This window comes from Neltuma alba, unplaced genomic scaffold, assembly GCF_004799145.2.
Source record: "Neltuma alba isolate B1F8T4 unplaced genomic scaffold, ASM479914v2 tig00006011_pilon, whole genome shotgun sequence".
Classification (NCBI taxonomy): Eukaryota; Viridiplantae; Streptophyta; class Magnoliopsida; order Fabales; family Fabaceae; genus Neltuma; species Neltuma alba.
The window spans coordinates 1-72089 of NW_021634316.1; the positions used below are offsets into that span (position 1 = coordinate 1).

At 32.4% G+C, this 72089-nt stretch overlaps 6 protein-coding genes and 1 pseudogene across 8 annotated transcripts in view; 3 read left to right on the forward strand and 4 right to left on the reverse strand.

The window, feature by feature from the left end:
• Positions 1-719: 719 nt before the first annotated feature.
• Positions 720-2056, reverse strand: LOC114749298 (GDSL esterase/lipase At2g42990-like; annotated as a pseudogene).
• An 8806-nt stretch (positions 2057-10862) lies between these two features.
• LOC114749297 (transcription factor AS1-like) lies at positions 10863-14280 on the reverse strand. 2 transcript variants are annotated; one of them, XM_028937792.1, is made up of 2 exons: positions 14036-14257; positions 10863-12292 (listed from the first exon to the last, which is right to left on the reverse strand). In XM_028937792.1, exon 2 carries the CDS (start codon positions 12179-12181, stop codon positions 11108-11110), a length of 1074 nt encoding a protein of 357 aa, XP_028793625.1. In that variant the 5' UTR covers positions 12182-12292; positions 14036-14257; the 3' UTR covers positions 10863-11107. The 2 variants fall into 2 exon arrangements, with proteins under 2 accessions (XP_028793625.1, XP_028793624.1); XM_028937791.1 differs by having other exon boundaries at positions 10865-12292; positions 14049-14280.
• An 11285-nt stretch (positions 14281-25565) lies between these two features.
• Positions 25566-37006, reverse strand: LOC114749299 (putative methyltransferase NSUN6). 2 transcript variants are annotated; one of them, XM_028937795.1, is made up of 12 exons: positions 36816-37006; positions 35911-36298; positions 35096-35243; positions 34790-34927; positions 33634-33696; positions 32060-32181; positions 30746-30986; positions 30011-30225; positions 28842-28942; positions 27748-27829; positions 27338-27399; positions 25566-26316 (listed from the first exon to the last, which is right to left on the reverse strand). In XM_028937795.1, exons 1-12 carry the CDS (start codon positions 36935-36937, stop codon positions 26199-26201), a joined length of 1800 nt encoding a protein of 599 aa, XP_028793628.1. In that variant the 5' UTR covers positions 36938-37006; the 3' UTR covers positions 25566-26198. The 2 variants fall into 2 exon arrangements, with proteins under 2 accessions (XP_028793628.1, XP_028793627.1); XM_028937794.1 differs by having other exon boundaries at positions 30011-30228.
• A 16783-nt stretch (positions 37007-53789) lies between these two features.
• On the forward strand, positions 53790-60387 carry LOC114749301 (aspartyl protease family protein 2). The gene is made up of 6 exons (XM_028937797.1): positions 53790-53960; positions 54442-56152; positions 58046-58111; positions 58266-58381; positions 59082-59145; positions 59747-60387. The coding sequence occupies exons 2-6, from the start codon at positions 54479-54481 to the stop codon at positions 60086-60088; spliced, it is 2262 nt and encodes a 753-aa protein (XP_028793630.1). The 5' UTR covers positions 53790-53960; positions 54442-54478; the 3' UTR covers positions 60089-60387.
• Positions 60388-60948: 561 nt separating this feature from the next.
• On the forward strand, positions 60949-63460 carry LOC114749300 (60S ribosomal protein L18a-like). The gene is made up of 4 exons (XM_028937796.1): positions 60949-61006; positions 61160-61275; positions 61870-61933; positions 62716-63460. Exons 1-4 carry the CDS (start codon positions 60992-60994, stop codon positions 63055-63057), a joined length of 537 nt encoding a protein of 178 aa, XP_028793629.1. The 5' UTR covers positions 60949-60991; the 3' UTR covers positions 63058-63460.
• A 3622-nt stretch (positions 63461-67082) lies between these two features.
• On the forward strand, positions 67083-71150 carry LOC114749303 (3-hydroxyisobutyryl-CoA hydrolase-like protein 5). The gene is made up of 16 exons (XM_028937799.1): positions 67083-67146; positions 67235-67285; positions 67412-67495; positions 67656-67724; positions 67882-67945; positions 68138-68211; positions 68322-68405; positions 68511-68595; positions 68791-68876; positions 69342-69463; positions 69570-69630; positions 69737-69835; positions 70011-70112; positions 70306-70347; positions 70633-70739; positions 70834-71150. The coding sequence occupies exons 2-16, from the start codon at positions 67253-67255 to the stop codon at positions 70871-70873; spliced, it is 1152 nt and encodes a 383-aa protein (XP_028793632.1). The 5' UTR covers positions 67083-67146; positions 67235-67252; the 3' UTR covers positions 70874-71150.
• A 789-nt stretch (positions 71151-71939) lies between these two features.
• Positions 71940-72089, reverse strand: part of LOC114749302 (protein VACUOLELESS1) — a 9114-nt gene continuing 8964 nt past the window's right edge. The window contains exon 15 of the mRNA XM_028937798.1: positions 71940-72089. This exon is cut by the window's right edge and continues 331 nt beyond it. The gene's annotated coding sequence lies outside the window, so the exon portion shown is untranslated.

The window sequence follows — 72089 nt, forward strand, 5'->3', positions numbered from 1 at the left end:
GTACTTAATTAATTGTGGTCATTGTTTTACATGGACAAAACAAAAAATAAACATTTGTTTATGAGATTAATAATATAAAACTATCATTCATTAAGAAACGTGAATCAGTTAAGTCTGTTTTATATTTAAAATTGAAGGGAGTTTAACTTTCAATTGGTTGAAAAATTAAAGAAGCATGAACTAAATTGGCAAAAATCTACTACTTCACAATAAGACTTCTATTTTTTATTATCCCTTCAGCAAAAAGACACATCCATAAGTTTTGATTAGTCCCTTTTTTTTTGGGTAAATTTAAAAGCACAGTTTATAAAATTTAGTAAAGCATTATTTATGAATTTTTAAAAAAAACTCACAAATCCAATTGATTCATCTGGGTGACGTACTTGACTTTAATTAAGATCTAAAGGCAGAAATTAATTAATAATTTTAATTAAGATTAATTTGGGAATGTTCTAATAATCTTTGAAAAAATTTAACTACCTTTCTCAAGAATTTATATGATTCAATTAGAATGTCTTCTAAACAAGAGGTCGAAACTAAAATAGGTTAGTTGAAAGGTATTTCCTCTGGCAATCTGATATGCCATTCTATTCCTAGTAAAACCCAGAAATGGAACTATAAACTGAAAATTCCATTCTCAGCCCAAGCCTTTAAGATAGACACAAAACCAAAAACTTAAGAGCAGCAAAACAGATCTAATAATTAAGAAAAGATCTTACCAAACCGAGAAGGCTGTGTGATAATTTGCAGTATGAAGTCAAATGCATTTGCATCAACAATTGAAACCCAGGAAGCTCCTTATTCAGTTTCGTCACCAACTGACCCAACTTCCCATTGAACTCCAACGCCACATTGTTGTTGTATTCCTCCACACATCCATGGTACTCCAAAATGTTGGTGGCCCTTCCAGGGGCAAGCACCCCATTGGAGGGACCCCTGTGAGGGACACCTTCCTTGCTCCAAGGTCATACAGCCCTCTAAGGAAGTTCTCTGCTAAACCTATCAGAAAATCCTCGTACTCCTCAATGTGAACTCAAGTTGTCGTTCCGGTAAAGTGTAATAGTTTTCCAGGAAATCGTTTGTTCCTATGCTCACTAGGTATATAGAGCTTCTCTTATTATCTTGTTCGCCTTGTCGGTGCCAAGATGAGACCTTAGCTTCTTCTGGTACTCCTTGTGTACTCCACTCCCACTTCTTTCCATAATGGTATCACACATCCTGTCAAATAAACGATCGATCTGGCTAATGTTTGTGTTCAAATCATGCATAGTATATTATCGGATGTTTTCTTTTTTCATGTTTGATTCTACAAATCATGCATACATATACCTCAAGTTATATCCCGCAGTGAAAAAGCTAGATCTCTCTTACAAGGAAGAACCTAAGTTGTTTATATATATATATATATAATATATGCATCTTGAGATTTTCTTGGTTCAAAGTCTCAAGATGCAAATACTTTTTCAGAAAGCTCACCTTTCTGAAATCTGGAAGGTGAATTTGATGAGATGATGAGATCACTCACAGAAAGAAAAAATATATATATTATATATATATATGTAGAGAGAGAGTAGTGTAATTTGAAGGGAAGAAGGTAATTACAGCAACATTAGAAGTGGCATTGTCATAGCCAGTACCAGCAGAAGCAAAGCAAACACCGACAGCAAAATCAGAGATATTATAGGAAGGATCTAAGTAAGCAGGAACGTAGGGTTTGAGGCCAAAGGCTTCGGAGATGAAGTCGGGAGGGATTCTGCCATTGGAGAACCTTCCAGTGGGAAAGCCACCGAAGAAGTCACGTCCATAAGGCTCGAAGTTGCTTCTCGCTATGGTGGGGATGAAGTTGTTGTTCCCAGAATCCACAGACGAGTCACCAAACACGATAATCGCTGGAACTTTCTTTCCACTACTACTGCTGCTGCTTGCTGATGAGATGAAGAAGAACAAGACTTGAATCAAACAAACTAAGAGAAGGGTACTACGGAATTTTCCCATCCCACTTGCTCTCTTAAGATTGGTTCTGATACTGAACCTTGAGCAGAGAGAGGTCGGGAGAAGCAACAGTCTTTTCCTCACAGAGTAAAAACCTTCTTTAAGTATCAACTGTTTCCTTTAAGTATTTACTTCTTTGCGTACGATTTAAAAATGGCATTGAATTAGGTATACCAGGGAACCAAAAAAAAAAAAAAGGTCAAGATATTGAATGCATATAGAGAACAAGCTGTGTATTTAGTTTGTTGTGAATAATCTATTAATAAAAATGAACAGAGACTAATGTTATTTTCAAGAAAATAAAATTAATCTGAGAAAAAATTGGCTAGAAGAAAATATGTTGTACATGATTGAAGATCAATTGCAGGTCTTTTTGACCAATAAAATTTTTAAATAGGTACTTATAACCAAATTTTTATTAATCTTTTATCTATAAAGTTAAAAATTATGTTTTACTTGTTTCCATCTTCATTATGTTTGGAAACGATATTAAAATGATAGGGGAGAACTCAAAAGAAGAAAAAATCATTGATATTGTCCGCGGATGTATTGAAATCATTATTGAAACTTGAAAGGGTTAGTAATATATGTGGTTTAAAAAAGAGAATAGAAAAGTAGGTAGGGATACCTTTGGATGAAATTAGGTGGGAGTTTAATTTGGGCATTGATGATGATCATTAATGGCAGCCTAATTAATTGCTAACTACGAATATGAGTGATTGAATAAAAGTATAAAACCATTTCAATCGTGAAAAGAAATTTCGGCAAGAGATCAAATAAATGGCTTGGCTTAGAAGTTACTCCATCGATGTTGGGAACAAGCAATTTTAATTAGTTATAATGCCTAATTTGGAAAGAAAAATAATCCACATGTTACACAGAAATTACATGGCTTCTAAATATGAAATTATAGGATCTCAATATACTACTTTCACTCTCTAATATAAGAACTAATTTGACTTTCAAATTAGTTTTAAATATAAGACCCCAATCCACTTTGTTTTTCATATTTATCCATTAGTTCTTATAATAATTGCACATGTTAAATGTATTACCAATGACACTTGATTAACAAAGATATTTTAAGAAAGATAATATCTATTTATTACAAATAACTAATTTAACTAATTTTTTAATTTACTTAAATTAGTTAACTAACTCTTATATTAAGAAGCAGAGGTAATATTAACTCTGGTCATAAGAGCTAGTTAAGAGATTAGGTTTGGTTTTAAATATAAGATTTCAATTCATTTTATCCTTTATCCGTACTACTCTTCCGGTCCTTAATATAAAACATATTTAACTAATTTGATTAGATTAAGAAAGTTAGGTAAGTTAGTTAATTATAAGAAATATAACATATTTTTTCTAAAATACCATAATCATCTTTCTTAATATCCTCCCTCTCTCTTTTACTTGATTATAATTGAGGGATAATCTATAGAGGTAATTTTAAAAAAATTGATAAATATGATAAATAGATTTTATATTTAGGACCCAAATTAACTCAACAATTAGGTCTTATATTAAGGACCATAGGAGTATTTGCCTTCAAAATTATTCCTAATAACTTAATTAATTTTTTCCATCTATTTAGATTAGTTAAGTAGATTTTACGGAAAAGCAGGTATTACTGCTCACTACATACGCATGTGTGTAAGAGAGACAGCTATGAATGGGGACACATATTGGGTCATACTGGTACAGATAGTAATATGCATCGCGACATGCCGGCAGCAACGGCATTCAATTCTTGGACCACCAAGTTACACTCTACTGTCGCATGGTTCCTTTCTCAATCATTCACTAAAAGATTTTTTTTTTATTTTAGATTATATGCACATTAAGGAATTAAACTATTAAAAATATAATAATGAAATTATATTAAATCTGGACGATCTAGGTTAAATACCCAAATAAATAAATAAAAAATTACAAGTGACTGTGTTGCTGAGAAATGAGTAAAGAGAAAATTCTAATTAAATCCATTTGAAATAGAAAAATCCTAATTTAAGCCTACATTTTTAACAAATTCTTAATTAGGTCAAGAGGCCTAATTGGAGATTTCTAAATATTGCTAAAAGACCAAAATGCTCTTCGTAATTAAAAGCCTAATTTTAGTTTTAATTCTTTTAATTGAATTTAACTAACATGTTTTTTCTTTAAATATTATCATATGAAAATTTGGCCAAAAAAATTATCATATATAAAAAAAAGAAAAATCATGATTTTGGCCAATAAAAAATAATTGAAAAGTCAAGATAAAAAATGTATAATTTCTAAATATCCATAGAATTATAAAAATATGGGAACCAATAAAAATTTTACAATTTCAAATGTCAAAGATTAACAGGATCAAAGATTTTTTTTTTTGTGCGAGAAAAAATCAAATTAAAGATTCACCTCATTCTTGAATATCTATCGAAATTAATTTTACTATTTCACAAATTACATTGAGACTCTTCAATTTTTCAATCTCTAAGATTTATTCAATATCAAGTTTTTATTATATAAAAAATAACTAAAAGCCCATAAATTCTAGAGTTGACATAACATTCACAAGTATAAAATACAACTTTGACATAAAATCTAAGAAAGACCATGTCCTCATTGGTAAATCTACTAAAATAATTAAAACTAAAATTAGGCTTACACCTACATCCAATTTTCCTTTTTGATTACAAAAAGGCATTCTGGTCTTTTAGCAACATTTAAAAACCTAATTAGAAATTTGTTAAAAGTATAAGCCTTGATTAGAATTTTATTATTTACATAGGGACAATTACTGTTCATTGTCATTTATGAGCACGTACCATTGGCGTGTGAAGAGGAAAAGCTACCAGTTTTCTCTTTGGGAAAATTACACATAGGTCCCACACAAGACAATTAATTTATAAAAAGTCCTTAAAAATTCCAAAATGATTCCTAAGTCCCCAGGAACCTATGTATAATAAATTAAAATTATGAAATTACCTATTTACTCATTACCATTAATTTTATTGCAGTAATTTATTTACAACCTCAATAATGGTTGTTGAAAACCCGAAGAGAAGTGGTTAACAACCTCGGCAGTACCCCTGACAACTCACTCTGTGGGATACCAGGAGCACTGTCGAGATTGTTAACCACTTCTCCTCGGGTTGTCAACAGCCACTGTTAAGGTTGTAAATGAATGGGGTAAATAGGTAATTTCATAATTACAATTTATTACACACAGGTTCCTGAGGACTTGGGAGTTATTTGGGATTTTGAGGGATTTTTGTGAATTAATTGTCTTGTGTGAGACCTAAATGGAATTATCCCTTTCTCTTTTCTTGATTGTCTGTAATGCCTCTTTCTTTCACAGGAAAAAAGTTCTTATTATTATCATAGTATCTCCTGTCTTAATTATGAGACTCAGTTGACTAATTTAGGAAAATTAAGAAAGTTAGTTAAGTTAGTTATTTATAATGAATAAGTGTTGTTTTTCCTAAATATCCTTACTAATTAGGTTTATTATCTAGAACTATTATTATTAGAAGGACTATCTTGGAAAAAAAAATGGATAAATATGAGAGACAAAGTAAATTGAGGTATTATATTTAGGACCAAAATAAAAGTCAAACAAGGTCTTATATTAAAGACCGGAGGTAGTACTATTTAGGTTGTTTGAAATTATAATTAAAAATACTTATAAACATATTTTATATTAGTCGTCACAAAACTTCTCTACTTATTTTTTTTCGTATTCTATAAATTATAATTAAGAAGTTACTTATAAGTCATTCAAAATGGGATCTTATACTATACTCCTCTGGTTCTATTTATAGGACAAAAAGAAAAGACATTTTTTGGTCCTATTTATAGGGTATTGAGAGAAAAATTTTGTATGGATGTACAATTTTATCCTTCATTTATTATTGTGTTGACTTTATTTACATGAAGTATAATATATATGAAATAGAGATAAAATTATAAAGTTGTTAAATTTTTAAATGAGAGTTAATGAAGTTTAAGTTTTTCTTGATCTGTGTAAAATATGTTGAAAGTGATTTATAAATAGGATAAAGGAGCATGCAACCTACCTAACTATGGGCGATAGTTTTCAATCATACCACTGTCATATAAATTAACTTTTTATTTTGTAATGAAAATGAGCTTGCCACATTAATTCTACATACGCATGTAATAACTTGGTCAACCATATGACAATTCCTTCATTTGAATCAGGCAACCCTTTTCATTTACAGCGAAATATGGGACATTAATTATTACACGCCATATAGGCGGGAAATTAACCATGTTTTTGTCCGCAGTCCTTTTCTGTTAATTTTGGATTGTGCTTGGGATTGAATGTGTGGGGGCCTCTAATGCTTAAATGCTCCATATCCAGTTTTTACTATAAACATATAAAATGAATTAATAAAGTTAGATAAAGTTAGTTATTTCTTATGAAATATTAAATTTACCTTCAACAAATGTCATTTAGAAGAATTTGATCAATTAGTTTAGGAAGTTTTATAGTTAATTAAGAATATTAACTATGGGGGAAAAAATTCCACCATGTTCTGGCTGGCGTTATGTTATTTTCTACAACAGATTGTTTGGATTTTTCATATCATGCTGAATTGCTTCAGTTTGTATTGTTTGCAATTAAGAAATAGCCAACTCTTGCTACAAAAGCATTCTGCATATTAATTACTTTATTTGTATTCATCCACCGTCAAAAAATTTAGAGTATATAACGCGCGGATGAATTAATAGTGTATGTGTGTAAATATTTAGTGTAGCAATTAAGGTTTGATATTCAAAGACGACAAAAATGATGTCGTCAATAATACTCCCTCTAGTACTATATATAAGCTTTAAATTTGGAGAGGGTCGTAATCTATTTTATAAGTTTTAATTTGGATTTGTCTTAACATTTAGAAGGTGTTTGGATTACTCCAAAAGTGCTTTTTAAAAGCACTTTTTTTTTTGCAAATTAAAATCAAATTTCTCCCACATATTTATTTCGTATATCGTAAAGGTACTTTTAAAATTATGATTTTGTTTCTACCCAAATCCCTTTAATGTGAAGAGGTTGGCTTGAGGAGATAATGGCATTGATTTTGAAGAAGACACAATGGAGGAGGAGGGAGAGAGAAGCCGAGGGAAGCCGACGATGTTTAGAGGTATTTGGATAAAATTCAACTTATGATTTTAAAAGTGATTTTGCAGCATATAAAATAAAAAGAGAAATTTTATTTTGACTTGTATGAAAATGCTTTTAAGGGGAAAACCAAATGCCGCCTTAATCAGTTGCCACATGAGCACTGTTCAACTTAGAATAACGCCATATTCACACATCACAAACAGAAGGACTGTAATCAATAACTAGCGAACAATAGGGATGGAAAAAAGAGAAAAAATATTTACAAGGCCTGATTTAAAATTGAGTGAAGCAATGTAAGGATCGTCAGATTAACTTTCCCTAAGGTATAACTAAATCCCACAATTTTCCTTTTTCCCGCCAAGTTAGACGAAGCTTTAGGTGCAGCATAAAGCCCAACACTACCTGCTTTGGGCAAGGGCAAATTTTCAGGAGATCGATAACCAAAGCCCAAAGGCCCAACCATATTTAATATGGGGGGAAGTCAACGTAAAATCACTGTTTTAGAATTAAAAAAAATGGCGTTTTGATATATACTACCTTCGATTTTAATATAAGAACTAGTTGACTAATTTGAGTAGATTAAAAAAATTAGTTAAATTAGTTATTTGTAATAAATAATATTGTCTTTTCTAAAATATCGTTACTAATCAAATATATTGGTTAGAACTATTATTATTATAAGCACTACTTTGAAAAAAATAGATAAATATGAAAAAAAAATTTATCAAAATCTTATAATTAAGAATAAAATAAAATTCAAATAAACTCTTATATTAAGTAGCGGAGGTAGTAAAAACTTGGTATCCAAGACAAATTTGTATGACTAACCGTCACAAGGGCAGTGATCATTAACATAAGGATAAGATCGTTGGCGCAACCAATATATATATATATATATATATATATAAGGATAAGAATCATAAGATCAGTAAATCAGGGGGGATATATAAAAATTGGAAAAATGAAATTTTAAGATTAGCACAGCAAATTAACTACATTTAATGACCATTAATTGTTAAAATCACAGATGAATACCGAAGTTTGAAAAATAAATGGACCAGGATGCCGTTAATGTGGTCGGCAACCTAGATCAATTGTAAATCTTGAAACTTGAAAATTAGTTGCAAATTAATCATGATTTATGAAATTTTTGTAAATTTCAAAAAATCAATTGCAAATCCTAAATTTTTTTAACTAAATGTTGCCGATCATGGAAGGGCATCTGATCCATTCATTAAAAAAAAAATTGGTCCTTAAATATTACTAGTCCGGTCCTTAATATAGGACCCAATTCTTAAATTAGTTTTGGTCCTAAATATAAGACCCTTTCTCATATTTAATCATTTTCTCTAAATTACCCTTATAGATACTCCCTCAACCATAATCAGTAAAGAGAGAAGGGTATTAAGAAAGATGATTATGGTATTTTAGGAAAAATGTGTCACTTTTTTTTATAATTAACCAACTTACCTAATTTCCTTAATCTAATCAAATTTGTTTAAATGGGTCTTATATTAAGGACCGGAGAGTATTTTCCTATTTAAATTTGGGTTGTCTGCCAGCTAATTTCTGTGTGTGTGTGTTTTTTTCAAAATAAAAAATAAAAAAGTGACAAGTTTGTAGGCATGGACTACTGGAGGAAGCTTGAGAAGGGCATATATATATACTCTTCCGATCCTTAATATAAGACCCATTTAACTAATTTGATTAGATTAAGGAAGTTAGTAAGTTAGTTAATTATGAGAAATTGATGCGTTTTTTCTAAAACACCATAATCATCTTTCTTAATACCCCATCTCCCTCTTTTACTTGATATATTGAGGGAGTATCCATAAGGGTAATTTAGAAAAAATTGATAAATATAAGAAATGGGTCTTATATTTAGGACCAAATCAACTCAATAATTGGGTCCTTATTAAGGACTGGAGGAGTATATATATATATATATATATAGGTTGCATAAGAATCCTCAAAAAAGAAGTTAAGGCAAAATTGGGAATCAAAGAAAGATGCCTGATTTGGGTGGCAAAATATCACAGCCACATAATACGTTTTTCCCTCTTTTCCTTTTGCTTTCTTTTAGTCACAACATGCGTGCAACTTAGCTCTTTCCCCCTCCTTCGTGACAACGTAGGCTGTTTGGTACACCTACGTAATCAGCTCATTTATTATGATTTGTTGGAATAAGTTATAAGCAGACTTTTCATTAATTTACAAAATATAAATAAATATATGAAAAAAAATTTTATTTTTGATTTACGTGAAACATGTATTTATAAAAACATAACTGAACTCGCAATTTTTTCCTTACAGGAAGCTTTCATACCATTCAAGTCATCTTTTTTTTAATCTTGACTGTAAATATTTTAATTTATCTGCGTTTGAGTTTCTGAGTCGTTATTCCGAGGAAAATTTCTCTCTCTCGCATCTTTTAACAGATTATTAACAAAATTCACCTCTTCCAGGTTTAGTGACACGAACTCTCTTTTTCTGCAGTCACGTACTCCTGCATTCTAGGGGGAGAGACGAAAAACAAATTTAACGGAGCATGGGATTTTTTCCTCTGAGTCTCTCATATTTACACTTAATTCCCTGTTTTTTTAATGCATTATATTCATTTATGGAGGCAAATGTTTCAGATTTATCAAAGAAAATTGATGGTCATTAAAATTCGCGCCTCTCAATATCACTTGCCGTCACTGAGTAATGCCGTATTCTAGCAGATAAGTATCTGCAAATAGAAACAGGGACCTTCTTGCTTTTACTCACTAACCTTTTTATTTGGTCTTTCACGTTCCTGAGTTAGTGCATGTACTTCTTTCAGCAACATTAGGTACATGTAGCTTTCAAGACATGGCCCCTCTACATATATCCGCACGTATATAAATCTGACATTTTCCATTCAACAACATGCAAGTGTTCAAGTCTTCAAGATAGTCCTATTTACAAATCTCTCTTTTCCTTTTCTTTCTCTTCCATATCTCTGGTTATTTTCCTCACCTTTTATGGCCTCAGAAACTGAGAATAGTGATGTGGGGTTACTGGAATTGGAGGAGCTGGAGGTCATGCAAATTGATGAAGCTCTTCTAAGAGAAGTGCTAGGAGAACAAGGGGAGGTTGGAGCCGAAGGAGAATGTCTGGTAGAATCTGTAGAGGGTGGAAACAAAATGATGGAAGAAAAGGAAGAAGTTCATAAGCAGGAAGACAGTTACTCAGAGCAGCATGAAGGCAGCAAGGGGGTGAATAGTATGATGGAGATCGTGGAGCCAGCTTCACAAAATGAATTGATGCTGAATTGGTATCCAGATGATACGATTGGGATGATGACAGATTTTGGGTTTGCCAATGGAGAACTTTGCCCTCAAATCTGTGAAGGCCTTGTGTCCTATGAGGCATATTATGGCTGCTTTTGGGAAGATCTGTAGTCTAACCTACTAGTACTAGTTAACTAGCTAGTAGGTTTGAAACTAATAGTATAATTGGCTTGTGTGAATGAATTGGGCTTATATCTTTAATTCAGCATATCAAAAGCGTTGCTATGGGCTTCCAGGACTTTGTGTGTTTTTAGTTTGGACCAAGTCAGAAAGTAGAACATGTTAAGGAAAGAGAGTTATGATACCAAGACTCAATTTCGGAGCTTTTTACTATCACTCATGATCTCTTTATTTTTTGGCAGCCTCTTTTGTCTTAAATTTTTGACTTAAAGTCATCTGAACTAATGCTAGCAGAAAAGTATGAACCAATCAACCAACAGTTCATCATACTCTTCAAGAAGACAAGTTATCCAGACAAATTGGAGTTATAACTAGTTTATATTCATAAAGATGGGTGCAAAAATTATGCCTCCTATATCAACTAATATACCACAAATTCCCCAAGTAGTATACATAAGCATATGAAAATTTCTAGGAGAATAGACGCAAGATCAAAACAAGAAGAATCAAACACTCCTTAAATTCATGCTATAAGTGGACGGAGTATTCATCTTACATTTGACTCAGCAAGCTTGGGTCCGCAACCTATCTGCTCCAGAAACTTACTAAGCCTTGAGTGCTTTGCAGCCAGTTGCTCAGCTAATTTCTTCTCCTTGGTTTCTGCATCTCTTCTCAGTTCATCTAGCTGCTCCCGGTATTCAGCTTCCATTCTATCCAAAGCAGCCATCTGTTCTTCCCGAAGAGATTTAATCTTTGCTTCAAACTCTTCCATCTTCTGCCGCATACGACATGCCTTCTCTGACTCCAACTGCAGCTCCACCCGCCTTAACCTCCATGCTGTTTCCTTCCTATGCATTGACCATGCCCGGTGCCCTTCTTCCAATTCTTTGCAGCATCCAACTAACTCAGATACAAGCATGTTATCACCAAAACATGGAATAGTTCCATGAGGTTTTACATTCCCAATAACAGCAGAAGTATTCTCTGGCATTTTCTCAGGTTGTAGCCATCGAACTGGAGGTGGAGCAGCCACAGGTGAGGGAGAGAGACTTAGCGTTACAGAAGGGGAAGGTGGCCTAATAGTTAAAGTGCTGTTAGAGTTTGAAAGCCAAGAAGGAAGCATAGCTGATGGAGGAGCAGTTGCATCAGTAAGAATTAAGGCCCCGCTTGAGGCAGCCATGAGGTAGGATGGGGAAGGGCGTTCTTTCACAAGCTTTTCTGCAAAAGTCTCCAGTATATGATCGTATTTGGTGTCGTCAATTGGGTCAACCGTTTTGTTGATCTCTTTTTTTTCTCTCTGCTGCTTCTCTTTGAATACTTCCCACCACTTACCTAATCTCTTAGCAGTGCGACCAGGGACTTCTGCAGCAATTTTCTTCCATTTGTTGCCGTAAATCTGTTGAAGGCGGATGACGAGAGATTTCTCTTCTTCAGTAAGAGACCCCTTCTTGATGCCGGGCTTGAGGTAGTTCTTCCACCTTTCTAAGCAGGATTTGGCATCCCTGTTAAGGGGTTTGTTCATGCGTTGGGACACAAGATTCCATTCCCTAGGACCATACTGTTTGACATAAGCACGTAATAAAGCATCCTCTTCAGCTGTCCAACGTTGCCTCTCCTTCATTTCCAAGCGCAAACTACTTTTCTTATCCCACTGCCCATTTCTTCAAACTCGAACTCCTCATCATGAATCTACAAAATCTGTGATAATTTCAAGGCATCGATTTTGATGGAACTGCAAGAAGAAACCAAACTATATTATGAGCAAATTTTTTTCTCCCTGATATGTCCTAAATTAGCACAAGCAAAAGGCTGTTCCTTCATAAGCCGATACATTGACATGTAAACAAATTTCAAAGTCTAAGGAATTGAAAAGACTACTTTCCTAGAATAATACCCAAATGACAAACTCAATGTAAATGGAATCAAGCTGTTAAATACGAACCTTAGACCAAATTACCGAATCTACAAAGATACAAAGGTAACATCGCAATACCCAATTTTAAGAGTTAACCTGTATATTACAGAATACAGCCCTAAATATGCCAGAAAATCATTGTTTGAACGTTCTACGAGCCCTGTGCATTATTAATCACATAAAACACCTCGCAGATACAAATCATGAATGTCAAATAGGCAGGAGCAGAAAACACATACAATCACAAATGCTCAAGGAATTTCAGCAGCCTCAAGTGTCTGTTACTATGAGAAATCCAGTACATGATAGGGCAACCCGCTTCAAGACCAAATTCGTTTTAAAAAAAAAAAAGTTTAGGATCCTGTGTACTTAAGGGGAAAAAAATTGACATTCTCATTTTAGATACAGGACACACATTGTGAGGAACTCAGACAGGACCTTAACATGATGTCTGTCTATCTCAGAAACTAACAGCCACTTTCTACCAGCAAACTGCATGGAACCTCCTTAAATTTTAGGTCTTCTGCAAATGACTACCTTAACATTTAAAAATTTGATATTGAATCTCCTAAACTTGCAAAGTTGAGCAGAAACTCCCTTAAGAAGCAAAAAATTTTGAAGTGCAATAAAAACGAGTTTTCTGACTTCACCGGAAACAAATAATGTTACTTTTTCCCTTCCTTCATAGGTAACGATTTTACACAACTACAACAACACTGGATAAAATGATGTATCAAACACAAAAATTGTTCTCTAAAATTCGAGTACCACAAGAAATCCACAATGACTATGATAAATAAGAAAATTATTCTTTTTTTTTTTTTGCCTGAATAACAAAATTATTCTGAAGGACCAAAATCAAAAGTTATTAACGTCACAATTAAATTTACGATCTGAATGATAAATTCTCGTACTGTGACTTGTAAATTCACATTCTTTACTGGTATTTAGCACTTAGAAAACGTAAATGTACAAGCATGGTACTAGAAATTTAATAGTAAAAATTAGGATAATTCCGTCATTACAATCTATTTATCCTTTTTCTTTTTTTTGGCAGGGAAGGACCTAGACGAGTAATCTCAGAAATTCATAATTTTTCATGATAAATTGTACCCAGAGATGCTCAATAAGAGATAAGCATGTACAGTAAGCCTTTCATGAATAGTGATAAATTTCAGTAACATATAATGGCAAACGCAAGAATCAGCATTACCAACTCAAATCAGACGACAGAAGGATCAAGATTTCTAGAAAATCATATCTAGAGTAAGCAAAGTATTCCCAAATCAATGACACGCAAATGCAAAGGATAAAGCTGTTGAAAATCATAAGCAGTATCCAGATCAGGAAATACATGAGACATTTTAAAGTATCACCAATACAGAAGCATTAGAAAAGACAGTGAACTTAAAAAAATAGACCTTAGAGAGAGAAACGGGGTAAGATTAAGTTAAACAAAATACGAAAGGGAGACAGGGAACTGACTGTGAGCGAAAAAACATGGCACGCAAATTAAAACGCAAAGTAAAAGAATAAAAAGAGGCGAAGCAGATGACGAACGGTATTTGCTTACGTCGCTGGGGGAATTTGCTAGCGCAAGCTAACTCGCATTGCACATAGTTTCCCTCTCTTCTTCCTCCTCTTCCCGTTCTTTCTTCTTCTTCCTCCTCCACCTCCTCCACACTCACAATTGCTATCGGAATCACTATGCGATCAAACAATGCATTTCCCAGTAAAAATGAGGAAATTCGAGCCCCGAAATGGAAGGCTTTATTGTGGAAATTGCCAAGAGCTTCAGAGATAAGAGTGGCAGAGAGTTGCAGAGTAAGAGGAGAGAGAAAGAGTGAATGCCAAAAACGCGACGTCCTTCCCTGCGCGCGAGCATGTTACATTTTTTTCCCGCAAAACAATATAATTATTAAAAGTTTTTTGAAATGAAAACGGTGCTTATAAATCATGAATCCAAATAAACCCTAAAATATTTCACAAAAGCCATTTTTAAGCTGGAGGTTAGAACCTTGTAATGATTAAATTGTTTAAATGAATGCAGAATAATTTTTTTATTTTTTTCTCATCCTTTTTCTTGCCAATTTTATCATTCTCATTCGTCTCCACGAGTTATCTATGAATTAATTAAGGATTTATCCTCTCTTGGTTTAAAAAAAAAAAAGATTTATCCTCCAACTGACCTGCCAAAAAAAAACTGAGCTCTCTCAATTAATCATTAATTTGAAAAAATTAATTATGAAATCATGATTTTAATTTTATTGAGATAATTGGCAAAAAAAAGTCTTGAGATTAAAAAACAATTTATTTCTTTTTTAAAAATAAATAAATTTGTAATTCCCATTCAAAATTGTTAGATTATAATATGATGGTTTATGTATTTTTCAGTTAAATTTGACAGCCACAGAAAAATTATAAATATTTTTTATTGATTTGAATATGTGAATTTTTTTTTTCAAAGTTCATATCTACATGTTATGCTTAAATCATATATGACTTTAATTAATTTTCACCTTACAAATATATTTACAAATTATTTTTTGATAAATTCATCACCTTAAGAAATGGATGGGAAATTTCTTAAAAAGAAACTCAAAAAACCTAAATTCTTATTTGGATTACTAAATTTGTCAAACATTTAATCAGGTCACATGACCCAGAAAAAAATGTTTAAATTTTATGAAATGAATTAAAAGCTAAGAGAAAATTCTAAATTAACATGTTTTATTTCATAATTAACACATTTTAATTCTAAATTAACAATTTTTTTATCTATAATACAAGTGTAATAAATCTTTGAATAAAACTTATCACAATACAACATTAAAAATTAACATATTTAATTTCATATTTCACTTCTAAATTCACAATTTCTTGTCTCTATAACATACTTATAATATAAACCTTTGAATAAAACTTGATTATAATACAACATTGAAAATTACCATTTCATTTCAAAATTGAACATATTTTAATTCTAAATTAACAAATTATTTTCACCACACTTATAATAAGTATTTGAATAAAACTTTATTACAATACAATCTTGATAATTAACATGTTTTATTTCATAATTAACACATTTTAGTTTTAAATTAGCAAAAGGATGAAGATTTAATACAAAAATTAACTGTTACCTCCTTAATTGATTTTTTAACTTTGTAATGATGGACATCAACTTACCTCATTCAGAGCTCTTATACAATACGGAATGATAACAAAAAAATTCCTATTTCTTTATATTTCTAATAAAGAAGCATTAGAATCATTTCATTAAACTTTAAAATCACTTTTTAGATCATGTGATATAATTAGAGTTTTGAAAAATTCAGTAATCTAAATAAGAATGTTGGTTATTTCAGTATCTTTTTAAGAGATTTTTTTGAATATGAATTATAATTTTGAAATTCTATTTATGTTTTTAATAAATAAAATTAAGTCAACGGAGAAGTTTGGAATTTGAACATGATATTGACATGTTTATGGACAAGTTAATTTCATTGTACCAAATTAAAAAAATAGAAGACACTTTCCTCCATTCTTTCCACCAAAGTTTTTCATTTGGAAATTCAAAAGGTATGTATTTTGTTTTGGTCATTTGCAAGGTGATTATTGAATGGGTGTTTGGATTGTTTAATAATTATTTTTTAAAAATATTTTTTTTATAATCCGAAACAAATTTTTTTATATATTTATTTTTTATATTATAAGAACATTTTTAAAAGGGAAAATTCTAAAAAAGGTCTTTGGAATATAGGAAATTCTATATTGAGTTCTGGAATTTCGAAAATGACAGAAAGGGTCAGTGACCTAATCTGTCATTTGTGAAATTAAGACGAATTGACAATTTTGCCCCTGGCTAAGCAAAAGTGAGCAGTTATTCTCTAAACAAATCTAGGTAACGCTTATACCGTTCTAATGATTACAAGATTAGTTGTAGTTAATAATAAGGTACCTAACTATAAAAAAGTGAGTAGTTATTCTCTACACGAATCTAGGTAATACTTACATTGTTTTAGTGATTACAAAATTAGTTGTAGTTAATAACAAGACACCTGACTATGAAAAAGTGAGTAGTTATTCGCTACACGAATCTAGTTAACGCCTAAACCCTTATAGTGATTCCTTAAATCATTGTAGTGAATGAATATAAATGAGGGCAATATTATCAATTCCTCTTGATTTTACAAATGACAAATTGGGTCACTGACCCTTTCTGTCATTTTCGAAATTTCATGATCAAATTTAGAATTTTCTATATTCTAAGGACCTTTTTTGAAATTTTCCCTTTTTAAAATTATAGGTTTGTTTTTATCCAAATTTATTTCATATCACGAGGCTGTCTTATTCAGCAGACCATAGCGAAATCGGAACCGTAAAATTGATTTTTGCTCTGCTCAAATGATTTCAACTATCCTATAAACAAGTGACACCTGGCGACAGTAATAAAATGTACCGTACAGCTTCATACGATCAGATTCCCTCACCTATGTGAATTGTACAATACTCTTTCCTCTATTCATTCATGTAAGAATAGAAAAAGGTTATTACATGTCGTGCCTCCATTTTTTTTAACATATATTAATATATTTTTCTAATTTTCTGTTATTAAAAAATGTTGCATCTATTTCACAGAACTTAGAAGTAATAAACTATTCTATTTTGATTTTCTTTATTTTTTTAAAAAATTGAATTTCCTCATTTTGATTTACTTATAAATATTTTTTTTAGGCACATGTATCTTCTTATTAGAAATAATCATATTCAAGACATTATCGAGCACTAAATATAAATACCCTTATTAGATAGAATTTGAATCTTAATTTATCACGTTGTAAGAAGCTAATTTATTCTGCTAAACCTAATATTTATTAATTTCATGATGACACGTTAATTCTCATTCCTCAGCCCCAGCCCATAAACTATAGGCATAATGGTTTTTTGGGCATATTAAGGGAGAGCCCAACCCAAGAGTGGCCGGACAGAGATTTCATCCGAGAGATCCGAATGGTTGAGATTTAAAGTCAGTCTAATGGATGTTTCAGATATGGCCTTTTTGAACACACAGCTTCTCGCATTTTGAATTTCATCAACTAAATATGTTAATATTTTTTCGGTTCTTAATATAGGACTCAATTATTAAGTAATTATTATTGAACCTGCAAAATATATGTTTTAAATATGTGAATAATCTGTTGGCAAAAAAAAAAGTGAAATTATCTTAAATCCAATGTTTAGCAACCTCATCTCAACTCTGGCAACAACAAAAAAAAAGGAAAAAAACCTCATTTCTCAACTTAATTGTTTTTATATTGAAAAATAAACAACAAAACTCTAAATACCACGCCATAAAATTCAAACTTCCAATTTTATACAATAAGTTTGATTCCTTTAATTTAATCTTGTCATCATTAATCTCTTTCTTGAATTTTGATTTGAAAAAAACAGGGGAAAGGCATTGAATGTTTTTTGGGATAAAAATTGGGATTTGAGAAAGAAAAGCTTGTGGTGCCAACAATGAACAACTACATTGAACATTTTATTAATTATTTGTATCTTCCAAACTTGGAACATGAAACATTGCTTTTTCTATCTCTTTTGATGCACAAACACATGAACATAGAATAAAGAAGCTTTTTTTTTATATAATAAAGAAGCTTTTTTTCCCTCCTCACTTTTCAAATCACTTTAATTGAATGTTTCAGGTTTTAAATACTCCTCCGATTCTTAATATAAGACTCATTTAACCAATTAGATTAGATTAAGGAAGTTAGATAAGTTAGTTAATTATAAAAAATGTGACACGCTTTTCCTAAAATACCATAATCATCTTTCTTAATACCTTATCTTCCTCTTCTACTTAATTATAGTTGAGAGAGTATTCATAGGGATAATTTAGAGAAAATTGATAAATATGATAAATGGGTCTTATATTTAAGACTAAAACCAACTTAACTATTAGATCTTATATTAAAGACCGGAGGAGTGTATATATAAGAGTTATTTAAGCGATTTGGGTAGATAAAAAAATTAGATAGCATACATACGTGGCTTGATTTCTCTAAAATACAAATAATCAGTGGTGGATTAATTATTTTGTCAGGCTCCTTCTGAATATGATTGTCAATAAGAAGAAAAGAGAACAATATAATATAAAACATGCACATTTTTTAACTAACAAAGTTCAAACAAGATATTTAGAAACATATATTTTTTACTCATCAAAAAAAAAAAAAGAAACATATATTTTTTTCTAGGGTAAAGGGTCAAATTTACGCTTGTAACATCGAAAAGGAGCACCAAACGTCATAATAAAATCTTAAATACAAAAATACACATGAACATTGCAAAATGGGACAAAAATGCCATTTCCGTTAATTTTTTCAAACGTCCGTTACCTTTTTCCTTGCGGGTCTCATTTTTCAAATGCATTCTCTCCTTTATTACTCCTCCCTTCCTCTCTCTTTCTTCTCTCTCTCTCCCTCTCACCGAGTCGACAACTCGACATTACATGCTCAGCCAATATATGAAACCAGAAGCTCATCTTTGGAATGAAGTCGCCGAGAATAAATTAACCAATCTTAGTCATTAACAGTAAAATGATCATAGCCATCTATTTTAATTAGGGACTTTAGGGATTTTTGCTTCCCTCTGATCCAGACACACAACCATGGGCCTCAGGTGATTGACATTTGTATTTGTAATGTCAACATAACTGGCTTTCTTCATTAAGTTGTATACAAACATAGCATGAATTTTCTCATTACTTTCTTATCACATCTTCTTTCTCTAAGGCTCTATCATTCTAAATTGAACTGGATCCTTTTTTGGTTTCTATTTCTTGGTAAGAAAATCCAAATGAGTGGGATTACTTGCAGCATTCACCCCTCGTCCTCTGCTATTCTGTTCAGTTCCTTCTTCCTCTCTGCTATTCTCGTTAAACTCGGTATATACTGTGACTAAATAAGGTTACTAATTCCTGTGTAAATCATGCCATATTTTGGTTTTGCTGGAGTGCCTGTGGAATATTTCATGAGGTATTGTCGTTGGCTAATGATTAGATTCACTTAACAAGTCTGGAACAACCTTTTCCTTCAGTGCTAGAAGTTCATAAAGTGATTGAATGAATGGCTACCGAATAACATGGGCTTAACATGGCTACCTTGTATGCTTTGACATGATTATTGCTTCGTGAGGCTTGTTTGTTTAACAGTTGGAAATTTTTGATGAGCCAACTGCCTTACCTTGGCCATCGATGGATGGAGGGAGAGAGGAGAGAGGAGAGAAAGAGAAAGGAAGGGAGGAGTAATAAAAGACAGTGCATGCATGGGACTCCAACCTGAAATAAGTAGGGCCCAAAAGAGAAAAAAAAGTAACGGAAGTTTAGTAGAATCAACGAAAATAATATTTTTGCCCTATTTTGAAATGTCCGTGTGTATTTTTACGCGCAAAGGATCCAGCCTGAAATAAGTAGGGTCCACAAGAAAAAAAGTAACAGAAGTTTGGGAGAATTAACAGAAGTAACATTTTTGTTCTTTTTTAAAATGTCCCTGTGTATTTTTACACCCAGAGGACTCCAACCTGAAATAAGTAGGGCCCACAAGAGAAAAAAGTAACGGAAGTTTGGGAAAATTAATGGAAATAACATTTTTGCGTCCATGTGTATTTTTATACCCCAAGAACTCCAGCCGTGAATAAGTAGGGCCCACAAGAGAAAAAAGTAACAGAAGTTTGGGAGAACTAACAGAGATAACATTTTTGCCCTATTTTGAAATGTCCATATGTATTTTGACACCAAAAATTTTATTATAGTGTCTGGTTCTTTTTTTAATATTATAATGAGTAAATTTTTCCCTTCATCTTTTTTTCCCCTTAACTATATTGTTTTTAGAACATGTCAAATTAAAACATACTAATTTTTTAAGAAAAATAAACGCCATAATTCACCTACGTATTTTTGCCTTGTATCGATATAAAAAAGCTTAGAAAGTCGGGGGCAAAAACGTCCATAAGGCCCTCATCGTCAGCCCATTAATTGAGGAAAAAGGCATATACTACTCTTCTTTTTTCCCTCTCGCAAAAGATACAGAAAACAGAACAAAAAAGTGCGTAATACAAAAGCTAAAATGCTGGTTATAAAAGGTAAAACTCAAGTTTTTGACTAGGTCCTTTTTTGACCACACAAAAAAAGAAACCTGCATTTTGTCTTCTATAACTGTGGAATCATGTAAACTACTTAACTTATGAAAAAATTAATATCCTCATCATCCAACTTTCAACCCGCTTATAGCCCAATCTTCCAAGTTTTAATATGACTTATGACTTAACACAACTTAATATCTAAACTTTTAACTTACTTATGACTCAATCCCTAATATAACCTCTGATCATTAATATAAAAGCTATATAGCTAATTTACAAATATTAAAAAAATTAGTTAAATTAGTAATTTGTAATAAATAGATATTGTCTTTTTTAAAATATTCTTATTAATCATATGTATTTGAATTACCTCTTGATAGACTTTTTAATATATGCAATCACTATAGGGATTTCTAGAGGGCAAAATAGATAAATATTGAAGACAAAGTGAATTTGAGTCTTATACTTAGAATTAAATTAAATCTCCAATTAAGTCTTATATTAAGGGTTGGAAATAGTATTTACACATTTAATAATTTAATCTTTAATACAAAGAGTTAAAAGCCCAAGAATAGAATTCTTCCGAGTCATAATTTAAGGATTGAGTCATAAATAAGTTTGTAAAAAAATTAATTTTTCCTTGATTTATTTATTTTATTTTAGACATGAAACTAACGCGTACATATGAACACCACTGACAAAAGATAAAACAATCCAAACAGCACAGCAAAGAAAAAAAAAGGGACAAAAGGTGAACGAAAGTCTCGTGTAAGAAAGTGCATGATTGAAAACAACCAATACGTTATCCTTGCCCTTTGATATAAGAATTAGTTAATTAATTTAAGTAAATTAAAAAAGTTTGTTAAGTTAGTTATCCATAATAAATAGGTGTTATTTTTTTTAAAATATTTGTACTAATCACGTATATTAATTAGAATTATTATTTGATGAAATCTTTAACATATATAACTACTACAAGAATTACTTTAAAAAAATTGATAAATATGGAACACAAAATGAATTAAAATTTTGTATTAAGGATCAAATTAAATATCAAATTAGTTCTCATGTTATTGATCATCCGAGATAGGACGTGGATACGTTGGGCATCATAACAAGTTGCCAAAATCCTTTAAAAAAGCAACATGGAATGTTATAGCAAATTGGCAAAAGGAAACGTCCCTCCTTTGGATAGCAAAGCACGATGGCCTCACACTTCCTTATCCCTCCACCATTTACCTTTTTGTTTGTTTTTTTCTATCTTACCCACAACATACACATATATAATTTAATTAGATAGTTCCTTTTTTTTTTTCTGTCATCAGGAAAGATCGTTCTTTCTTCGTCCACGTATATATTACTTTCTTTATCATAATAAAAATGAAAGAATTGTTTTGGTTTTATAGAAATGATTAAAAAAGATATTTTAGAAAAATCAACACATATACGTGTTTTACTTATAACTTAACTAATTTTATTAATCTCTATTAATTTATTATTTGACTCCTATATTTAGATCCGGAGAGAATACCCGTGACACTAGATTTGGCTTAATCTATCTGCACAAGGTTTAAGCACCACAAACTTCTTAATAGTATAATTGCCTATTTTTTAAGATTTTATATTAATTGTTTTCATGTGAATGTAGTCTAATAATATATTTGACTCATTCAATATATCAATCTATTACGGCAAAATTTGAATTTGTTGAAGAAAGTACTTTTTTTTTTAACCTTGAAGAAAGAGTACTAATACTTTACCCTACACACACACACACACACACCATTTTGTATATCTAAAGATTCCTCCATATCTGTATATTATGAACCCTTTAAAAAAAAAAAAAAAGGAGAGGAAGAAGCACAAAAACGTGTGCCTCTCATTCTCAATATTACATCCAAGCCATCACTGAGACAAATGCCGTATCCTAGCAGATAAGTACCTGCATATGTATATACAGTAAAAAGGACCTTCTCGCTTTTTCTCACAAACCTTTTGTTTAGTCTCTCACGTTTCTAGGTTTGTGTATCTATTTCTTTTAGCAATATTAGGTGCATGTAGCTTTCATGACATGGCCCTTTTACCTTATCTCCATCTATATAAAGCTTCCATTATAATTCACCAACATGCAAGTGTTTCAGATAACCCTTTTCGTTTAATCTCCTCCTTCCTATCTTCTTCCATATCTCTCTCCATTTTTTTCCTTTTATGGCCTTAGAAACTGAAGATAATATTAACAGTCATGTGGGGCTACTGGAGTTGGAGGAATTGGAGGTCATTGAAATCGATGAAGCTCTTCTGAGAGAACTGCTAGAAGAACAAGGAGAGAAGGTCGAAGCTGATAAAGTTGCATGTTTGGAAGAATCTGCACAGAAAGATAACAAAACGGTGGACAAAAGGCAACAAGATGAGAATCAGAAGCAGAAAATTACATGTTCATCAGATCATCAGCAACAAGAAGGCTGCTGCAATATTGAGTTTGAGTGGATGAATAATAACAATAATAATATGATGGAGATGGAACCCACTTCACAAAACGAGCAAATGATAATGAACTGGTATCCTGAAGATGATGATGATATGGTTGGGATGATGGTGGATTTTGGGTGTGTTACTCATAATGCAGAATTTGGCTCTCAAGTCTGTGAAGGAAATATCTGCTATGAGGCAAGTTATGGCTGCTTATGGGATGATTTATAGCTTCGTCTACTAGTTAATTAATTAGCTAATAGGTTTTAAATAATAAAAAAAAAACAGAGAAAGTACCTAGTTTGAGTGCTAAAAATTGGTCTGTGTTTATCACTGGGAAGCCAAAAGAGCAAAAAAGGAGTTTCCAGGAGTGTCTGTGTTGTGTTCATCTATCATTCTATGTAATACCAAGGTATTAGAAGACAGAAAGTGGAACATGGAAATAAAAGATAATAATAATGATATCAAGACGAACTATCATTCCTTCTTTTTTAGCAAGTAGATTTTTCTTTTTCTTTTTTTCTTGCAGCTTCCCTAATCTTGAAATTTGGCTTCAAGTCATAAACTCATCCAAATCCGTGGGAATAATGCATGAAAAATAAATTGGCAGTCAAAAAAGTTATGATTCGCAGTGAGCACATGGTCCACTATAGCAGTGGACCATGGACCATCTGATTAAATGATATTTTAGATCAGATCAGTACAATTTCTCTACTCTCAAACTTGGACGAATTTTAATTTTGCTCTCAAATTTTAAATATGTAATTTTAGTTCTTAAAAGTTAATCCATCTTGAAATATTAGTCTTGAAAAGATAGCTGGTAAAAAAAAAAAGTCCTGAAAAGATATAACGGTGTTAAAATAGGTTAACGTGTCATAAATGGCATTAAAGATTTAAAATGGTGGGGTGGACTCACCAAATTACGTATAATTGGATCTTATGTGAATAATATGAAAAAAAAAAAGGTCCTTGAAACCCAATGAGAGAATGATTGATTATATAAAAAGGATGAGTTTTCAAAATGCAACATAGTAAATAGTTCCTCAAACGAATATCAAGAAAAAAAAAAGGGGCTAAACAGTTAGGTTTTAAGGACTTGTACTTCTCTCTTTCTCTCTTTGATATTCACATAAGTCTAGCTATATATCATCTATTGAGTCCACATCACTACTTCAATGCCATTTATAACATTTCAGTATATTTTAATATCGTTACACCCAAGAACTAAAATTATGGATTTAAACTTAAGAGACCAAAACCAAAATATGGAGAAAAAAGAATAGGTTCTTAAAACACAATGCAGAGAGCGAATCATTATATGAAAAGGGATAAATTCTTTAAACAAAACACAATGAATAACTCCTCAAATGAACATCAAGAAAAAAAGGCTAAACAGTTGCATTTTAAGCAGATGTTCTCCTCTCTCTCTCTCTCTCTCTGATATTCACACAAGATCCAGCGATGTGCCATCTAGTGAAGCCACATCACTATTTCAATGTCGTTTATGACACTTCAACAATTTTAATGCTGTTACATCTTTAGAGACTAATATTTTAAGACTATTAAATTTTAGCAACCCACATATTTGAAATTTAAGAGGACAAAATCAAACTAGGCTCAAATTTCACAGGCCAAAAAATACTAATTGATGACTCTCTAAAATATATAATTACTTTATATTATTAATATTTGATCTAAATGATTTCGTGGAATAGTGACGAGAAAGAGATTGGCTCATGTGACGAGGATAAGTTCTTGAAAGAGCCGCATCTCAAAAATTAGTCGATAGAGTTGGATAGCCCAAGTAACCCTCCGCAGGGAAGCGCCTGTGGGGCATGTTGGAATATAGAGCTAAGATATTGTTATCAATTGGACGGTCAAGCTTGCTTTTGGAGTTGTAATAGCGTAAATGCAACGAACAGACTTTGGATTGGATGCGCAAAATACCACAGCCACTCACTCACTTGTCCCCTCAGCCATTGCCTGATCTCACCTCTCCTTTGTTTATTATCCTCTTTCCCTTTTATGAGGTACCCCTTCATTTTTGAAGGTACTCATTTTACAAGTGACAAATTTTCAAGCATGTTCAATTTAAAATTTTCATAGTTTACTGTTTGTCTCACAATAACTCTCAACGTGTTATCCTTAACTCCCCGAACTCAATCACATAAATACACTTATTATTAGAATACATGCATACCGATGTAAAGTAAGCTAAAATGGGGGCACCAATGTAACTAGAACAAGGGGAGTTTGAAAAAAGCACTTATTTTTACGTAAATCAAGATAATTCTACTCACATACTTATTTCAAATATCATAAAACTACTTCCAAAAAACTAATCAAAACCATGTTAATAATTTTCTAATATTCGCTACTAAAGGGCTTCAATAATCTGCAAGTTCCTGGTTTCTTGCATCGATGCATAGAATGTGTGCATGTGGCTCTCCCTTACAGTAGCCAAATACAATAATGACAGAACAGGTCATTTTCTAATATTCACTACTAAACGCCTTAATAAGAATATTACAAGTGAAATTCTTTTGAGAATTAACGCTACATGATTTGGTTACTCAAACAATTCCCTCATCTTTGCTTTACAAGTAATTCTTATCAAAGAGTCTGTTAGCAAACGCTCTGAAAAACTGCGACCAAGTCTTGTGCTTAAAAAATCTCCTCGACCACCTTCAGTGGCATTTCTTTTTAGGGTATGAAGTGCGGACCAGATCCAAAGAGAAAGCTTCAGTAACATGGAGCATATGTAACTTGAATGCTCTCAAATAGTAGAGAGGATCAAGTTCCGATAACAAGTTATTAGCATGAAACTATTATTATTACCTTGCATGCTCTCGCTAGTTATGAGACCTTTTAATAATTACATTTATTTCTTGGGACTCCATAGTAATTCTCCCTCAGAAATAAGGGGCGAGACCCATTGAGGAGAGAATCTCACCCTTGTCTCTCTTTTTACCGCATCTCCTCCATTACACTCCTAGAGCACATGTCGCGTCATAATTAAGAGATTTCCAAAGTCCGGTGGAGGGCCAGCTCCAATGGCTATTCTGAAGTAAGATGGACCCAGCTACCGAGGGTAACGCTCCCAAAGTCACATGGTATCTTTAGATCCAACAGCAAATTTAGCAATGAAAAACCCAATTGTGTCAAGCGGAGAGGATGGGTCAAACCTCTGCACAAGTTCTTCCTCACCAGGTCTTAACCACTCCCTATGCACGGAAAAATAGTAATTATCAGCATTTTACTATGTTCTTGAGTTTGATAGTATTATTATATGGTGTAAATGTTAGTCAAGTAGATACCGGGTCTCATTAAAACCCAATAAAAAAAACCTACAACAAAATATTGGGCACGAATCTGATGCAGTAAGGCTATTGATGAAATAAGATTACAAACATTTCACTTACGAAATTCCCAGAGAAAGGAACCAATATAACATCATTAGGTGGCCCAATCATCAAGTTCAATAACAATTTAACATCACAAGGCAATGGAAATAATAAAATAGTGTTGAGGAAAATCTATGTCATATGTGCGTAATCGTTAGTACAGCATGTAGATGCACACAAGACAAAACAACCAATACAGGCCACAACCACAACTTCAAGCCAAAGGTTGTAAGAAAGCAGAGCTCCTCCATCTAAAATTAAGCACTATATCCCAATGTTTACTAAGACACAATTACCGGGAAAATGAATGTTTTCCCATTTGTTTGGTCCTCCTTTCCTCCCTAATTTATGCTCTCCCTATTTTCCCAACGATATAAAAGGATAAAGTTTGACTTCGAATATTAGAGAGACATGGACATGCAATGGACAGACTGAGAAAGCAAGGAAGCAACGGAGTGATAGATATAAGGAGAGGAGAATTTGTAAACAAAGTCAAATGCAAGAACATAAAAGGGTTAGAGACAGTAACATGTCTATTACTCAACTGTGATCAACCCAAGCCTAACTTGTCTAACTCATCTCTGATTCAAGAACAATAAAAAATCCCCACATAATTTTCCTACCCCATTGAAAAAGTTATATCTTCAATAGCTACAACAAAAGATTTTAAGATGCAATAATTTCCTGCAAATGTCATTTGTTTTGAATACAAGGGTAGGAAAACCATACAGAAAAGAAACAGAGCAGTAAGCTCTTCAAGCAAATATTAATTTGAAACGAAGCAAACAATATCACTAATAAGACACGCCTGATTATCTTTAAAATCGAAGAAAGTTCTTACTCTACATATCCATCAGGAAATTCACAGCGACCAACCAGTCCAGGTCCTCCAACTCTAGGGTTCTGGTACAAATCAAATATAAAATATTAATAACTCAAGCAATATGAAATTATGTCGAAGGAAAACTAAATATCAAAGTTAAATCTAAATAAATACATTTTTATTTACCAGACAAGACTACACACAGAAAATTATTACAGATGCCTAGCATATTTAAGAGGCATCACCGTTCACTTAATTATATACCTTTCAATTTTTAAACATAGATATTTCAGGATATCAATCAATTTTTCATGATACCAGCATATCAATCAATTCTAAAGATTAATGATTCAGCTTTAGATTTCAAGAACCCTTATCATGTACACAAAGGTAAAAGAAATACAAAAGGTGCATATATCGTTTCAAACCTGTGGGGCCAATGACAGATAATTGTATGTGTCCAAAGCATATCGAACCAATGCTTCATTCTCACCAGGATTTATTGTACAACTAACATGTAAAAAATGAATAAAACATTAACAGAAAATAAAACAGATAAAATTATGTGCATGCTGGGAAACTGAATTCTGCAAACATAATGGTTTGACCGCGGCAAAGGCAGCAACAAACTTTAAGATAACTGACAAACAAATATTTAAATCTAGAATCCCATGGACACACAGTTTAGCAGCAAGCACAACGTCTGAACCAGGAGCTAGGTGGTTTACAATAATTTATTTAAGGCTACCACTATAATGCAGTTCAGAGAAATAGTATACACAGCCAGAGGGAGGGGGGGGGGGAAGCTCCACCGCATAAGAACAGACACCATGGGCTTCATGGGTCAAGAGATACAAATTTTATTAAGCCAATTCGGGCATCTTGGTGATAAACTGAGAGTTAAAATTGCAGTACCTAAAGGATCAAAATTTTCAAGGATCTTTCGTCCAGTGAATGAGTTCATTTGGAATGTATTGCCTTTGGGGTTACCCGCATTAATTGAGCTTAACCAACTTGGGTTTAGAGGATAACATCATAGGAATATTGCTATCTAAGTTTCAAAAAATTGCCTGGCCGTGCTATTCTACGGTAATTAGACGTTGTCCATACTGAATTGAATCATGTGAATCATTGCATGTCGAGTTTTTAGTCTATTTTGAGACTTCTTATCTTCCTACCTTTTGTATGTCTTTATAAAATTTCTATCTCAGTAGAAACAAAAGAAATTTAGTATGCCCGTTGTAAATATTCTCATGCTTGTAGATAGAATCATAAACTAACAAAAAATACTTCTGAAAATCTTTAATAAATGCAGAGCCATTCCAGGGAGATTGGCACTCCAATTCATTATACTTATCACTTGCACTAGTGCATTGGCTAACTTATATCTCTAATATAGACGCATCAACATGAGTGAAATTCTAGAAAATACAGGATCAGAAGGAGAGATGAAAAAGTAGTGACAATGAGGTAAAAAATCTATATAGCAATATGACAAAAAATACCATATATCAATACTTACGTGGAATACACAATTACTCCACCAGGACGAGCTAATTGAACAGCCTGGTCAAACATTCTCCTTTGGTATTTTGCGTGCGCTCTTAAGGATTCAATTGTTTCCTATCATAAACAAAGAGTTGCGGTCACTACTGTCTTTTGATATTCACTATTGATCAAGGTGATCACAGATATTAAAACATAAAACTAGCATAAAGAAAAAATGGTATGCAATGTTGGTAAGTTACAAATCTCTATTTAACCTTTTTGCAAAATATCTTCACAACATACAGCTAAGATACTTAGACTCTTTCAGCATAAGGGCTTGCAGACAACATTTTGAATGTCTAGGTAATCTAGAGACAAACTAGATGAGAAATCCAAACAGCTTCAAGTTCCTAAGAAGTTAAGGCAGAGAGAAATGATATTGCCAACATTATAATCTAACAATTCAGGCACCAAACATAGCATATGAGATACAGACCAAAACACAAATTGGATTATAAATAATAATAATACATGCATAACTAAGGGAAGGCCATAGGAATATGGCAACTTCACATTGCACTAGCATACTTTAATTGTTGGTGTAATGGATTTCTTATTCTTTTAAACTAGAATCAAAGACGCCGTTTAATGACAGCCCATAGCATTTTCTGGGTACCTTTGGCTAATTTCACTGCATAGGCATTACAACAATCGCATACAAACATTCATCACTGCTACACTATCCTCCAAATAATTTCAGCTTTATTGTTGCATATCCAAGTGCCCATTGAAGATTCAAGCATTGACAAACATGGCTTTAATTAAGCAGATAAAAGCAAAGGATCCAACTTTCCAACCCATACCTGAAGGTATGCAGGTCTGATATGTAAATATAATAGAAAGGAGGAAGTTAGTTAGTATTAGTTAGTAAGTCCTTACGTCTATAAATAAGGGGCCAGCTAATTAGACTGGCGAATAGCTTTTAAGTGAAGGGAATAAGTTTTCCCTCCTCTCTCTCTCTCTCTCTCATTCTTCTTCCCAGACTTATTCTTCCTCTCTCTCCTCTAATTTCTATACAATACCTTAACGAGGTCTTTATTCCCATCAAAATATTCATTTATGTATTTCATAATGGTCTCCATGCATGAATAGATATTTAGATACAAGCAAATGCAGGACTTCAATTTACAACTTCATTCCTACCTCTCCAGCAAATAATCGAGGCCTTAAACCAAGGGCAGAACAAGGAGCGTCAAGAAGAACTCTATCAAAACTGTTAGGAGGAAAACCTTTTGACTTCTCAACCCTCCCACCCAGGGACTGATTTCTTCCAGGTCCATTTCGCTCCCTTCGCATACTCTTCCGGATTTCAGCTTTGCTAGCATATGTTCCTTTCTTTTCCTTTTCATTGTTATCAACTGCTGGATTATTTACAACAAATTAATGGATGGTTGAAAGAAAAATAACGTTCACGTCAACAACAACTATGAAAGAAAGAGAATAGAAAAACCACAATGTATCAACAATAATATCAGACATAAAATAATTCAATGATTCTGTATAGATTGTTAATGTAAACACCATGTCTCAACAATATTGAGCCTTGTCATCGGGGAAAAAAAAAAAGAAAAGGATCGGCTTGCCAGTGATGGATCAGCAGTCACATGACATATGCAGGGTGCAAGAGTGTGCGCGCTGCTTTCTGCTGCCTTTCATTTATTTTTCTTAGTTTTTTTTTTTTGGGGGGGGGGGGGAATTGAGTGTGTGCGTGAGAGGAGGAGGAAGGGTCTGTTGGTTGGATACACAACAAATTCCTAAAGCACCATATGTGCATCCATCTTCTAACCTAGACAACAAAATGCACAGACAAAAAAATTGAATCAAATTACTAAAGCCATTAATGCAATAAATAGCCACTAGAAGACAGGCCGTACCTACCATTTTCCTCCACGGTCTTATTAACATTTAACCAATTTATATCACTAGATGGCATTCTTTCAGCATTTAAAATTGATGAATCAGGAACTTGATCTGTCACATCATTGTCAGCATTGCCACAATATGAACCGGTCAAATTATCTGGTTCATTTCTTCGGCAAACAGCTTTAAGAGCATCTAATTTATAGGTCTTTATGCAACGTAATCCCATTTCAGCTGCCAATTTCTGAATATCCATCACCTAGACAGCCATCGAACATAAATAGTTTGAATTGAAAATTCTTAAAACACATAATTAAGACAAGAATGAGAACAAAATAGGAATATTTTGAACACAATCATAGCATTTCCAGTTCTAACTGGAGTCAATAGAGAGCAGTTATGAGCCAGGAGTAAGTAATTCTGTAACAGGCTGTTTTGCCAGGGGAAATACATGTTTTCACTTTCCATATGGCTGGGGACCCTCTTCAATTTGCTTCAAGCGCCGTTGAGTCTTGAGTTATAACTTCGTTAGTAGTTACTGAACTAAGAGCTTCACTAAAAGATGATATCATCAGAATTTACATTTTTTTCCAAAAAAAAAAAAAGTAAATGAATGCTTTAAAAATTTTATATTGAATATTAATATTTAATGAAGATCTAAGCAAGGATAATTCTGTGTCCATAAAAATACTAAATTATGAATTAAAACTAACTTTTCTTAAGAAATATTTACCGACAGTTTATAATTTTTTAAAGAATAAATTCACAACACACACGAAGATGTGTATATATAAACAGAATTTACTATTTTTGCTATACCTTATTTGAACAATACATATCGATACATGCAAATGCACATCTTATATTGAAAGCCCAACTAGCTTACTGGTATACGACATGCAACTGCTGCCAAGGGACCCAAGTTTAAGTACCTTGGAAGCACCTACACTTCCTTTTAAGGCTGCGTAAATTTTATCAAACACATCATGCAGGTAAGAACATGGATAAATCTAAATTCCTTTTATGAATTAAGTGATGCCACAAATATAATTTTAGTATCAAGCAAAATACATTCCATGATAATGCTCAATATGAAGAAACCTAAACAGAGTTCTGAATTAGATTTCAAGCCCCCTGATAATTATGGAATATCAAATTACGCACAACCAATCACAGTATAATAATAAAATTATATTCAAATAAGAACCCCGAGCTACTGAAATTGGCTCTACCAGTGATTATCAAAAGTTTACACGTAATATATGGGATGCTATCTTGATCATTAACTAATCAAGTATGTTTTGAGATCTATCAAAAGCACAGAATTTTCACCTTGTTATGAGATCTATCAGCTGCAATGATCTCTCCGTCATCTTTCATAAGTATTGCAATTGCAGTTGTTTTCCCTCCAGGTGCAGCACACATGTCTAGTATACGCTCTCCCTTTTGTGGATCTAAGAGAAAGGATGCAAAAATAAATGACAGATAGAAAGAAATGAGTCCCGGACAGAGATAAGATAAGCCAAAGAACAAAGAACAGTATTTTGATATGTATAAATAAGTTTCAAATTTATAATTATAAATTAACCACAATTGTAAATTTTACAAAATAATTCTCTAAATAGAACAAAATATAAATGAAAATCCTCTTCTGATCAATGTTGAATACGTATAAATGTTTTTTTAAAATCAAAATAGCAAGTTTTTGATGGAGCTGAAGATTCACAGAAGATTTACAAGTCTTTTCCTCAGACCTATAGCAGATTCTATAGGAAGGGAAATGGTGTAGGAAAGAGTAACACCAGGGGTCAAGAAACATATCCCAAGGTTTTTAGCCGTAAGGATAAAAAGGTGATGCTGATAGACAAGTAAGATAGGTCAGTAGGGGTAAGCATCCTTTCTACATAAGGAAGGGGAGTTCAGACTTTTGGGAGTGAAGTAAGGTTTGTTTTGGAGAGGGCTGCGTCTCAAAAGCCAGTGTTGCTTCTATGTTTTTGTGATTTTGTAATGTGTTGACGTGTTTTTTGGTTCTGTTTCTTATATTTCTGTCATTATTATTTGATTGTAATTGTGAAATGTGGGCGTATGAGGGATTTGGGTTCGTCTTGAATCATTATTTCCCTAGTAATCCAGACCGTATTATTCAGTTATAGTATTATCAACGCCACATTGTTCGTAGTCTATTTCCGGCTTATTGTTTGTCAAAGCTTATTAGAGTAGAGGATTCTACCAGTTTCCGTTCTCAAGTCATGTGCCAAAGGGGTAAGATGACACGTTTGATTCCACTTCAAGCATTAATGGAGCAATGATATATTTGTCACAGGTAGTTGGCTCACTTGAACCAGATGGCTTTCACCAAAACCGGTTAAACCGCCGGGTTCAGCTACGTCCTGACTTGTTTATGGACTCCCAATTATCAAGTCGGAGAATGTGGAGTGTGGACTGGCCCCAGTCCAAGTCTAGTCAATGATCATGATAACAGAGGGAAAAAAATTCACGAATTCAACTTTATCGGGAAAAGTACACATGATTATGGACAGAGCTTGTTTAATCAGCTGACAACTTACATTTGAAAATTATAGATTTCTAAATATCCAACAAATAAAAAACATCAGAACCAACTGAATAAGCAGATTAACATTCTATGTTTATTCAAAATAAAATTGCTTAAACAAAGCAAAAAATAATTAAGTTCATGGTCCTAACTATCTTAATAATCCTAAATGAGGAGTTTTGCAGAAGCACATCTATTGAGATTGTCTCCAAAGACTTGAAATAAATTGTGCATATGAGAAGAGTTTAGTAAAAGCACTTGCAATCAAGGGTATAGTAGAAACCTGTAACTTTCTAAACGACTCAAGAAGATGGGGCGAGGGGGGATGAGACCTAGGCTGTAATTTATATACCTAAAGCATGAGCAGCAATAATACTTGGCAGGTTTTGAAGAAATATTTCTCCCTCAAGCAAATCTGCAAAACCAAAAGGAAATGATTCTGCAGCTATCCACATACAGTCAAAAATGTAAGCACTACGCAATGTCTATTTGCAACACAGTGCACATGGGTGCACGTGCTTAGAACACCAAACAAGTATTAGTAATTATTAGTAAAAGAAAAGGAGGGAAGGAATATCAACCACAATAAAGCAATGACCAAAACAAGCCAAAAATGAAGATGAATGCTGAGAGATAAGATCCAAATGATATGCACTGCTTAAGTCACAACAGCAACAAATATTTATCCAAGTTCCACCAACAATCAGAAACCTTTTGGTTGCACAGGCTAGACAAAGCCTCCGCTCCCTCCACTAGCCAAATAAGAAACCCCCCTAGAACACCTTAATTCATAAAACTCACACTTCTTCAACATGCATAGCAAAAGCCCTTTTTTTTAAAAAAAAAAAAACGTGTCTTAACCAATGGTGAAAATATCCAAGCATCAAGCTTCCAGAAACCCAGAGAACTAATTATCAATGTTCTTTATTTTCACTCCCGACAGAAAAAGACAGCCTGAAACTAAGAATCCAAAAGCAGAAGAAATTTCAACAATCTCCATGCCAAATGCAATCCTATGGCTTCTCAACCCCACTAATCAGCTGCAATCAAAGACATACCACTAGACAATAGTCTCTTGTATAAATTAAATAAGCAACATCATTCTATAAGATGATCTCGATCTCAACCTGATCATGTGTGACATTATGAAACCCATAAGATCAGAGGTGAAGAGGTCATATTCCAAACAGAGAAAAATAATATTATTCTGTTCCTTCCTCCCTGTCATCTCTTCTATCCTAATAATATCATTCTTGTAAGCAGAAAAAGGGAGGAAATGAGGGCAAAAAAGCATATTAAACTACTGAAATATAGTTACCAAAAAGAACGTATAAAAATGAATCTTTTACAGAGTCCTTGCATGAATTATGAATATCAAGACTTTATCATGCCAAAATGCCATAACGATGGTAAAAACATGAATCAAAATATGTGAAGCAGCAATAGAAAAACTACCCCCAAAAAACTGATACAATACAATATATTCTATAGAAAGAAGTGTGTTTTACTATGAAAAGATGGAAGTTCATATACTCTATCCTTTATATCCACAGCCACTCCTTTAGAAACACGAAACATTCCAGCCCTTGACATCATCGTTGTTCCTTGGCCAATATAGAGCCCACTCCGTTCAAAATAATAAGGATCTGTAAGATAACAAGACATGGAAACTTCATCATTCTTATTTTATAAAAGAATTCAGTTTTATTTCAATGAAATATTTTACCGTCAACAAGCATCTAGCATTTCAGGGTCAAATAAAGAATAGGCCTCCCAAATAATGTTCAGAATTGAGATAGAAATACAATCCCTACCTGCTTGTGACCCTTGTAGTACAGTACCACGTGTCATACCAATACCCCATCCACCACTGACACCTGGCTGCTCCACAGCAACTGAGACCGCAACTGTATCTCCTGTCTCAACATGAGCACTGCAAGCCATTACACCAGGAACATATACCTGAAAGAAAACAAACACAAGGAACCAATTAAAGACTAGCAATCCATCATCACACTGATGCATCCTAATTTATTTCCTTCTACATGATTCATTGACTTGGATGGCACAATATACTAAGAATAGTAAGAAAATAACAGAACAATCAAAAAATAAGTTAATATTAATATCTTTGTGTGTGTATTAAAGATATCTTAAGCTCAATTTCGCACTCTCTTGGTCCACAGAATACAAGTTAATTATTTTACTCTCCTATCTTTTCTTTCTCACCAAATTAAAATATTGATACTTGGAAAAGTATCCAGTGAGTCTAATATTTACTGGATGAAAGTCAAATCAGCCAAAAGCAAAGATAACATTATCAGATCCTGATTACACTTTTTTTTTTTGGGGTTGTGCCAGGTTGTGCCCAGCACTCAAAGGGACAGGGAGAAATTTCATTTTTGCTTACTAAATCAACCATGCTCAAAACATTCAATAATAGGCGCAAATGTATCAGAAGATGTGGTAAAAACACCCTTGGGACACAGAAGCTCTGATGCCCATGATGCTTACAAAAGACAGAAATATGATAGTAGCAGAAGACAACATGAAGAAGTCAAAGAAACCACAGTTTTTAATGAGGCAAACTATAGGAAGTTACTAATTTTACAGAAGGGAAGTTAATAACCTGGGCACCCCGAAGAACTGCCTCGGCACATTTCCTGCTAACAAGGACTTCCTTAGGAGGTCTATCATGTGTATAATCATAACTGATATTGTGCGGTCCCGAACCCTGAACAAGTACCACATAATCTAGGCCCGGAATCTGACACTTCGAGACTGAAGCAGCCTGTAAACACGTCTTCAAAGGATCAGCCTTATCTTCCGTTTGTCCCAGAGTTATATTTCCACTGAATTCTAAATCCTGGATATCACTGGCTCCACTTGAACCACACTTTGAGTCCAGATCATTATCAGATCCCGATTTATTCATTACTGATTGCAGCTTCTCGATAACATCGTCACTTGCAGACCTGAGCGTATTCACACGAACACAAGAGTAGCAAGACGGGCGCCTAAAAAATATATGCAAATTCTAATTACCACCCAAATTCAAAAATTTTAAAAAAAAAAAAAAAAAAACAAGACGACTTTGCTGTAACTAAGCAGCATAATGAAAGTTTAAAATCGCACCCACGCATATAAATCATAAAACTTCGTGACAGAAGCACGTTTTTCCCGACAAATAAAGCTCTAAAATGGCATCACAACATCAATGGCGGGCATCTCAGCTCTCAACAACGCGATCATGAAAGTACACTAAAAATGATGCCTTTGAACTTGATGAAACAATGAGCCTTGAACCAAGAACTGAAATTCTCAAACAAAACTTAAAACGGAAAAACCTTAACAACCAACTTTCCTTGTTTTGCTAGTAAATGAGTGCTTTACATGTTTAGCTCCAACTAAGAACCAGAAAAAGCTGACACAGAAGGTGCAGTCCGCATTTCAATCAACATATATACTGCTACGCATTGCAATGGAGGGAAGAAGAAGTGTTAGGAGTAAGGAGGGGGAGAGAAAAGAGAGTACGTTAAAGCTTTAGAGATGCGAGAGAAGTGGTCGGAGCCATAAGCTTTGACGAAGTAGTCATAAACTTGAGGGTTCCATTGAAGAGTTGGGTTGTAAGAATAGCGATTTGATAAATCCGCCATGCGATCGAGAGTCACAAGGTTCGAACTTCGGTGGGCTCTGCAACTGTCAAGGGTTTTAAGCAAATCCCTCGCTTTCTTCATTCAAAGAAGCCGAACGAATGAGGCGCGGCAAGATGGCTAAAGAAAGAGTTTGGTAGCCCCTATTGATTACTTAAAAAAAAAAAAAACAGTTTTACCTAAATCCAAGTATCCAACCAAAATTCAAGGCCAAAAAGTATCCAACCAAAACTAATCTTACATGTTGATATTCTATAGTAAAATCATTTCTTAAAAACTTATTATTTTTTAGTAAAATCATTAAAAAATAAGTACTCTTAAAACTACTAAATCACGCATCAGTAATTTCGAAGTTCAAAATATCAAAAAACTATAATGGGACCGATTTAGTATTTTGAAATGTTACAAAATGAGGTCCTTCACTTTTTCGTAATAACTTTGAAGGCTATTAACTGGGGTAGTTTTTTTGTTCAGTTATTATTTCTGTTTTTAGAACTGTAACAATTATTCTCATTTAATTATTGACTGTTCTAACTTTGTTATGGGCCATTTTTAATCCAAAAATTTAAAAAATGTATTAAGAGCTTATGAAAACTCTGTAAGCATTTTTATTTAATTATTTATTACTCTAGTTTTACTATTTATTATTTTTTGTAAATTCAAAGAAAATATATTAGTAGCTCCAATTACTACTTTTGTTAATATCATTTTTTTTTTGTGCATCACTTTACCCACAAATATGTTCCGTGAGAGCAGTTTATTAGGACATTTGAGAAATAAGAATAGTCAATAACAAAATTAAAATAGTAAATAGTTAAATAAAATTAGTTATCATGAATCTGAAAATAAAAGTAATTAATATCCAAAATTAGAATCATTAATAACTATATAAGAACAATCATCAGAACTTTAAAAATCAAATAGCAAATAACAAAATTATAAATCAAATGTTAAATAAGAAGAGTCACTAGAGCTTTTATGACCGGCCACTAGTGTGTGGGAGATTAAGCTTTGAAAATACATTTATTAGATATATATATATAATTTGTATTACATTTTCTTTCTTAAGACATGTCTATGTATAAAATACATTTACACAATTTATAATTTAAATGGGTTGATTCTAATTTTATTTTATATATATAATAATTTTATTATGGTGATAAGTGGATATAATCCTCGTTTGGATTAGCAATATATAACTATAGTTTTAGATGTTAGTAATATTTAAAAGTGATTGGTTTAAAAGTGATGTTGGTTAATTGTAATTTTTGTTTGGATACCTTTTTTAAGGATAACTTCAAGAATGAATTATGTATAGATTTCATTTATTGAAATAACTTATAGATATATAATTATCAAAAAGCAACAAGGGAAGATGAAAGAAATATACTTTAATATATTTTATAGGTATTAATAATCATCATCATCATTATAGTATAATTTTAATTTAATAATAGTTACTAACAAGGGTATATAGGAGAAATTGTCGAGGTTGAAACTCTACTAGGATTTTCCAACGCAAGAACAACTTCTAATACCTTATGCTCAAATGTGTGATAGAGACTAAAACTGCGAAATATTGGGATCTTAAAAAATTTAACCAAACAAAATAAATAGACATCATAATCACTTAATTTAGGCTCAAATAGATTTAGTTGAGCTCCCACGCTTGATCAAATGAGCACTCAGTAATTGGGTGACTGTAAATTTGTTTTTTAACCCAAAAGGTGGAAATTCAATTCTCACCCAACTTCCAATTTGGTGACAGTAACATGAATCTTCCATACCATAAGAGTTGGGTCTAATAAATGAAACTAATTTCTCACAACGTAACGAATCAATGTTTGAATATCTGTTAGAAGATATGTCTATATTTAGTGTATAACGATGTTTTAAATATGATTACTTCTAATAAAAAAAACCTATACTTTAGAAAGAAAAAACACGAATCTTTCCATGCAAAAGAGAGCAAAAACAAATAATTTTGGGCCAAAAATATCACATAGGGATGTCAACTTCATGTCCTTGAATCCCAGGCCCAATGTAAAGGTTCTAACAAGACTCATATTTATGAGCCAAAAAAAATAGTGAACATGCAACTCCAAAAAACCAAAGAACACTCAAAGCCTGATATTAAAAAATGAAATCCTATTTTTGTACATGCAAATTATTTAATTTTAATGGTTTAGTTTTTTATTTCATATTTTTTCCTTCTATATAAATATAATTAGAAATATGATATTCATATAAAGTTGTTTTAAAATCGAAAAAAAAATCACCCAGCCATACAAAATATCACTTTATTTTTATTTTTAACACGATATGAATAATATTATGATGAATTTAATTGGTAAATAAAGATGTTGAAGAATGGACTACTTGTTCCCTTCTAGAAAGGCCACATGGATTATTCATAAGCCAATGTATGTGTTTGATGCATATGTTTGTGATTTGAGTTTTAGATAAATGTAAAATTAGATAATTCTTTTATATGGCGTGGAATTCAAAATATATTAATACCATTTATAGTTTGTAAGAAAAATGGCTTGTCATAAATTATATATTTTATATTGATGATCTAATACGTTATTGATATAAATTTTTAATAAAATATAGGAAACAAAATATTTCGAAATAATAAATGCCAATGATTCTATGATCTTGAATCTAGGCGTGTCACACACAAAAAAAAAAAAATTATCTAGGTCGTTTTTCTGACCCTGGAAAAAAAATCGAGGTGGTTGAATTATTTTTTTTAATTAAAATTCATGTGAAATAATGCATGTACTATGTATTTTAATTGAAAGCTAATAAATCGCATGAGTATCAAAGTATGTTGACTGGCATCAGCTTGCTTGGGTGTTGTCAAATCCTAAGACGACAGCAGCAACACATGCAAGTGCAAGCCCGCCTTCAAGGAAGACTTTCTATGTCTTCTCTACCTTCATTAATGCTTTATCATGCTTTCTTTGCAGGCAGGTCAGGCAACCTCTAGCCACCGCCGGCGTATCGAGAATATACAATTTTCGGACCCATTTAGAACAGGTTATAAACAGGCTTTTTAATCATGACGGTAAATAGCACCTTTGCCTTTTCGTTTTAAATATATATAAGAATTAGATAATTAATTTATAAAAATTAAAATTAATTATGTATAGTAAATGAGTGTTATCTTTTTAGAATATCTTTCTTAATTATGTTGATCATCATGAGAACTCCTTTAAAAAAAAATAACTATGAAAAATAAAGTGAATTGATATATAATATTTTGGACGAAAATGAAACCCTAACTAGCTCTTATATTAAGGATCGAATATAGTATATACACATGTACATATTAGAGCTAGTAATACGGGCTGGCGGTACGGATACTGGCCAAAAGCGGTGCGGCCTGAACTAGCCCGCACCTTGGTGGGCTGGCATTTTGCTAACCCAAGCCCGCCAAGATGGGCTGGCAAGCTAGCCAGCTGGCCTGTCTAAATTTTTCTTTTTAAAAAATTATTATTATTTGTATAGATTGAGCTTAGCTTGTAAAGTTGAAATTAGACTTGAAGTTTTAAATTTGAGTAGTAGGTTATAATAAAATAATGTGATGATTAATTTATAATTTGAAAAGATATTTTAGAAAAACCAACACATATTTTTTCTGAATAATTAATTTGACTATTTTTCTTATTCAAATCAATTAAGTAGATCTTTTTATGTGTGTATTGCAAATGCAGTTATATGAATGAGGAGATATAAATATGAAATTTGAGGGTCAAAACCCTCTAATTGTGTTATATAATATATTGAGAATTGTATAAAAATATTACAAAAAAAGCGGACTAGCCTGCAGTGGTGCGGGCTGGAGTAACCCGCATCTCGCCAAGTTTGCATTTTGCCAACCCGAATGGCGGGCTGGGCCGGCTTACTAGCTCTAGACTACATACAGTGTATGTAGATAGATATACACACGCGATGTGGGTATGTACATCAGTGTATATCATGAATATCTCTAAAATTGTTAATGTACAATTCTCATGATGACCAGGAGAGCGGAAGAAGGTCATGCATGTTATCTTGGTCAATTGTGTTGTTTGCAACGGGCCAATAGCTTTTTCTTCTCTTTCTTTTCTCTGAAAAGTCCAAACTTAAAAGACAGGCCTTTTCTTTTCTTTCTCTAGGTCCTGCTGTCCTTTTGGTATCCTCACCTTTGGTTCAAATTTAATTTTTTTTGACATAATTCTGTTAAAACTCTGATTTACTGGTTATGATGATCACAAAAGAAGAGGAAGGAAAAGAAACGGAGAGGCCTGTATCTCTCCCTGTTTAGTGCTTCCATCCTCAATCCTTGCAAAAAAGAGACAGCGGTTGATTTGATTTGAGCTTCCCATGAAAGTCATCTGAGTGAATTAAAAAAATAAACTAGTTGCTAATTTTATAATCTCCTGATCTTTAATATAAGACCTAATTATTGAATTGATTTTAGTCTTAAATATAAAACTTATATCTCATATTTATCAATTTTTTCTAAATTACTCCTATGTATACTCCCTCCACCATAATCAAATAGAAAATGGAGGGATGATATTAAGGAAGATGATTATGGTGTTTTAGAAAAAATATGACATATTTTTTATAATTAACTAACTTACCTAACTTTCTTAATCTAATCAAATTAGTTAAATAGGTCTTATATTAAGAATCAGGAAGTATTTTATTATCGTTTATTTTGCTTTTATTTTGGCAATATTACTACGTTGGAATGATTAAATATGTGATGATGTTGCTTTTGCAATTCTACTTGGCTTCGTCAGATTAATCAACGTCTAATGTAATTTTTACATGGCGGGGGATTTAATACAAAAGAAAAGATGAATAGCAATAATAGTTGTTATTCTTACAAAGCAATTCATATTTCATTAATTTTTAAAATGTTATGCTATACTAAGATAAACTTGTTATCTATTTTATGTTCTAATCTTTAATTTTCGAATGAAATAAGTTTCAACGCTAAGTGGATTGACAGGTACTAAAAAATTATCATCACAGCGCACTATTTAAATTTAACGACTAATAATATTTTTTTTACTTTTATTTTTAAAAAATTATTTTAGTGAGTACAAAATCTAAAATAAAGATAATGTGTTAAGTGTCAGTTCTTCAAAAAATAATTTTTTTATTTATAAATTATTAGTTGAATGTTTTACACCTGAACTGTTAAAATTATATTTAAACAATATAATTTTACCACAATGATTAGTATCATAATATATTTTATTATTATGATAAGCATTGAAATTAGTTTTCTTTTCTAATATTTCAACTCTTGGAATAATTTAAAATATTCTATTTCATTATAGCATTCCAGCCTTCAATTTTTCTTAATCTTCCACTCTGCTAGCTCAGGTGTTGCTGTGTCAGCTTTGGCTTCTTGCTGAACTATACGACCACTTGACCTTTACTTGTGTACCAAGTCTAGCTTATTTCTTTTTATTTTTTTTTTGTTCCTTAAATCTTTTAAGATTATCTCTACGTAACACACTGGAAGATTATTCTTTCCCAATTGACAAACGCAAAGGGCTTGAACTAATGAACTCTACCTAAATTTACATTTTTTTAAGGAAAAAATTTAACTATATATTATGAGGTATGAAAAAGACTTAAAATTGCCTAAAATGGACTCTCTCTCTGTTTTTTTTTGGCGATTCTATTTTAGGATGTATATCCCACCACGTATATGATAGTTTCGTTCAAAACAATTAAGACTATAAATCACTTGAAAACAAAAAAAAGATACCTAAAACAAATAATTAGTGGATTTGTTAGAATAGTAAAACCTCAATTTTCAAAGTATAGGTGATTTGACATATTAAATTTGAATGGGTGAAAAGTGAACAAAATGAAAATTTCTACACCAATGCGTGTTATATTAATGATAAAAATTAAATTCTTCATATTTTATTTATATATAATACTACCTCTGATCATTAATATAAAAGTTCGTTTGATTTTTATTTTGATCCTAAATATAAGAGATCAATCTATTTTGTTTCTCATATTCATTCATTTTTTTCAAAATAATCCTTGTAATAATAGTAATTCTAGCGAATATATTTGATCAGTAAAAATATTTTAGAAAAGACAACACCTATTTATTACAAATAACTAACTTAATTTGTTTTTTTAATTTAGTCCAATTAGTCAACTAACTCTCGTATTAAAGACCAGAACTAGTATATAAAAATTCTATTTCACCTTGCTATTCATAAATATATATATTAAATTCATTAAAACTACTCATGTTAGTACAATATTTCTTATATTTATTTTATAGGATAATGTGTGAAATGGCTTAATGCAAACGATTTATAAGTAAAAAAGTATTGTATCGAGAACTTTTAAGTTTTTATTATATTTTTTATGAGTATTATACGAAGAAACAGCATTGAATAGTGGAGGAAAGACGTAAAGTGGCTTTTTTTAAAAAAAATAAAAATTTTTAGGCAAAAAATCAAACCTCAGAAACTAAAATAAGAAAAATGTAGAAGTCAAGTGGAAAAAGTAACTATAGGGATCTAACTTGTTCAACTTGGAATGTATGTTTTAGTTTATAACTTGTTGCAATGAAATTCTGAATATATATTTTTTCAACTTTTCAGCCAATACCAAACAAATTGCGTCTTTGAAAATGTTATACCAATATCTCTATCTATACCCATATTTTTTGTGTATTCAAATTGAACTCCTCAGAGATAAGGTTTCAACTTTCAACTACACTTTTATAATTTATTCTAAAATACTATTCCTATAAAAATCACAAACCATAGAGATATAATTTGGGGAGATTAAGGAAAGAAGTTAAGCTAATTGTTTGTACTAAATAGGTATTGTCTTTCCTAAAATATCCTTATTAATCAATTGTGTTGGCTAGAACTACCATTATTAGAAAGACTATCTTGAGAAAAATGTATAAATATTAGACCCTGTTTGACTTTTATTTTGATCCTAAATACAATATCCCAATCCACTTTGTCTCTCATATTTATACTTTTTTTTTCAAAATAGCCCTTATAATAATGATAGTTCTAATCAATACACTTGATTAGCAAGGATATTATAGGAAAGACAACATCTATTTAGGACAAATAACTAACTTAACTTACTTTCTTAATCTCCTTAAATTAGTTAATTGGCTCTTATAATTAGGACCGGAAGAAGTATTAAGGACTGGAGGTAGTAATAAATATACAGGAGTATAGTTCTATATGTTATCTCTTCAGTTCGGTTCATCTAGCGAAACAGTTTCGTCTATTAATTATATGTACCTGTATCTGACTTTGCACTTCTATCTAATTAATCACGCAGGGCATTGTTTTTAGTCCGAACCCATATCAGATTGTTGAATTAAGATGAAGAAATTAGTTGTTTGCGAAATTCTGGTGTGTGCGCTAATTAAAAGAAGTCTCAAATTGTTCAAATTAAAAGAAGCATTAGTGTGTGTATATTAAGGTGTGAACTTGAGCCACTAAGGCGGAAAAGTAGTAATTAACTTACTGAGATTGACTAAGTAAACACGTTTATTAGCAATTAATGACGTAGAACAAGATAAAAAAAGAAAGGAAATTAGGAAGAAAAGCGGAGAAATAAATCAGAGACAGAAAGAAAAACTAAGAGAACACAAGGGAGGCCGAAAGATAATGATATAAATATATAATTATAAGATCTCATTTATAAATATAAATGAAGTCTTATAGTTATGACCCGAGGTAGTACTATGCAAATTTTCAAGTCTGATTTGCCATAAAATGAAACCCCAAAAAAAATTTATAGTCTAAACTAAATAAGATAATTAAAGTAGTAAAATAAAGAGTGGTGGGCTATAGATAGCTGCCCCCTAGCACAATTAAAATAATTAACTAAAATAAAAATAATTAATGAAATGAAATCTAAGTTAAAATTTAAGTACCTTCATCTCCATCATTTATATTGCAATTAATTTGAATCCATGCATGACTACTTGCTACATAGCTAGATTATGAATCATTCTACTTATCATAATCCATATGTTTTATATTACTAAATCCTTAATATAAGAGCTTGTTTGATTTTTATTTTGATTTTAAATATAAGATCACAATCTATTTTGTCTATCATATTTATCTATTTTGTTCAAGGCTGTTCTTGTAATAATGGTAATGCTAACCAGTGCACTTGATTAGTAAGAATATTTAAAAAAACACATATTTATTACAAATAACTAACTTAACTAATTTTCTTAATTGATATGTCTTATACTATATCCAACTTTCTAGATTATATTAATGTGCATCAGATGTGGTTTTTGAGCATTGAATAAAATTTACAAATTAAGCGAGCTCTTTATAACTTACACAGAGTATGCCATTTTATAAGCCTGTGAAGATATTTATTTAATACTTTTGTTGAGTAAGTAATTAGTTGCTACATTGCTGAAGAAATTATGTAATAATGGATTCATTTATATATATTTGGCCAATGAGCAGAATTGTTTATTTTGGCAGTGGCGTATAATAATATTGCTTCTGTATGGGAAAGTATTAGAATTTAGTATTTACTAATAATAAACTTCATTTTCCTTATAAAATATTTCTATCCTAGTTGATATTCATTTATTCCCTCCAATATGAGGTATGTCTCTTTGGTTTTCATGGAAAGTGAAGGGTGCATTATATTGCTGGTGCCTTTCAATTATGTTTAACACAGTTTCGAAAATAAATTTTCTTGGCCAGCGTAAAAGAAATTCTTTTATAGTATATATATTTTGAAAATTGAGGCTATAATTTCAATATTCGTATTAAATAATTAATCACTAGCACATGACTTCATTTCTTCAACGCACTGTTGATTTGGACAAAAAATGAGATTGATGGTCAAGCCAAGCCTACGAGCTGGTGTGACCTGGCCTGAATAAATTAAATTTCCTTGGAAATTTTTTAATAATCTATATATTAAATTTTATGGATTAATTTTTACTTTTTTAGAAATTAACCCAAAAAAAAAACCAATGCTATTGACGCACCAGCTGTATAACATTAATAAGCTACCATGTCTATTTCCTTCCTGGTGATGGACATCGAACAATTTTATTTTACATAGCTCTATTTTTGTTGGGAAAAAAACAATGTTTTGGCTAAAAATTGTTAAGTATAATTCAATTTTTTTCCGACAAGAAAACGAATCGACATGATATATTATTTGGGAGAGAATTTAACTTTTAGTAAGGATAGTCAGAGGTCAGATTGGATTAGACTAACACCTTGCCTTAGGAATTGCTTAACCCTGCTATGACTCTTTCAAAGTAATAGATAGTATACTTTTCAGTTTTTTTTTAAAAAAAAGAAGACCAGCACCTTGCCTTTGTGTGTTTAGCCCCACTTGCTTTAGCTGTATACTTTACTTCTACTTCTACTTTTTAATTCTAAATCTAAAATTTAAATAATTAATTTATAAAAATTATAAAAAGTAATTGAGATAGTTATTTATAAAAAATTTTGTTTATTTTTTCACATATTCCTTTAATAATTTGTATTGAGAAACTGCTCCTAATGAAAATTCTCGCAGCAAGTACAATTGATAAAAATGATTTAGAAAATAAATTATAAATTTAGGAAACGACGTTAGATTTATGATTAAAACAACTCCCCTATCAATTAATTTTTAAATTCAGGATTGAATGAGTAATTTATAGTTACTTTTCCCCCTGCTTTTGCACACAATTTATGACGTGATAGAGAATGGTGAAATGAAACGGGACTAGGCTAAGGGAACACTTGTCAACATACTGATTTCAATTTTTAATATAAGATTTAGTTTATAGTTTAATTTGATTTATATTAAAGATAGGATGTAATAATATTAATGAAATTATGTTTATTCTTCACCAAAACATGACTCAATACATCCACAAAAGTGCATTCTCTTTTCAGTCTTTTGGGTTTAATTTACCACGATGATTTAAGAAGAAGAATAAAGCAAAAGGTGAATGGATGAAACACGAAAACCAATAAGAGGAAGAGCATTATAGTGGAAAGTGATCGTGATAATGAAAGTAATGTGGATGGTTGGGTCATTGCCTCAAAAATCTGAAACATCCTCATTTCTTCAAATGCTCGGAAGGCGTATCAACTCTTCTTTCCCATATTTCAATGCAAATGACTTTCATTACTTTGAATAATCCTAACCATGCCTCCCTTGCTTGGAATCCATAATCAATTCACTTTACATTCCTTCTTGGTCTCTCCCTCCCTTTGAAGGGTCATTGTGTATGCAAAATTATTCTCTGCATTGCTTTTCTAGGATCGCACCCTCTCTCTCCGCTTTTTTTCAAAAAATAATACTCCTCCGGTTCTTAATATAAGACCCATTTAACTAATTTGATTAGATTAAGGAAGTTAGGTAAGTTAGTTAATCATAAAAAAAGTGACACATTTTTCCTAAAACACCATAATCATCTTTCTTAATACCCCATTCTTCCTCTTCTACTTGATTATGGTTGAGGGAGTATCCATAGGGGTAATTTAGAGAAAATTAATAAATATGAGAAATGGGTCTTATATTTAGGACCAAAACCAACTCAAGAATTGAGTCCTATATTAAAGACCGGAAAAGTAGCAAAAAGATGAATATTAGCAGCTTAAGATTACAAATAATATCAAGCAGGGTTCATATAATTGTTGGTTGTTACAGTTTGATCAGATTTTGATCCTGACCCTCGTAATTTCAAAATCTTTAGTTTTTTGTTCTTATATTTTCATACCAATCTGGTATGAATATAATAAATACAGGGATCAAAATCAAAACTTATTGAAAATATAGGAACTATTCATTAAATTTATACCAAATCCTTATAAAACTATGAGATCAAAAACCAATGATTTGAAATTATAGTGATCAGAACTAAAATTCGATCAAATATAATGATATTAATCTTTAATTTATCTTAAAATACTTTAGAACATATAACACCCCCACTCTTTAAGATGGCTAGTTTTTAAAAGATATTAATATTTTAAAAGCATTACGGTTGTTAGCTAATTTTAGTTCTTCACCTTAATTCACATGATTCAACTTTAGAGTCCAACATTAAATATGAAGGGAAGTATTTTTTTATTTTTATACAGGACTTTGCTGCCTTGTAGTCAATCAAGGAATGGTGGCTACTCGGCGAAGGCTTTGTTTTCTAAATAATTGTAATTATTAAATTTAACTAGTTCACTAATTAAAGCTCCTCTAGATAGTGTTGTTCCATAATGAAGGTCCTAGGTTTTTTATTTATTTTTTGACCTGAAGGGTCCTAGGTTTTGAACTTGAGAACTGCCAGTAGTTTAATTTGCTTACCTTTTGCGAGGACTTATAAATTTAATATAATGCTTAAACTAGCGTCAACTTGCTTTGCAAAACCGCTTCCTTGCTTGAATTTGGTTACTAGAACCTCTCAATTGACCGGTGTTCCTGCATGATTCGCGTACAAATTTACTTTGAAAGTTTTCACACAACAGTACCGAGTATAAATTTTTCTTAAAAATTTAAAATTATAGTAATATTGCCTTCAATCGTTAAAAAATTAACATTCACAGTTAAAATAGTGACATTGGCTATTACTGTTTTTAGTGGCAGGGGATAATATTGTTATGATTTTAAACTTTTAATATAAATTTGCATTAAAAAAAAACCTTTGGATACCTAGTACTCCTAAGTTAAATTTTTCAGGATAAATTTACATCTTATCCCATGTGAAACATATACGAGAGCCTAATCCATAAACCATGAACACATAAAACAAACAGAACCAATGGACCTAAAATAAACTAAAAGCAGAGCAACCAATCAGAAAACCAACGGCTGAAAAATTAAAATGACTTCGAACCAGCAATGACATTGCTTGCATGAAATACAAAGAGAGAAGGCGAATGGCGAACAAGTGATTGGCTCATCCGCTCTAATATTTTGCAAAATTTTCTTCTCCATTATATTAAAATTATCTAACTCACCCTTAAAAATTAAAAAAATTGACAACAAACTAATTTTTAACGTGAAATTTTCATAATTTTTTTTTTCTCAATGAGATGGAAGCAAATCTACTTAAGCAGTAAGCAAGGGACCATAAGAATATAGCTATTAGTAGGGCCCTTCTATTTTATAGCAACTTTATGGTTCAAGACAATTTTCAGTTTGCAAAATTTTTTAAATAAAAAAATTGAAAACATAGAAGCATGTACACACATTCTCTGGTTGTATCTATGAGTCACTTCCAACATGTTTTAGATAGACACAAAAAACTTTAAACTTTATTAATGCTCATTTAAAATTTAACAATTTTTCAATTTTATCCCTATTTAATATATATTATAGCTCATATAAATAAAGTCAACACAATAATAAATGAACGGTAAAATTGTATATACATACGAAAAATTTTTCTCAGTGTCTTATAAATAGGACTAAAAAATATCTATTTTTTCAACGATTAAATATAATAAAAAATATCTTTCTTTTTTTTTACTTTGTAAACTGGAGTAGAAAGGTGGCAAGCAAAGCAACCAGACACAGTGGTGATTGTGATTTCCAATATTAACATCTATATTCAAGGCTGCTGCTTTAAATCGGCAGGTATGTCCCACGTATGTTCGCATCAAACTTCAACAAACTCCGCGGCTTTTTTCTTTTTCTCTTATTTAAAATGCCTTTCTGTGATCTCGAAGCTCCTTCACATTTTAAATTTTTTTCTTTGGTCGCTGTGATTGGGACTTGCTAGGGTTTCAGAATTTCAATAAAGGCATATGCCTTTTGTTTGATTCTCAGTTCTTTACTAGTTAATATTTTTAATGTAAAATATATATATTATTAATAACTTATGAAATAATGCAATTTATTTTATATCCATATATTATCCAGGGTCAACTTTGAGTTTGGTTAAGATCATAGCTTAGATATACTTTTAATGATACTCGTATCACATAACTTTCATTTTCACTAAGGTAGACACATGGATTAAGGTTAGAGAAAAAGATTTGATCCTATATTGTATGAAGTATTTTTTTCAAAGAAAAAATTGCAAAAAAATCCCTAATCCAAAAATTTATGACCCCTAAAATGTTTAAAAGCTGTTTAAGAATTCTTTTACAAATTATTTTTAGCGAATGTAAATTTTTTTAGCTGTGCGTCACCTATTTTTAAGGACATACAAAATCAAAAATATTTATACATAACTGAAGATATGTTGCACAATACCACATAGTTAAAAAAGACTTCTATTCGGAAAAAAAAATCCAGGTTTCTTGATATCTTTAAACACTAAATTTGACAATGAAAAAAATCTTTAACATTTCTTCCCTTTTTTATGCCTTTTTGTTTTTGTGACTTTTGTCATGCCTTTTGAAACAAATTCAAAATACCCTTGCTGCAAAGAAGGAATGAGTAGAATAGGAATAGAAGCAATTGAAGTGGTCACCTGCAAATCTTTGCCATATGGGCCATGCAAGTGGCTGTCAAAGAAGAGTGAGACACTGAGACCGACCATCACATGACATTAAATATTAATTGACTGGGTCTGGTTTTCTTGGTGGTTAGGTATGCACTCTTACTGCTGGTTAAAAAAAATAATTGTTACTATAGCTTGGACATTCATACCTAAGAACAGTACAGTTTTCTATTTTTATATTACTATCATTAATAATCATCCATTAATTAATTAGTATTACCTCTGGTCCTCATTATAAGAGTCAGTTGATTAATTTGAGGAGATTAAGGAAGTAAGTTGAGTTAGTTATTTGCCTTAAATAAGTGTTGTCTTTCCTAAAATATCATTGATAATCAAATGTATTGACTAGAACTATCATTATTAGAAGAACTATTTTGAAAAAAAAAAGTATAAACATGAGAGACAAAGTGGATTGGGGTCTTATATTTAGGATCAGAATAAAAGTCAAACAGAATCTTATATTAAAGACCGGATATTGAACTAATTAATGGGGTTCGTGTTGTTGTATTACTAGGTTTTGTATTTGTTTTGCATTCAAAATTAATTAGTGGCCCGCTGGTCGTACGAGATTTAAGAAACAGGCTGTCATCCATCCACCATGAACAGGATAATTTGTTGGAATATTTTTATTAGGCGTAAATACAAGGACTCTCCCGTCTACAATATAAGTCGTTTTAATTAATTTATTAATATTAAAAAATTGTATATATTATGCATAAATATGGATACTCCTTTTAATTTATAATATAAGTCATTTTAACTAATTCATTAGTATTAAAAAATGATATTTAATTCATTAAATGTGTTCAAATGAGTTTTTTTTACAACTTTACAAGTATTAAATAAGGTTGTAAAGGAGAGAAAAATAAGTATTAATTACTTTTCGAGTGACTTATATTTTGGACCATTTTTCTAAAAGCAACTTATATTATGGACCAAAGGAGTAGTTTGCTTTTTTTTTTTTTTTTTTTAAATTTACGTCACACAGCTGTACTTTGAAATGCAATGATAGTTAAAATACCAAAATTAGTGTTTCTCTGTCGGAGCAATGAGAAATAAAAAAATCATAAATATTTTTTTTATACATTATACTGTTGAAAATCATAAGGTTTGAAGAATGAGTGGCACTGCATGCTTTGGATTTTATATATGTATATATTGTTATTATTATGTAAAAATTGTATTTCACTTTCTCTAAACTGCTGCTCTTTTAATGAGGCATAAAATGTCGTAAACAGAGTAAGAAAAACTGATAAATTAATAAGAATAATGTGAGAAAAATATTATATGAAAAACATAAAGTACATGAAAATACCCCTATATACTCATATGGTATTAAATATAAAACTCATTTTACAGTGCAAAAAGAGTGTTATATTTAGAATTTGAGGGGTAATATATTTAGGGGCAAGTATTAAATAAGTTTATCATAAGGTAAACTCTATGCAAATTTCCTTTGATTGCGATTACAATGATACAAATACTTCTATATGCTATAATATTTATAATATATTCAATATTATTAATTAACAATGCATATTTTTCATCAAAAATAAATATTATTTCTGATTATTAATTTAATTTTTTATTTTATAAATCTAACCACCTCTTTATCCATCCATTTTTCTTAAAAAAATAATAAAAAAAGGTGTCCAGAGAAATTGCACTGTCTTTATTGTCAGCAATTTCTTCAGATTTAATATTTAATATTATTTCGTGCCTCACAGGCTCAGATTATCACTGACGTTAGTTTTTGAAGCTGTCAAATGATCATGAAGTTGTTGAGATTATGGCTGGAATCAAGAAAGCAGTACTGATAAAACAATTACATTTATTGTTTTTTATGAGGTTTGACTCATTAATAAATCTCCCGAAAGAATTCAAGGATATTATTACCCTAATACTGTTACTGATTTTTAATATAAGAGCTAATTATCTAATCTGTTTAGATTAATAAAATTTGTTAAGCTAGTTATTTATAATAAATATGTGCTGTCTTTCTTAAAATATCCTTATTAATTATGTGTACTAACTACAATTATCATTTGATTGAATCTTTAGTATATACAACTAGTACAATGATTACTTAAAAAAAAATAAATATAAAAAATAAAATATATTAAAGTTTTATATTTAGAATTAAATTTTAGGTCAAACTAATTCTTTTATATAAAACTTAAGCCTCAAAGTCAAATCTTATTACATCATCTTTCGGTTTTTTACAGGTCAATTCATACCCTTTTTTTTGTTTTTATAATTCACATTCTAAATAGTTTCAGTTTAGTCCTTTATAGATTGTTCAAGAAATTGGACAAAAAAGAATTCTATCTAATCGTTGGGTGAAAAAAAAACTCAATATATAAAGCCCATAAAGTCAATTTTAATTAATTATTAAGTATAATATATTTGTTCGAATGACAATTATATTCTGTCAATATTCAATATTAAGATGTGAATCTCACTATTTTTTTAATTTTTTTTCTCCTCTCTATCTTTAATTGAATACTCCACTTGATTGTGTCTAAATTCAAATATTATCATATGGCAAAATCTTTTACTTATTTATAAAGTTTTTTCAAAATGAATTTACATGTAGTCATTAATCACCATGGTCAAGTAATTTTTGTAACAGAATTTAAAATTTAAATATACTATAATAGTAACAAATGATTACCATACTTGAATTTTTTTAAAAAAAAGGTATAATTTATGAATTATATTTTATGCCACTGGCATAATTTACATTTTTTTTATTCCATTACAAGAGCTTGACTTGGAATTTATACTTACACCCCATGGCATTCTCACTATATCCTCGTCGCAAACAAGGCGTCTAAAAATTGATCTCTACTTTTATTATTTATGGATAATAATATGATTTGATATATATATTGGACGATTATTTATAAAATATTTAAACATTAGAGAAAATTGGAAAAAAAGTTTCCGTTAAAGATTTTATTGGTGAAAATATCTAAATCAGAATATTAATATGTTTTATATATAAAAAATTATTAAGTTTTTTCATTACTAAAATTTTCAATAGGATATATTTTTCGTAATTTTCTCCAAAAAAAAAAAACTCGTGGAAAAAAAATGCCTTTACGAGGGGGCGATGGCTTCATGAATCACAAGGCTTTGCGTCCTTTAAGGCTATTGCCATTTTTCAGCGCGTAACCATCAATACCCCAATTCTCTCTCAGGTCTTTTTCCTTTGTTCAACTCACAAAATCTTCATTCTCTCTCCCTCACTCTTTCTTTTGTCCCCACACGAGTAAGACAGATTCAAAAACTCTGACCACTGAGCACAGACATCCTCTTCTTCTCCACCTCCAACTGGAAATCCCCAAGAATTCAATTTTGACTTTTTTTGAAGTTGCAGGCTATTTCCTCTTAAGCCTTTCATCATCACACTGAACAAAGCATAAACGAGTCACCAACTTGGAAAGTTTGGTACAGTTTCTTTCAACCCCCACCAAGCTGCAAGCTTCGGAAATTCCCCTCTGAGAAGCAGACCAGGTATGAACATGATCTCTCTGGCATTTATGTCACCGGGATCACAGAAATTTATTTTTTGTTCCAAAACTTAATATTGTTCTGTAACTGATAGTATGTGAAGACTTGATGAAAACGCGTTTTTTCGTTTGGACTTCGCTCTCACCCAAATTTAACGTCTCTGCATCAGAATTTTCTTACCCTCCAAACACACATTTTGGCCTTCAGAGTTCCCATTGTAGTTAATTTACATCCTTATCTCCATTTTTCTTCAGTCAACTTTAACTTTCAGTCTTGGATAGATTTTGCTTCCTGGGCTTCGGGACAATTCGTGATTGACTTTATTTATTCCCCATTTTGTTTTCATTTGGGTGTTTGTTTCTGGGAAATTTCTGTATACAAGGAATTCAGACCCCTCTTGCTCTTTCCACAGTTCAGAATGTCTTAGAGTTTCCTTTTTCTTCCTTAGATTTCTTACTGAAATTTGCAAGGCGTTCGATGTTAGATTTTTCTCTGGGTCCAAGGAAGAAGATACCGTCGCTATGGCTTTGAAGTTTTCTCTTGTTCTGGTTCTGCTCGTAATATATTCGAGCGCAGTGGAGGCTGTTTCCAGCAACGACAATCAGAACTGTCTCAAGAAAAATGGTTCTTCTCTCGCTGCCATCAAAATGCCTGATCATCCAGGCCTCAATACGGCGTCTTCTTCTGCATATACTGACTGTAGCTTCTCAAAGTCTGAGAAATTTGGGCATTCAGGAATAACCACATCAGATGAAGATACTGGTGATGATTATGTAGCAACACCACAGAAACAATTGCTAAAGCTCGATCTGAAACGTCGACCTGTGACGGTGAGTGAAGATGCCGAGCCAAAAAAACCTGTGATTGATTTCACTATTCGGGACTTGACCAGAATCCAGACCCTTCATAGAAGGGTCAAGGAGAAGAAGAACCAAAACACTGTTTCAAGGCTGCAGGAAACACAGCTCAAATCAAAGCAGGCTGTTACTCCGGCGCCGGCACAGGCAGCTGTGCCGGAGTATTTCATAAATGCGTATCCCGGCCGGCTTGTGGCAACATTGGAATCAGGGGTCAGTCTTGGCTCTGGAGAGTACTTCATGGATGTGTTTGTTGGTACACCTCCAAAACATTTCTCTTTGATACTTGATACAGGCAGTGATCTTAACTGGATCCAATGCGTTCCTTGTTATGTTTGCTTTGAGCAAAGTGGACCTTACTATGATCCTAAGGATTCAAGCTCCTTCAAGAACATAAGCTGCCATGACAAAAGGTGCCAGTTAGTGTCATCCCCAGATCCACCTCAGGCTTGCAAGGCTGAGAAGCAGAGCTGTCCTTATTTCTACTGGTATGGGGATAGCTCCAATACAACTGGGGATTTTGCTCTCGAGACTTTCACAGTTAATCTCACCACATCTGAAGGGAAGTCTGAGTTGAAGCGTGTGGAGAATGTAATGTTTGGTTGTGGACATTGGAATAGAGGTCTGTTCCAAGGAGCTGCTGGGTTGCTGGGACTAGGAAGAGGGCCATTGTCATTTGCTTCTCAGCTTCAATCTCTTTATGGTCATTCATTTTCCTATTGCCTTGTGGATAGAAACAGCAACAGTAGCAGCAAACTGATATTTGGGGAAGACAAGAAACTTCTCAGCAACCCAAACTTGAATTTCACCTCATTTGTGGGTGGGAAAGAAAACCCAGTTGATACATTTTACTATGTGCAGATAAAAGCTGTCATGGTTGGTGGTGAAGTACTGAAGATACCAAAGGAAACTTGGCTTGTATCTGCAGAAGAAGGTGGTGGTAGTGGTGGAGGAACCATCATTGATTCTGGCACTACTCTAACTTATTTTGCAGAGCCTGCTTATCAGATTATCAAGGAGGCTTTCATGAAGAAGATCAGGGGCTACAAGATGATTGAAGAAGGCCGTTTTCCTTTAAAGCCTTGCTATAATGTTTCTGGGTTTGAAGCTGTTGAGCTGCCTGATTTTGGGATCATGTTTGCAGATGGAGCTGTTTGGGATTTCCCTGTGGAAAATTACTTCTTTGAGATTGAACCAAGTGCTGTTGTTTGTTTGGCAATTCTGGGCACTCCTCATTCAGCTCTTTCCATAATTGGGAACTATCAGCAGCAGAACTTTCACATCCTCTATGATCTCAAGAATTCCAGACTCGGATTTGCACCAGTGAATTGTGCTGATGTTTAGTAAACACTGAAGATTTTAAGTGAACATGATTGGTTGATGTCACCTGAGATGAAAAGAAGAGATAGAAGGAGAAAGATGTGGGACCCATCTATCGAGATAGAGGTGATAGGTGGTCCCACTTCTCTCATTTTATTTTATTTTTACCAAAAGTTCAGCTTCTGTCATTGGTCGTCTGAACTCTAATTTAAGGGGTGTGGATTTTTAGATTTTTTTTTTTCCTGATGGAAAGTTATAGATGCATGCTATGAGAGACAAGGCAGTGTATTGTTTGTTTCTTTACTAGGTGATTGTAGAAGTAAGCTTCAGGTAATTACAGAAACAAGATCATAAATACTTGATTTCATTGTCAATCAGAAAGTGCAGAATTTTGCTATATTTTGAAGTGTAAAATCATCACTAGGTAGGCCTGGGAGTGTAAAAATAAATGAGACTAGAAGAAAAAAGGAAAGATGAAGCCTAATGTCACTCTGACTTGTGAATAGTATTTGAATTTTGAGGAGAATAATATTTTTATAAGTAGTTAAAGAAATGGTACAGATTATGACACTAATCAATTGGTTTCTCCGTGATAAGAGAGTCACTCATTAATCAAAATAAAAAATAACGATATAAGTATAAAGATATTGTTCAAATTGAGCAGCAGGAGAGAATAAAGATCCACATTCCTGCAACAATTTAATGAAATTTCGTAGATCATTCTCCCGTATTTAATTATGTGACTTAATTTGAGAGTTGATATTAATCTTATATGTGATATCTATTTTATATGTTTATTAATTTTTCTCAAAATAACCCTATTGATATCCTCTTAATAATAATCAAGTAGGGAAGAGGGAGAAGAAATTAGGGGAGAGAGAGAAGAAATTAAAAAAAAGATAATTATGATGCTTTAGAAAAAAACATATCATATTAATTAATTTACTCAAATTAGTTAATATGAAGGAGTATTAATGTTTGTCTTGAAATAATCAAAGTCAATTACAATTAACAAGTCTCGATTAATTTTTTTTTGCGCTGAAATAAGTCATGATTAATTAAGTTCTGTTTCATTAAAAAGATATGATTAGTTATGTTTACAAAATCATTCAAATGGAAAGAAAAGGAATAGAATTTAATAATCGCCTGCTTCCTCACGTGAACTTGTTATTTGGTATACCCTCAACCAAATTGTGATTGGGTTTATTGAAATTGTCATTTGTTAAAGTGAACTTATTATTTTTCATAGTCGACTTGTCATTTGACTGAGGGGCATTTCAAATATTTTACCAAAATTTCATATTTATAATATGAATCCGGGTCTTTATTTGCTATTTTCCAAATTAAGAATCTCAAATTATAATTTTTATATATTGAGAGTCTTTATTTATAATTTTCTCAAACTATATTAAGATACAAAATCTGTTTGCATAAATCCTATTTAGTCATTACTTTAATTACAAAATGTGTTCCCCCCTCAAAGCATAGTTCGTATTTTGGGGTAATTTTATTTGAAACATTATTAAGTATTAAATATGAAAATACTTTTCAAAAGATGTGCCACATTTAATATTTCATGAAGCGATATGACTAATATAAAGTTAATTTAATTATTAAATTAAAAATTTTGTTCAAGATCTGGTACAAATATTTGTCACAATTTTTTCATTTTTTTTTTTTGCCAACATTTACTTTTATATTTATATATATAATTCCTCTGCAAATTTCCACAAAGAACTGAGATAATTTTTTTAATTTCTATCTCAGATTTTTAATAAACATACAATAAATGATAAATATTTTAACAACTGCACCTTTTCAAAGAATATTTTTCATGGGCCTTTTTACTGGGCTGTGGTTTTAGATGGCCCAATCAAACAGCTCGGTAGGGTTTTATCAGTTGTCTTCTAGTGCAATGCGATTGTGCTTCTTCCCCTTGCGTCCAGCCATCCATCGTCCCAAATGGTTTCGTTCAGGGTAATGCACGACATGTTCCATGGCGTTTTATGCATTTCTGAATTTCCCTTTGATTGTTTCGGAGGAATGAGTTCGTCATTTTCAATTCCTAATTGTATTTTGTTCTGTGAAGTTTTGAATTGGTTCCAATGATTGTTTGATTGTGTGGAAACAGTTTCACCAGTACCAGGTGGTGGGAAGGGCCCTTCCTACAGAGACAGATGAGCACCCCAAGATCTATCGGATGAAGCTTTGGGCCACCAATGAGGTCCGTGCCAAATCCAAGTTCTGGTGCGTTATGATCCTCTCCCTGTATTGCCTTCTACTTGGACGATGAGAAAATGCAGGAATTAAAAGCAGTTCCTGTTTTAAAGCTTCGCTAAATTCACACTTTGGTTCATGAAAGATGTTTTGTGTTTTATCGTGAATTAAACGTGCTGTATAGCTCAGACCTCAATCTGTCTTCTTTTTGTTCGTTTTAGTCCTTTGTTTGCTTACTAAAGGAATAGCTTGACGCTAGAATAATGAAAATAGAGTATCCAATCGTACATTATGTCGTTTCAGAACATAGCTCAGATCATTCATATTTTTCATTACCAAAGTTGGAATTTAGTAAATTTACTTATATGGTATATATGTGAATAATTTAGAAAGTCATAGATACTGCATCCTGTAAGAATTTTGAGGCCCGAAATTTTTGTATAAATTAAAATTTCGAGAATAATGTTTTGACTTTCAGCTGATTTGTTGATGCTAAATTAATCGAATAGGTTCCATCATTTAAAATAAAGGACTTAAACAGTATCTGATTTCGCTCCCCGACAACTCTCTTGACCCTGTATTACCGCATCCGTCTTTTGAATGGAATGAGAAAGTTGCTTGTATTATATATATATATATATATATATATATATTGAGTTGAATAGTTGTATGTATTTGATGTCTTTAAAAATAACATCAGGCGTTTTTCTTTTCGTTTTTCATTTTGCAGGTATTTCCTGAGAAAGCTGAAGAAGGTGAAGAAAAGCAATGGGCAAGTGCTAGCCATTAATGAGGTCTGAAATATCCTTCTAGGTTTTACAATATTCCTTTAGACGATGCAAGACCCATTCTGTTATTCTACTAGTACAATGAGTTACATTGAACATTGGTTTTTAAATTGGAAAGATGCTTAACAGTGGAATATGCTTTTGGGAGAAATTGAATGATCTAACAGCTATAGGAAAATGTGGTCTGTAGGCATTGAAGTTTGATGAATTTGAACCAGGGTTCAGGAGACTGGCTTACGTATATCTTTTATTTTTTGTCGTCCAATAGCCTTATGTGCTAACCTCTTGGAATCTATGCATCATGAATTTGAGTAAATGCATATAGAGGATAACAAATGCTGGAGATTTTTAATTAGAGTCAATTTGCAAAATATATGAAGATCAAACCAACGGTAAAGAAACACTTAGGACCCGAGCATGTCGCTTCATGATTGGTTTAGCCTGCCTATTCATTTATAGCCTTGGCCTACCTTAGAATCTTCATACTTTTTTAAGGTTGTGGTGGGGTGGTGGGATTGTTTCCAACTTCTTAGCTTCAGTTGTATTTCAGGTCCATCTATCATCTTCTCAAATGAGATAATTTGCTTTTAACATGTGATGATTGCAGATTTATGAGAAAAATCCTACCAAGATTGATAACTATGGAATCTGGCTGCGATATCAAAGTAGAACTGGTTATCATAACATGTACAAGGAATACCGAGACACCACCCTCAATGGTGCGGTTGAACAAATGTACACTGAAATGGCATCACGTCACAGGGTGAGGTTTCCATGCATCCAGATCATCAAGACAGCCACCATTCCTGCAAAGATGTGCAAACGAGAGAGCACCAAGCAATTTCACAATTCTAAAATCAAGTTCCCATTGGTGTTCAAGAAGGTCAGGCCGCCAAGTAGGAAGCTGAAGACAACTTACAAGGCATCAAGGCCCAACTTGTTCATGTGATTTGGACAAATCACTTTCCTTTTGCTTATCTCTGAGAAGTTGTTTGATTTATTAGTGAACTTGCAAGAGCTAGAAAAGCTAATCGTATAGCACCAAACATCACCACATGCAACTGCAAGCTTTTAAGCTTTGAGCATTTTGTTTCGGAGAGTTGTTTTGATATTTTGCCGATCCGCATCAACTTACTCATAATTAATTGTTAAATTTTATTGGAAAGGCGATTTTTGGTTTATTATGATATGAGATTTGTTTGTACAAATTCCATTTAACCATTACTTTAGCTGCAAAAATGTCTTAAACATGCCCCCCGTAAAAGTTTGACTGGACCTGATGAGTCCATGTGTTCCCTCTAATTTTCGAATGATGAAATGATAATTATACAAAAAGTTTGGGGATGCTCAGTGGGTTTAAAGAGGCATGTGACCAAGGCATGAGAGGCATTATGCTGCAGAGCGACTCTGTGGAAGCTTATTGCTGATGCAAATTGACACACGTGAAACTAAGTGCTGCCGTTTAGTTTTGCTTGCTTTTATGGTGTTTTGTTTTTTCAGAAGTATCGAAAACAAAAATATAAATTTAAATATTAAAATCAAAATTTTGTTCACTATCATGGAAGATGGTTATCCGACTTTTTTATATTTCCTTTTATATTGTCGTCATATAATATTTCCGTGAAAAAATTCAACAAAGAACTTGGATAATTTTTTAATCTCATTTTTTTGGGTAAAAATACAATAAAATGATAAATATTTCCAAGAATTGTACTTTTTAAACCCGCTTCTCATGGGCCTTCTTATTGGGCCGTGGTTTTAGATGGCCGAACCTAACATCTTGCTAGGGTTTTATCTGTTGGCTTCCACCGCAGCTGGTTTGCGCTTCTTCCCCCGGCATTCATCGCGCCAAATGGTTTCGTTCAGGGTAATGTACAACTTGGTCGCGGGCATTTTATGCTTTTCTGAACTTTCTTTTTATGGTTTCCGAGGAATGAGTTCTTCATTTTGAATTCTATTTGTATCTTGTTTGGTGAAGTTTTGAATTGGTTCCAATGATTGTTTGATTGGGTGGAAACAGTTTCACCAGTACCAGGTGGTGGGAAGAGCCCTTCCCACAGAGGCAGATGAGCACCCAAAGATCTACCGTATGAAGCTTTGGGCCACCAATGAGGTCCGTGCCAAATCCAAGTTCTGGTGCGTTATGATCCTCTCACTGTACTGCCCTCTGCTTGGACGATGAGAAAATGCAGGGATTAAAAAACAGTTCTCGTTTCAAAAATTCGCTAAATTTTCATTTTGTTTTATAATAGATATTAAGCGATTGATGTTTTATCCTGAACCAAACATACTGTACAGCTCAGACCTCAATCTCTCTTCTATTTGTTCATTTTAGTTCTTTGTTTGGTTAAGATAGGAATAGCTTGACCACAGAATAATCAAAATAGAGTTTTCAATTGTACATTATATAGTTTCAGGACATAGCTCAGATCATTCATACTTTCCAGTACCAAAGCTGGAATTTAGCAAATTTACGTATATGGTATATATGTGAATAATTTAGAAAATTATTGATACTGCGTCCTGTAAGAATTTTGAGGCCCGAAACTCGTGTATAAATTTAAATTTCGAGAATAATATTTTGATTTAAATAGTGTCTGATATTGCTTCCCTACAACTCTCTTGACCCGGTATTACCCCATCGATCTTTTGGATGAAATAAGAAAGTTGCTTTATTTGATGTCTTTAAAACTAACATCGTGTTTTTTTCTTTTGTTTTTGATTTTTCAGGTATTTCCTGAGAAAGCTGAAGAAGGTGAAGAAAAGCAATGGGCAAGTGCTAGCCATTAACGAGGTCTGAAATATCCTTCTAGGCTCTTACAGCATTCCTTTTGACATCATATGACTCATTCGAGTAATCTACTAGTATACTGAGTTACATTGAGCATTGGTTTTTAAAATTGGTAAGATGCTTAACACTGAAATATGCCTGTCGGAGAAAATCATGCGAAGAGATATAAAGTTATTGGACTTTGAAGAGAGGGGTTTCGAGCATGGATCCAGTTTAAATACATCTATAGTTCACTTCAACGTATAAAGCAATACTTTCATGCTTTCTTGTGGTGAGAAATTGAATGATCTAAACATCTAGGGGAAAATATACACTATTGCCATGGAAGGTTGACAAATTTGAAGCTAGGATTCAGGACACTGGCCGAATGGCTATGTTTATTTTTTATTTTTTTGTCACCAATAGTCTTTATCTGTTAATCTCTTGAAACTCATCTATCATGAATTTGGGAGCGCACATATTGTAAATCACTTCTGGAGATTTTTAGAGTCAATTTGCAAGAAATATGAAAGACCATACCAATCACAGAGAAACACTTAGTCGCTTTTTTGAGCAGGAGGCCAGGACCTCCCCCTGACATGCTTGCATGTCTCTTCATGATTGGTTTAGCCTGCTTTTTCATTTATTGACTTGGCCTACCTTAGAAGCTTCATACTTTGTTTTAGCGTGCGGTGGGGCAGTGGGGTGGTTGGATGGTTTCCAATCTCTGAGCTTCAGTTGCATTTCGGATTCATTTATCATCTTCTCAGATGAGATAACTTGCTTTTACTACATGATGATTGCAGATTTATGAGAAAAACCCTACCAAGATCGATAACTATGGAATTTGGCTGCGATATCAGAGCCGAACTGGTTATCACAACATGTACAAGGAATACCGAGACACCACCCTCAATGGCGCTGTTGAACAAATGTACACGGAAATGGCATCACGTCACCGGGTGAGGTTTCCATGCATCCAGATCATCAAGACAGCCACCATCCCTGCAAAGATGTGCAAAAGAGAGAGCACCAAGCAGTTTCACAATTCTAAAATCAAGTTCCCATTGGTGTTCAAGAAGGTCAGGCCGCCAAGTAGGAAGCTGAAGACGACTTACAAGGCATCAAGGCCCAACTTGTTCATGTGATTCAGATAAATCACATTCCTTGCATTTTGCTGAAAAGTCGTTTGATTTATTAGTGTGCTTTGGAAGAGCTAGAGAAGTTAATCGTATAGCGCCAAACATCATACCTGCAACTGCTAGCATTCAAGTTTTGAGCATTTAGTTTCGGAGAGTTGATTTGATATTTTGCTGATCCGCATCGATTTATTCGAGGACAGTTTTGAATTTAGTGACAAATTTTGGCTTACTTTTTTCTGGATTACATTATTCACATGATATTTTCCTTTTTGTTGAAGAACTGAATTTCCTCAGAAGCTCTCGTCAAGTGGGTCTGCCAAGTTTCAAGTATTGTTGATGATGTTATCCTGGTAACGGTGTCTTCTTATTGGAAGGAAATATCTGATGACCTTTATGGCAGTTTTGGTAGGATGGAATGGAGAAGGGACATATCATAAGCTTTTTCTCAATTTTGCACTTTTTCTCTCTACTTATTGGGAGTTCCCTACTTCTAGTCTGAATAAGTAATGCAATGTTTCGTGTGCAAAAAAAAAAAAATCTGTTTTGGAAAAGAAATGAGAAATATACGCATCACTATTTATTCTTAGGATTGGAAAGACATTGTTAACATGCCCACTTTTCATTTTTATGGTCTTTCTTTTCATTTTTTGTTGCAACATGTGTTAATTGTTGCTTTCAATGTGTTAAGAATATTTAAAATTTGTTTGCATGAACTTAGAAGAAGAAAATGAATAATTTAATGTTTTGTCGACGTAGATAATTTAATTACAAGGTGTTAAGATGATTTGGTAGTGAACCAGAGTAAAAAAAAATCGGATCGGATCAGCTGGTTCAACCGGAAAACCAGCGAATTAGTCAATGATCTGGTTTGGTTCATAGATTAAATCGGGAACTAGTTCAAGTTAGATTTAACTAGTCAAATCGGTGTGAACTGGTAAAAACAGGTAATAAACTGGTCAGAGTGATTATTTTGCTATTTGTCATATTTTTTCTCATTTAGCTCCTAATATTTCATTTGTTATAGATTTAAATGGATTTTAATGGTAATTTTGGCATCAATAACTATTAATTTTAGTTATATAGGAATCATAAAGATCAAAATTCTCAATATTATTATCCTTTATTGTTGTTACAATCAAATTATTATTGTATTTCCTTGTATTTTGTTATTAGTGATTATTAGTATTGTTATATTTTGTTATTTTCAATCAAATTATATTACTTTAATATGATCAGTTTGATTCTGGGTTGACCCCGACCCATTGACTCTTGAATCACTATCCTAACCAATTTAGTATTCAGTCCGGTTTTTTGTTCCTTGAAGTGAACAATTGAGTATTGTTTATATTTTTTCAAAAAGAAAAAAGTAACTAGAGATGTTACTTTCTCCTGTTTTTATTATAAGTTTCAAATAACTAATTTATAAATAGTAAACAATTAGTTAAAATCAGTTAAAAATAATAAATAAGTTAAAAATAGATTTTTGTTTTCAAATATACCTTTATAATAAACAAGAAAAAAGATAAAAAAATATATAAAAAATATGATAAGAGAAAAATAATTAAAGATAATATTTAAAAAAATATATTAAATATTAAAATAAATTAAAATTAAAATTTATAAAATTCATCATAGAATATTTGCTGGGATAAAGTGTGAGTATTATGAGACGGGGCCAGTACCGTCTGACAAAAAAGGTTGAGTACTCATTTTGGCAAAGCTGTAATACAAACAAGAAGAAATCAGTTTTTTTCGGATTTCTCCCACCGGTATCCTATTCCCTTTGAGTACAGACTAAAGGGGTGTTTGGCAAAACCAAAACCTAGGTTTCAGAAGCACTTTTCCGCAAAACGAGGTAACCTCCTCCACATATTTACTTCGTAATCCGTAAAAGCACTTCTGAAACCATGGTTTGGTTTCTAAGGGGGTGTTTGGATAGAAACCAAACCATGGTTTCAGAAGTGCTTTTACGGATTACGAAGTAAATATGTGGAGGAGGTTACCTCGTTTTGCGGAAAAGTGCTTCTGAAATCTAGGTTTTAATTTTGCCAAACACCCCCTAAATCCAGAGTCGCCCTACGTGGGACTTTCCAGGATCGAGCCCATGTATTGACTGACGGCGGGCACGTGACGCTTTGTCTTCCCCTTATCAACCAGGTGGACCAACCCTCCCGCCAGAAGAAATCAGTTATAGCATGCACTGAGCGGGTAGCTGCAGGCAGTGGAGGTGACATTTGGATTTTTGTTGATGTACTTACGATGAGAAGGCGGGAATACCGAAATTTGCCATTACCTCACTTTTTAATTATAAAACTTTATACCTTATTGTGTGCGTTATAAACTACTACTCCTCCGATCCTAATTATAAGACCCAATTGACTTATTTGAGGAGATTAAAGAAGTAAGTTAAGTTGGTTATTTATAATAAATAAGTGTTGTCATTCCTAAAATATCCTTACTAATTAAGTATATTGGCTAAAACTATCATTATTAGAAGGATTATCTTGAAAAAAAATGCATAAATATAAGAGACAAAATGGATTGTGTCTTATAATTAGGACCAAATAAAAAGTCAAATTGGGTCTTATAATAAGGACCGGAGGAGTACTTTTTTTTTAATATAAAATCTTATTTTATTTTGATCTTAAATATAAGATTCTGATCTACTTTTTTTTTATATTTATACATTTTTTTCAAAGTAGTCTTCTTAATAATAGTAGTTCTAGCTAATATATTTGATTAGTAATGATATTTTAGTAAAGATAACACTTATTTATTACAAATAACTAACTTAATTTATTTCTTTAACCTCTTCAAATTAGTTAACTGGCTCTTACATTTAGGATTGGAGGTAGTATATTTTATATAAACTAAATTTCATAATTAGGACATTATTAGTAGGACCGTGAGGTCTCATTAGGTCTTCAGGGGCTGGTCCGCCGCATGCTGGTCCTCATAATACCATCTTAATGATATAAATTTAATTTCAATTAGGAACTAAAAAACCGGATTGTTTAGGAAACCTATCGAGATAGTGGTTTAAATTAGGGTCAAGTTAAAGTTAAGCTAGTCATAATTGAAACAATACAATTTAATTAAAATATATAAAATACTCATCTATAATCATGAAAGAATTAATAATTAAATAAAAAATATTAATTCATTACTAAATAGAACATTCGTGAATAAAATTGCACACAATCTACTGAGACTTTAAGTTACTACAGCATAAATGTGATGAGCTGCTATTTTTTTTCCTTCTTTTTTTAAACTCTAAACGTTGTGGTTTGAGGCTCCATGAGAAATAAGGAAAAAAAATATAAAAATAAACTCAGTCAGTTTGTTTAAAACTCTTAACTATACCGGATTACTAGTTCACAGTCGGCAACATGGGTTGAGTTTTAATATCATAAATTTAAATGATTTATGATTAAATTTTTAAAAAACATCTTATTAACAAAAGTAAAAGTTATATACCACCTCCGGTCTTTAATATAAGAGCTGGTTAATTAATTTGAGTAAATTAAAAGAACTAGTTAAGTTAGTTATTTATCATAAATATATGCTGTCTTTCCTAAAATATCTTTGCTAATCAAGTATTTTTGTTAGAACTACCATTAGTATAAGGATTATTTTATAAAAAAAAATTAAATATGAGAGCCAAAGTAGATTAAAGCCTTATATTTATGATTAAAATAAAAATTAAATAAGCTTTTATAATAAAAGCGGAGATGAAACATAAGATGAAATTAGACTAAACATAAACCGTCCAAATGATGATGTATATATGGATTATAAAAAAAATAAAAAGAAAGGTAAAATTAAGTCAAACTTAGTCTTGCGTTATTATGCGTCGAAATGCAGTATTCCGAACTGACAGTTGAGAGGTGGTTGGTGAGGCCGAGACACTCTCTGTAAAGTGCTCTGCGGTTCTTCAGGCGTTTACACGTGGTGGTAGATGGACCTACTCAGATGACTCCCTCCGTACAGTTTGTTCATAATGTTATATAGCTTCCTGCCTGCCTTCCTTCCTTTATTGGAGCTATAATACCTCATTGCCTCACCTACCTTCATTAACTTTTCTTCCTCTTCCCGGTTGGTTGTCAAGTCTTTCCTCCAATTTGATTATCTGATATATTGTCGTTGCTATAATTCCGATTCCGCTATTTGTTTGACTGTGCAGAGTAACATTTGATTCGAAATGGCGGTTAATGCTGCGAATCCTGATGAACAGGCAAGTGTTTATTGATTTCTGTTATTACCGATATGTGATGCTTTTTGGGGGTAAATTTGTAATGAGGTTCTGCGATTAGTGTGAGTAATGGATGACTGATCGGAAATTTCTGCTTTTGTTGTTAAGGTTGTTCTTGGTGAAGAGATCGATCATGTGAGGTTGATCACCTTAAACCGTCCTCGTCAATTAAATGCTATTTCACCTGAACTTGTAAGTCAAGCGAGTAAATTCCTTTCCTGATTTTTCTCTGAAACGAAATTCTTCTAACGAACTTTTCTAGTGAATAAATTCCCTTCAGGGGTGATTTTCAGAGATATACTAATTTTTAGTTGCTACGGCTGCTGAGTCTTCGTCCGTCTAATGTTATCAGGTTTTGCTGGCTGCGACATATCTAGAGAAATGGGAGAAAGATGATAAAGCAAAGCTTGTTATCATCAAGGTTTTTCTGATTCACATGGCTTCTTCAAATATTGTGCAATGTCCCTGTTGATTAATCAATTATAAGTACCTATATGATTCGAACAGATTGTGATTATCTTTCTCTGGGCTGTGTTGCTTATTTACGATCACTAAATTGTTCCATAAAACTTGCTCAGGGTGCTGGTCGAGCTTTTTCTGCTGGTGGGGACTTGAAAGTGTTTTATGATGGCAAAAAAACAAGTAAGTGTGTTGTTATGCTGGGATTTTCATGTTTCTTTATGGGGCACTAGCTTCTTCCTAGTTCACAGACTTCCCCTCTCTCTTTTGGAAGCGAATAGCTAGGAGTTATTTAGAGGGAAACCAGTTAGAGCGCATATCTGGATTCCCTGACCTGCATCGTAGCTGCTGATACTAATGAGTTTCCCTGAACAGAGGATTCCTGCCTTGAAGTGGTCTACAGAATGTACTGGCTCTGCTATCACATTCATACGTATAAGAAAACCCAGGTTCCTTTTAGAATCTTTGACTTCATCCCACTCTGGTCCTTAAAAATTTGAAAAAGTTTATGCTTGCAAAGTCTTATGTGTTGTCGAATGGCGCTGTTATGTTATAACAGGTTGCTCTTGTTCACGGAATTTCAATGGGTGGAGGCGCATCATTCATGGTGCCAATGAAATTTTCAGTTGTTACAGAAAAAACTGTGGGTGCTTAATCCTTATTATACATTATTCTAAAGCCATGCCCAGGCTAGTTTTATGATTTAATTCTCAAATGCTGACATCTTTAAATCAATTCTCTTGTGTAGGTGTTTGCCACTCCAGAAGCAAGTTTTGGGTTTCATACTGATTGTAGCTTCTCTTACGTGCATTCTCATCTACCTGGACGATTGGGTAATTTCTAAAGGCTAATAATTCCTTTATCTTATTCTTCCCTTTTACTATTTTGAGTGACCTTTCTCACACTTTCGTCTCACATGCTGTAAAATCTTCATGAGAGCAAAAGCGTCTAGCTTTTCTTGAATTAGTATCAACCATCTGTACAATAAGACTAAGGGCAGAGATGACATCATGCATGTAAATATGCAGGGGAATTCTTGGCATTGACTGGAGGACGGTTGAATGGGAAGGAATTAGTCGCAGCTGGACTGGCAACCCATTTTGTCCTTTCTGAGGTTATCTTTAATATGTGCTCTCCTTTCATGTACTCCTCCGGTCCTAAATATAAGACCCTTATACTAGTGTGTATAAGGGTCTTACATTTAGGACCGGAGGAGTAATTATGCTAGTTGATGTACAACAGTCACATGGGATCTCTCTCAAATCCTGTTTCACGTTTGTTCAAGATCTGAGAATAGATTCACACATGGGTTTCAGCGTTAAACAGTTCAACCAATTTAGGAAGCATTGATTTCTTTCTATTTTCTTGATGGATGAAGAAGTTCCTGACCGCTGAATATATATACATATATATGTCTCTATAGCTACGGTCAATGATGGGAACGTATTATTCCAAGTCCATAAATAATTTAAACAGACCTGCAAAATACATAATGTTAATTTCATTTTATCGTAAAGTTATTGGTTTGTCATGAAATTGGTTTAACTATAAGTTGACCGCTATAATCTCGTTGTATCAGAAACTTGCTGAGTTAGAGAAGCGCCTGATTAGCCTAAATTCTGGTGATGAGAATGCTGTAAGATCAGTAATTGAAGAATTTTCTTCAGAAGTTAAGCTTGACGAAGACAGCATCTTAAACAAGTAATAATTTTTTATTGATAATGTGTAACATTTTTCTTATTTGATTTTGTTGTTAGTGCCAGCACAGTGCATCGTACTCATGCCAGTAACATTTTGAGATTTTCAGGCAGTCGACAATTGATGAGTGCTTCTCAAAGGATACTGTTGAAGAAATTATTAAATCATTAGTAAGTTTCTTCCCCATTCATCTCCTGATTTCTCTAATTATGTAGGAGCTTTATGGTATTATTGCGTACCCTTGTTCATTATATAGAATATTTGTGCTTTCTGAAGGAAGCTGAAGCAAGCAAAGAAGGAAATGGATGGATTGGCGCAATACTTAAAGGAATGAAAAGGTCATCACCCACTGCATTGAAAATAACCTTAAGATCGGTAAGGATTTTGGGGTTAAAATAATAAGACCCTAGACTTATGTTCCTGGACTATATTGTATTGTAAATTATGATCACAATAGGAAGATTAAATTGTGAATTCAGTCTCTTTGCTTTTGAATGAGCATGCTGTTTCTTCAACTCATGCTGCTATTGCCCAACTTCCATGAACGCAGATTCGTGAAGGAAGGAATCAGACATTATCAGAATGTCTAAAAAAGGAATTTAGACTAACGATGAATATACTACGAACCACGATATCTGAGGATATGTATGAGGTAATTCTTGTTTTCACTGCTCACTAAAACTGGCAAAAGGCAGCTCTGCTCAGTTTATTTTCAGGAAACAGCTCTGCTAATTCTTGTTTTCACTGCTCAATAAAATTGGCCAAAGGCAGCTCTTCTCAGTTTATTTTCAAGGAAAAAAAAATTGCCTACTAAAAGCGATGCAAACTTGTCTCTTGATGAACAGGGTATTAGAGCTCTCACCATTGACAAGGATAATGCTCCAAAGGTATTCTCTCCTCCCTCTTCCACTCTGACTGTGTATCCTTCCCCTTCTAAAAACCACATATATGGTCCTTAGACGCTTTTGGTTTCAGCATTTCAGCTTAAGTTGAGATACTTAGTGCTGAAACTGGGGGAAACTGGTTTTTCATCTCACAGTTTATATGTTAGTACTAATAATCTCACATAAACAAACTTATTAGCATTCAACTTATCATATGATACATCAAAGATAGCAAGGCCGTTATGTCCTATTCTTACTCTCTTACCACAAATTATCAACTTCTTTCAGTGGCAACCTCCAGCACTTGACAAAGTAGATGATGGAAAGGTGGACTTGGTCTTTCGGCCATTTGAAAAGGATTTTGAGCTGCAGATTCCGGAGAAGGAGGAATGCAGGTTGGGAATATTTCGAATGACGTGATGCATTGGATATGATTCTGTAGCTTTTATTCAGCAACATAGTCAAATGCCTTTCTCTGATTTGAAACAGGTGGGAAGGCAAATATGAGAATTCTGCTTATGCAGCCTAAGATAAGAGGAGCGAACAGGAAGAATATCTGGTTAGATGCTGTTTCTTCCTTGAAGAGTAAGATTACTACGGATATTTGGCTCGGGTTCTTATGCTTAGTGGTGGGTATCCATGCCGCTAGTCAACTCATTTATGGTTTGATGCTTTCATGTAATTTAGAATTAGAATAAAACGAGAGGGTTCATGAGTTATGAAGAACTGTCAACCTTGAAGTTCTTATAAAGAGTCAAGATTTGCCGTTAATCATTTTAATCTCAATGAAGCAAATAGATAAATCACACTATGGAGTGTCTAACTAACTTAATGGAAACACTATTCAATGAACACGAGGTTGTGTGATAGATAAAATTAATTGGTCAAGCCAGTGAGCTGACTGTTGACGATTTTTTTTTTTTTTAAATAATGATGAAGGGGCAATCATATTGCAAATGATGTGAGGACAGAAAATTTTCACAGAATCCTTTCCGCTTGGCTTCGAGCTACACATAACGTAACTTTAAGAAAAGCCAGAAATAATCCTATCAATATCAGAGCCAAGGATGCAGTTAGGAAGACGGCCATTTCACTAATTTATTGTACTTCAGAAAGATCATTTGCAATGTTTTTAAACGACCTTTTGTAAAAGCTATTGTAGGATCTTTTTTGAAGTTAATTTCACGGTATAGAAATCCAATCTAATTTGACAAGTCAGACTAGTTAATCAGTTCTTTGACCAGTTTAACTAAGTGTTTTGAATCAGTTAATCAGGTTGGATCACAAATAATTTTCTTCCACTATTAAATTTAAAATGGGATCATTTTTAGTTTTACCAAAAAAAAAAGGAAATTGGTTCAAGTTTAAGTTGTACACATGAAAAAATTGTTTCAAGTTTGCCAAATCTCTTTCGACTTACAAAATTGACCTTTTTAAAAATACATTTAAACATAAATTCCGTCACAATAATTCATTTTCATCCAATTTCTGCTTCATGCACTGACTTTTGATAAACGGCAAACGGAAAACCACTCGCAAGGTCCATTCGAAAATTAAAAACAAAAAAGAACAAAAAAGAACATCAAGATGCCATAGAGCTACAAGCCAGTAGCAAATTGCCAAGAGTGAGGGCCAACCTAATCCGTAGCAAGTATTTGACAGACAAATCTCCAAAAAGTTACCACAAATTGATAATTTACAATAACCAAACTCAACTGTTATCACTTCTCATTCACAAAATGCAT

Coding starts and splice junctions, on each gene's coding strand:
- LOC114749300 (XM_028937796.1), top strand. Junction 61,276..61,869: donor CGTGCCAAATCCAAGTTCTG/GTGCGTTATGAT, acceptor TTGATTTTTCAG/GTATTTCCTGAGAAAGCTGA. Junction 61,934..62,715: donor AAGTGCTAGCCATTAACGAG/GTCTGAAATATC, acceptor TGATGATTGCAG/ATTTATGAGAAAAACCCTAC.
- LOC114749301 (XM_028937797.1), top strand. CDS start 54,479: ATGGCTTTGAAGTTTTCTCTTGTTCTGGTTCTGCTCGTAATATATTCG. Junction 56,153..58,045: donor CACCAGTGAATTGTGCTGAT/GTTTAGTAAACA, acceptor GTTGTCTTCTAG/TGCAATGCGATTGTGCTTCT. Junction 58,382..59,081: donor CGTGCCAAATCCAAGTTCTG/GTGCGTTATGAT, acceptor TTCATTTTGCAG/GTATTTCCTGAGAAAGCTGA.
- LOC114749299 (XM_028937794.1), bottom strand. CDS start 36,937: ATGGCGGATTTATCAAATCGCTATTCTTACAACCCAACTCTTCAATGG. Junction 27,830..28,841: donor GGAGTAATTGTGTATTCCAC/GTAAGTATTGAT, acceptor TTTACATGTTAG/TTGTACAATAAATCCTGGTG. Junction 26,317..27,337: donor TTTCCTGATGGATATGTAGA/GTAAGAACTTTC, acceptor TTCCGTGCATAG/GGAGTGGTTAAGACCTGGTG.
- LOC114749297 (XM_028937792.1), bottom strand. CDS start 12,181: ATGAAGGAGAGGCAACGTTGGACAGCTGAAGAGGATGCTTTATTACGT.
- LOC114749303 (XM_028937799.1), top strand. CDS start 67,253: ATGGCGGTTAATGCTGCGAATCCTGATGAACAG. Junction 67,286..67,411: donor CTGCGAATCCTGATGAACAG/GCAAGTGTTTAT, acceptor TTTGTTGTTAAG/GTTGTTCTTGGTGAAGAGAT. Junction 70,348..70,632: donor ACAAGGATAATGCTCCAAAG/GTATTCTCTCCT, acceptor AACTTCTTTCAG/TGGCAACCTCCAGCACTTGA.